Source organism: Hyaloscypha bicolor (genome assembly GCF_002865645.1).
Source record: "Hyaloscypha bicolor E unplaced genomic scaffold K444scaffold_49, whole genome shotgun sequence".
In the NCBI taxonomy this organism is placed as follows: Eukaryota; Fungi; Ascomycota; class Leotiomycetes; order Helotiales; family Hyaloscyphaceae; genus Hyaloscypha; species Hyaloscypha bicolor.
The window spans coordinates 259,677-322,838 of record NW_020194551.1 but is presented as its reverse complement, the minus strand read 5'-3'; the positions used below and the strand labels follow the sequence as shown (position 1 = coordinate 322,838).

Below are 63,162 nucleotides of genomic sequence, written 5' to 3'. Positions count from 1 at the left end.
AAGCTCAGACGAAAAGTCTTTCTCAATGAATTGAATTGGATCGGAGAAATGAAGAGATGTAAGGCAACTAGAGCTAATTGTGCAAATTTTCAGGACGCCGAAAGATGAAGCGATGCCCAGAAAAACCCCGATGCGAAGTTACGGCTTCGCCCGACTCCTCGGTTGGTCAGGGGATTCTCGGCAAAGGCGAGCTGTAAGCTCCCTTAGCAGATGTACTCAGCCGCGGAATCACGGGATCTAACGAGTCTTGTCTTGACCAACATTTATGGAATGGGACTACGATTGGGGATCTTTGCGAGAGTAAGTGAGATGAGGTATTTAAGGGGTGGCAGCGGTGAGACTTTCTAATGCGCACACGTAGAGAGGTGGGGCTGGATGGAAGCTCTCGTCAGCGTCAGCCTCCTTTAAGTACAGTAACTCTCCGTTTTACTCACTGTCAACTGTTTTAAGAAGGCAGATGTAAGAATGACATTCATCGGAAACAGTTTCTGCAGCCCTGCGGAGGCACCAACGGCACAGATGCATTGCAAACAACTTTGGCTGGACAACAGAGCTTGAGAAGCCGTTTGTGATCACTGGTCAAATTCCCCCCTTTTCTTTGGACTTTGAATGGCTCAAGTACCAGGGAAACCTCATTTTCGCCTGGGAAATGATGAGTGGAAACCCGCTGGTCTCAGAGAAAGCACGGAAATGTGCAGAAGACTTTCTGATTGCTCATACTTGAACAGCACACCACTGCCTGATGAAACTAACAGATTTTGGAATAGGTCTGATTGAGGAAGGCTTCCAGAAGCGCTGGAAATGCTGGACTGCGCCATGAAAGTGATTTGGTAGAGGTTCAGGAGCACAGAGAAGTAGAAAGAACTGTCATAGATGAGGAGGGAGAATATTTGGCCGAGTACTGAGTTGGAAACGTGGCACAGCCACCACCGCACACGTATATATGTAAATAGCAATAACGACGCTTAAAAGCAAAAGCACATTTAATCTAGTAGTTCTTTGGCCACTTTTCTTCCGCCTGCATGGTTTTACTACCCTATTTTCCGCTGAGCTTTGGTTTGCTGGCAATGACGCAGCAGACAGCAAAACAATGCCTAATGGCTGGCTAATCCGAAGAACGCACTTATACGGCACTTCTTCGTCCACTGAGAATAAATTTACGATACTGACTCACCGGAAGCGTTACCCCGCCACTAGTTCCAGAGTACGTTCCAGCTAGGGTTTGGCGGCGGGGTGCCTTCCAGAATCACCCTGGAAAACATGTGCTATTATTGAAATGAAGAGCCGAATTGCTTCACGTTCGCCTCACATGCTCTGAGATCCGCCTCGTCCACAGGGGCTCAGCGGAAACTCGAGTATTCACATGTCGTGATATCGAAAGTGCGCAAGGGTTCCCGTAGCTCGCAACAGAATCCTAGCGACTTTGCAATTACCTCGCCCCGTTGAGTCTCGTGCATTCGGATCTGCTGCAAGCATCGTCGTCGCCGAATCAATAGACGAGGCGTACGAATCGTGGCTGCGTGAACGTTACATGTGCCCGTAAACGGTCGGGGTTGGCTCGAGGCGTCTGCACCAAAGACGCTGGCTGCTGCAACGATGTGGACAGGGCAATGCTGACAGGCGTCTGGGCGAGGGTATGAGATAAATGAAGCCGAAGGATGAATCGATCATGCGATGGATTTGCAGTTTGTCCTGCTGAAATTTGCAAGGGAACCGTGCAAAGGTAGTCCCTTGAACAAGAAGAGTCCCCATCAAAAGTCCGTAGCCAGGGGATTTGCGAGATTTTGAGGATTTTGAGATGCAAAATACCCAGCAGTGGTATCGGCGGACAATAATAGTTCTCTGCCCCAATTCCAACTCAAATGGTGCGGCGCTCGGGCGGGGCGCACGCGCAGCTCATCCAGGCACGACTGCTTGGACCATAGGCTTTGACATGATGACTCTGACATCAATTACACCCCCCGAATTAGCCATCTGCATTATGGGAGCTTTACCGACCGTTTGAGAGTTCCCCTGGGATGACTTGAAGCCCTCTTTCCAATTCTGGGCGTTGAAACACTGAAGGATTTTTTGGCTTGGGACTGTGGAGGTTGAGAGGACCCGCGATGGCGGCCACCATCCGACAGTCGACAGCAAACCATCGGTGAATTAATATAAGCTCCCCTTCACCGACATAACTTCTGCTTTTCAGTTCAGCTATTGTGTTGAATTATATTCGCGTAATAAAGGGGGCAGGGAGAAGATCCAATGAGCTTGTCGTATTCTTCTGGTGAGGCTGTCCATTAACAGCTGATCAAAGCATCCTGACAAGCTGAACTCTCTTCGAAAACAAGTAGGGCGGCCAATGCCTACACCACAGGTCATAGCTCTCGTATTTTGGCTTTTTAAGTCAGAGCTGAGTAAATGCCTTGGCCCGATGGATGCTCTTATGGAGTTGAATTGGAGATTTCGAATATGAACATTGTTGAAGGGAGGAGGCTCAGAGGAGGAGGCTGCAACGAGTGACCTCTCGCATACGGGTCAGGGAGTGAGAGGCTGACTTTTCCAAGCCAATTGTGCGAGCATCAAGCACGCTATATAATGGGCCGCATTGCGCTGTCGGACAATGGGGCCTTGAGGCTTAAAATGGCTTGGCTCTTACGGGGGTTAGTTTCTGCATAGTGCTTCATTCAATATATGCGGTGTTCTGTATGTTCGTGCGGCTGAAAGGAGCTTGAGGGGGTTTGGGGGCTGGACCCAGTACTGTTCGGGATGTGGGCTCTCTCCTCTCTCTCTTTTCCGAATTGCCTAGAACTAATTTACCCTCTAAAGCAGGAAGTGGATTCGCACGCCGGCCGACCTTCCCCCGTGAACCGCATTGGCTATTCCAGTCGGAAGGCGACCTTGTGCGTTGTTGGGCACACTTTTCGTCAGGCCCGTAGCCTGCCACCGCAGCAGGCGCTACAAATAGGTGCCCAAGTCGATGAGGCGGGGGTGCGTTGCTTTCCCACGTATGCTTCCTGTGCTGTCTGTCTATCAACTTTGAGGCCGCAGGTCGCAGAACGGGTGTAGGAGACGGAGGCAATGCAAAGCCTTTTAAACTCCCGGATTATTTCGTGAAGAGTCCTTCATGAAGGCCAGGTCAAGCTGATTGGGCAGCTGGTTCGCGAATTTGCCTACCATTCTCTTACCGGTCACCGAAATCCCTTTCTGTGACTGGCTGGCCACAGAGCGCCCAAAGGGAAGCAATGCATGGTTATCCCACCCACCTCAGAGAAGGCAGACAGTTCGCAATCCTCTGGCAACCAACACTGCGGCTCCTTTGGCCAGCTGTGCACGTCCCACAATTGTTAATGATGCCACCCAGCCTGGTGCTTGGTGCACAATCCGCTCCCTTAAGGAGGAGCCTGCAGCCCGGCAACTCGAGGGTCTCAATCTTTCCTCTCTCACTATCCCTCGTTGCTCGACGTCGCGGCCCCTCCGTGCTGCCCACATCGCGAATCGCGTTATCTGAAGGTGTCCCCGCGAAAACCAGGCCAAGTCACGAGACCACCGCCCATCGTCCATCGCCTCACCCACCAGGCTCAAAGCCACGCTAGCGTATCTACGGAAACGCTCGTCACATTTGTGAGTGCGCCGCCCGCACCACCTCCTCCTCGCACGAAGTACTGAGCAATGTAGGAGAAATGAGTGCATCCAAACCAGACCTCAGCGACTTATGGATTCAACACCAGCGGAAAAACACGAAAACAACCCAGAGCTGGGCGTGCATCTTCTGCCCCAATCGGAGGGTTTTTGGAACAGAGCCTGATTTATGGCAGCATGCAAAAAGAGATCATGTCGAGGAGCTGGAGGCAAGGACGGGCGATTTGGACGCCTTTCGAGAAGAATATGCCACAGAATCTGCGCAGAAGAGGTTGGTGGCACATGCCCCGGGCAATTTTGGCCCCCGCAGCCTCACTGGGGGACTTTTCACATTTATTACTCCCCAAGGCTCTGAGAATCAACTGACACCACCTGCAGACCCACGAAGGACAATTCGCAGCCTCGCAAGCCGCAGATAAACGAGGCCAATCGGGCACAACCTGAACCCCCACCGGGGAAGAGGTCTCTGGAGCCTACCGGGCGTGAGCCTACTCGGCCAGCGTTGGGCATGGCAGCCTTGGAGATCAACACGCCTCGCTCCGGCGAAGACGTTCATATGCAAGATATAAGTGAGGAGGCTGTCGAGGACAGCCTCCCAAGCCGCAAAAGAGTTGCGACTGGAGATGGCATAAGTGCTGGGTCAGGTAGCCCTTTTAGAGATTCTTCGCCGCCGTCTTCACCTCGTCGTTCGATAGCAAGACCTACCTCGGGTCAGTTTGATTCAACATCGGATACGGATAACTTCCAAAGGAATATGTTTGACACACCGGGCAAGCCGCCGACCGGCAAACGTCAGCTTTGGCAAGAAGGCCAGGCTGGTCTCAGCAAGGCCTCCTTCAACGACCCGTCAAACTTTGCAACTATTGCTGCGCAGAAGGCTCGAGCACAGCAAAATAATCCAAAGAATCGAAAACCTTTCCAGCCGCCACCTCCTTCGTTTCAAAGTCCAAGGTCGCAAGTAGCTCCAAATATTCCACCACCCTCAACGTCACAGCCCAGTCAACACCCATCAATACTTGACGACTATGAGATAGTTTTACAACCTGAGACCAGACCAATATCACAAGAACAGTTAGTCGCTGAAGTTAAAGGGATATATGCAGGGCTTGTGATGGTCGAAGCCAAATGCATTGAGGTTGATAACAAACAAGCAACGCTGGCGCAAGCCGACCCTGGTGCCCAACCTAAGCTTAACAACGAGCAGTGGCAAGCTCTAATAGCTTTGCACAGAACGCTACTGCATGAGCACCATGATTTCTTCCTGTAGGATTCGTCCAAGTTTGCAAACTTGATGATACACACTGACAGAACCAGTGCGAGTCAACACCCTTCTGCCTCGGCTGCCCTCCGACGGCTTGCAAGCAAGTATGCAATGCCAGCACGCATGTGGCGCCACGGGATCCACAGTAAGTAATTCGAAGCAACAAGCTTCGTTTTAGTCTATTTTGGGATTGATTCCGTCCCCCTTGTTTCAACTACTAATATCTTTCTAATCACAGGCTTTTTGGAACTTCTCAGACATAGGTTACCTGCTTCCCTTGACCATATGCTTGCGTTCATTTACCTTGCCTACTCAATGATGGCGTTGCTCTATGAGACCGTGCCAGCATTCGAAGATACCTGGATAGAATGCCTTGGAGACCTTGGTCGCTATAGAATGGCCATAGAAGACGATGACATCCGGGATCGTGAAGTTTGGACTGGGGTTGCCAGGCATTGGTACAGCAAAGCATCCAACAGCGCTCCCACGACAGGTAGATTGTACCATCATTTGGCAATCCTGGCAAGACCGAACGCACTTCAACAGCTGTTCTACTATGCGAAATCCCTTTGCGTAGTAATCCCTTTTACTTCAGCTCGCGAGTCAATCTTGACGCTCTTCGATCCAGTCCTGAATGCCGATAATCACCAGGGCCTGTATAGACTGCCACCGCTGGACACCTCCTTTGTCAAAGCTCATGGTCTCCTGTTTACCAATAAGAATATGGAGAAGTTCGAGCCAACAGTAAAAGAATTCCTTGGTCTTTTGGATAATCAGATTGGTCGGGTGACCCGCAAGTTCATGGAACAGGGGTATCACATTGCTATTGCCAATTGCGTTGCCTTACTTGGTTTTGCTTCTAAAGACAATGTCCTGATGAAAGCCATCGCATCATCCGACGTGGAGATGGCTGGCTCTCCCTCTGATCATACTCCGCAGTCTTTATCTTTCACCAACTCTCAGCGACTCAGCAACGGTACTATAAAAATCGTTTTACAGCGGATTGGGGATCCCAATGTTTTGCCTTTCATTCACGTCACTCTTGTTTTTATGCTCTATATGTCACGCCATCCCGGCGTTATGGGTCTTCTTCAAGCCGAATTTCCCTGGACCCTTTTGGCTACGATGCTCAATACGTTACACGCTTCCTACGGGCCCACAAATTGGGTTGAGGATGAAGGCTTTCCTAAAGCAGAAAAAGACGACGTTCGTCCTTTCCCAGAGGACTTTGCAATGCACGGCTTATTATGGACCGACCGCTATTTCCCCGAGGGATTTCTCGCAAATGAAAAGATTGACGAAGAGGAGAAGTACCATGAGTTACCTTCCATGACCGCGGAAAGAAAGGAGCGTATCTTATGGATCGGGCGGAGGATATCCAACCGCGGCCATGGATTGGTTTTTGATGGGAAACGTTTCTCGGCGCCAGGAACAGGACTCCAACTTGAACCTCCCGAGAGATCATTGACATATGCTTCTGCAACTACTGCCGGGGAAATATGGTCACCGAGTGCTGAGGATATTGAATCAGATGCCGAAGAAGACTTGCCAGCTGGGCTTGCGGCAAATCATTCCCCTCATGATTGAGTTCCTTTGGTGTTTGGTGATACCAACCTGGTCACCTGTTTGGAATAAAATTACCAAGGACATGAAAAGCATAAATACACAGTCGGCTACCTTGCGAGTTATACATACATCCGCACGTATGTTCTCAGACTTATATTGGACAAGTCCTCTGGCGTGTCTTGACCGACCCAGTCTGACTGTTTCGCCAGGACAATTTACTTCGCCTGTCGTACAGCTTGCAGCCTCTCTGGAGAAGTGGAATCAATGCCGGTGTCAAGGAGGACCTGTGTGGTGTGGGGATTTGTGGAAGTTTATTTATTGGTGGCTCTTGTCGCCTCGCGATTTACAAATCTCTTTCCGTGTTGAGGACTTTGTGAAGTTGAAGCCCCACATGGCTTCTCGGCCGTGTCGCCTGGCATTGTCTCTTTACAATCCGTTCTCTGGAGGCGATTCGCAGCATGCCCCTCTCCAAATCAATACGTTGTGTCAACAGGCACCCGAAACGCTCGCTGGATCAAAGCTGGAAGATCAGGAGCATGTAATGCACCTTTCATGTATAAAAGTTCAACCCAATTTATTTTACCAAGCTGTAGTGTCAGTAAATCGACCTCCTTTCTACAAACGTGAGTCTGCCTCGATGACTTTCTTGTAGTTAACCGAAACTCACGGTTTAATAACTGGTATGAGTTCATTTGTGGTCGACCTCCCACGGTATGCAATCTTGAGGCTCTCGCTTTCCGATAGACGCTAATCCGATGCATTTTTGTCCACGAGATGATCTCTGGTGTTGCACAACGCACAGGTCCAATCATGGCGACACGCTTCCCCAACCGGCTTGTCAAACTTCCGAATCGTCTGCCTCTCGATCTTCACTGGACGCCATACCACAAAAATCAGGTATCGTCCCCCACCATTTCCAAATCCAAAGGATCATCATTTTAAAAACAAGGTCGTGAACATCGATATCATTTCCCGCGCTCCTTGTTTTCGACGCCTTTTCCAGGTATTCTTCGATCGCCAACATGCCACTGTCTTTTCGCCTCGTTCTTGTCTGCATTCCGACCGAGCAACGTCACATCAATTGGAATTGGGATGTTGGAATGTCACACGAGGCTGAGGCTGAGATTGAAGCCTATTTCCGCCTACTTACAGGGTGGATCGACGCCAGGAGTCTTCCTTCCTTCCTTGCTTGAGTTCGGTGGCCGAATCGAGAAAACTCCTTTTTTTGTAGTTGGTGACACAAATCAAGGGGCCAGATCGCTTCGCCCTGTGCTGAAATTGCAGTGCTTCGGTGAGCCTTCACTTCATGATTCCGACGAAGAAGCGCTCAGGACTCAGAAATTGTGACGGTATTCCGCCTCGAGGGCGCTAAAATCGCCTTGCGCAAGGAATGAAGGGGTGGGCGCGGAAAGTGATCAATCCGGCGAAGGATCGTAAGGCAAAAGGTTTCGGTTTCAGACAGGCCATTGAATCCCTCAAGATTGTGGCTATGTCCGCATGGTCATAGTCACTAATTATACCACGAATGCGGGGAACGAATACCAATCCTCAAGTGAGGAATCGGCGATACCGATACCGTAGGGCTGAGTGGGTCCTGCCTGCATGAGCGTTGGAAGTTGGGGGAATGTAAGCTGCGGCTGAAGGAGCGAGGGTCTGCAAGGCAGATTCTCACGTCAACTAACATCGGCTTATTTCTACTTTAACAGAACAAAAATATACCACTAGTAGCTTAGATGAAGAATTTGAAATTGTTCTCGCCAACAGCCCCTCCAGCCCTACAAAAGCGGGCCGGGGGCTCCCGTGATCAAGGCGCCGTTCAAGCATCCAATGAGCTGCGTAAAGAATACGGTGGCGAGCATACGATGTTCCTCTGTAGGCGCAACCCAAGATGTGATAGTAGCGCTGAGAGGGCAGTCTGCCCCGATTCCTGAAACGGCGACTCGCTGCTAGGCAGACAGGCAGACTCGTGCCAGTGTGCCTGAATTTAGGGCAGGGAATGCAGGGTTTCGGAAACGGGATTTCATTTGGGGGGTGAGGCGAGCGGGGAGGTGTTCATCTGATGTTGAAAAACTGAAGGCCCGTGCCGGTCCAGCGGGTAAGGAGTCATCAAATATTGGAGTCTCTGGTGAGTCCTGTGGGGGTGGGCAAATTAGGCGCCAGCGTTTTGAGTGTCGGAAGCGCCGAGTGGCAGGCTGCAATTTTGAGACCTCCTGCCATGGTCTGTTGGGTTTGAAGAGTTTGGGGTGAGGCAGAGTATTGTTGGAAGGCAGCAAATTTACGGTATTTTCATTGCGGGTTTGTGGAAGACGGTTGCGAAGAGCGGGGATGGAAAGGGGGTTCGCTTAATATGAAGCGAGACTTTGTTTTCACCTAGTAGCACTTGGAAACGAGAGAAATTTGTTGCACATTGTGGGAAGAGATGGACTGTCTTGACGCACATTGCACCTCTCAGGATCCTCCTTTGTTGTAAATATATGTTTGTTGTACATCGCAAATCTCACCTTTCAGACAGCAGGTCCTAATACCTCAATATCTTGCGAAGATGAGTGAGTTGAGCGGGAATCCTTTCATCTCAAGCACAGCCTTCAGACAATTCGGAATTCAACACTCGCCCGTGGGCCGGGACATATATCGCAAAATAATGAATTCCACTGTCAATGTAAGCCTTACCTCCTTTTCCTTTACTCCCAAACATACAAAATTGGACATAACTAACACTAATTCAGCAGGCTTTTAATACTATGCATATTCACGGTTTTTCCTTTGGACAGGACTTGAGTGTTACAAAGGGAATCCTGCCCTTTGATCTGAAGATTAAGCTTCAGATTAAGGAGTGACGCCAAAGGAGCTTACGCAAGTAATCTCTATTGAGATCCAAACCGAGTCATTTGTGGTGAACGAATAACATCCTCAATTCAAACGAGCGAGGTTGGGCCGATTTGGTTGCGCCAACTATGAAGCGGATGGGTTTGATTTTAGGCTCCTCTGACCCGAATAATCAACAAGATTGCGCTACCAAAGCAGAACCTATGGTTACAGACAACGGCTTGTGAGTTACAAATGCTCCTTTCCCTTCTCTCTGCTTCCCAGTCTGACGTTGTATCAAGACCGCACTTAGTAAAATCAAGTTTGTGAGAAGTGGAGTTGTCCGGACGGAAGGTTTGCTCTTCTCCATCCTGATGTTGTGCACTGAATCAAATTGCATGCATATAATTTTAGAGCTCTGCTCACAATTGCGTGATTTACCAATCACTACCAACTTCTAATCTTCACCTCTTATTCGCGTTTGATTTGGGGTTGGTTGACTGTCACTGAAAGTCAACCACTGCTCTTGCACTATCCTAGAATTCCTTGCCGTGTAAACAACAACAACGTATGTAGCATATTCAACAGCATCCTGGACCAAGGTTGTTTCTCCCTCCAGCTTGCCATTACTGGCTTAAATCTTTCCCGATGTTTCCCAGCGCATGTAGATATTTCCACGTCTGTCATATGTACGCCGGGAACTTCAATTCAACGTGGTAGGGGAAAGGTTCTGCCCCGAAATACAGCAATTGTAATTCTAGTTCCAAAACTTTCGCAGGCACTCGGTCAATATTCAACAGCCATCACAGACGCCACCAGCTCCCAACTACATGTTCTTACTCGATAATAGAATTAACTTGAAATCACCAATCGAACAATGCAGACTGCGCAATTAACGCACCAATTTAGCCATCACTCTCCCCCAAGGCGGTAGGGCGACGAAAATCTGGGATGACCCATCAAACAACCCCTGATATATCATTTATCAATCATTTAAGCCTTCGGCAATTTCATCCAACCACTATCTACAGGAGTTCTTCAAAGTTCATTTCCCTGAAACGAATCGCGAGACACAATAGGTAGGGTCTGGGGTTTTCTTTCCCATTTCCTTTTCCCAGGTGACATGAAGATCGACAGGCAGCTTGAGGTTTTTGCGCAGAGGGAGACGGATCCGATCGATTGCCATTCACTGGACCCGATCTTATTCCGTTGCAATCAAGTGCATCAAGCCTTCCGAGATTGCTATGCCCTCCATGTATTTGAGACAAACTGTGCAACCTCTGACAGATCTCCTGAACGTGGGTGCGAAAGTATCCAAAGCTCACCTCTCTTCTCGGTAATATGCCTCCAAGATGTAGGGACGTGATCCGAGCCTTGTAGGGGAATTTCCCGCAGCTGGTGAACCAGTGCGTGACAGTTAAGGATCTCCCTGGATAAGCTCTTTATCTCCTCCTAAAATAACTCTATTTCTGTATGATTTTTTGGGGAGCGACGATTACATCTTCAAAGAGGATCTTGCGCGTTTGTGCTCCGGAGTATGTAATCATGTGACACCAACAGCTCTCTCACAAACATATACCATGATTTTGAGGTGGAAATCTTGCTAATTTAATTGAATGCCCGATAGGGAATAGCTCATGTTCAATCCATCTATAAACTCCATATATTGAGGAACAAGTAAGGCACAAATCTGACGCTTCCAAATTTAGGGGCTGCCTTGTGCTGTTGCTTTCTTGCCGCCTCACCGCCTCTTCCTGGTCCCTATTAAATCAAGCATACGACATGCATTATACAGCTTAGGGTTGCATTGGGGATGTTCTAAACTTAGGGACTAGAGAAACCTATTTCCCGAAGCGCCTCCACTTTAACCGCCAATCCAGTCCTGGTATCTATTCCAACGGAAGCCAACATATGACTGCAGGACGAGGCAACACCAACCAACTTGATCCTTTGCCCGAGTGATATGATACTCTTCCCACTCTGGCGTGTTGTGATTTATCGATATGCAACTTCCGGAGCCTCGTATTTTGGGCTGAAAAAGCAAGCGGTATACGAGACAACGATATTACAGAAGCTGAAAGTCGGTGACATTCTAGACCAAATTTCCAACAAGGCAACCAAACACCGATTGCCAATACGCCCAGGTTTTATGAAAGAAATGGATGTGTGGAGAGAGATAGGCTTGGAATGTTCCAGGAAACTGGGCACGTTATCGATCCACCTCGTATTTGCTTTTGTTATTTGCAAATCGACGATCGAGGGTCATATTAGAGCCAGAGTATAGCCGCAAATGTTCTTGATTGTTGGCATTGGTTTAGTTATTTTAGTTTTTATTGCGATTGGTTCTAGCCTGGCCAATGCCATCTCCAAACAGGGGTTGTCCTCGATTTCTCCAGAAGAACCTTGCGAATGAAATGCTTCAGAACCTCAAGTTCGCTGAACTGTTCGGGCCTTTATGTCCTGAAAAAACCAATCAAGTAATGAAGCCCATCTGCGAGCTTTGTCTTAGAGTGAGAGGCTACAGAAGCGAGACCAAGATCACGATCACGATCACCTCGACTTCGAGGCTCATTCGCGAAAATGTGCCCAAAGTGTATGGGCGCTGCCACACTGGATAAGCAAATGAAAGAAGGAAAAGGTCTCTCGCCGAGACATTTAGTGGGGGACTTATGGTCGGGCCAAGTCCGGATTTGGACTTGCTCTGCTTTCCCCTATTCTTTCCAAGCGAGGTGAAATGGCATCGTCAACTTACTTCAAGACAGTTCAATGCTAGTCCATGCTTCCTTCCTCTCAAGCTGCGATCATGCACTTCGTCCCATAGAATGCGGTCAACTCCTAGTTAATTCTACTTCGTTTCAATTTCTCAACGCCTTGGCCACTCGGGCGTACCTTCCTCACTCCAATACATAAAGAGCAAAGAAGATCGAACAGCAGGTGGCTTCCTTTCTACCTAATTACAACTCTAACCCATGCCCATGCAAGTTCACAAATAGCTCCTCATCAGGGCCTCCCAACTCCTTCCCAGCCTGGAGCTTCCGAATCTCTTGTCGCAACGCAAATTGAATCGCAATACAGAGTTGAGTCCCCTCTTCATGATCTAACTTGATTCTAGGTCCCTCTCCCAAAGCAAGATTCTTTCTTTCAGCATCCGAGATATCCGTCGCACCACGTGGACCTCCAAGACGGGGAATGATATGGAAATGAGAATGTGGGACTGTTTGTCCCGCTTCTGATCCTACCAGGAAGTCAACATACTGCACGAAGTTGGTTTCGAGAAGCTTGCCATTCGCCTGAATGATATTCCAGCCTGCCTCTTCAGTTGTAGTTCCCAGCACTTTGAGCAAAGCCCGAGTGAGAATGGGAAGCCAGACCCCCAAAGCAGCGGCCTCTGCAACTGTCATATCAGTGGCTTTCTCACAATGTCTTCGCGGACAGAGGAGAATATGTCCTGGTGTCACTGGAGCAATATCGAGGAATGCGATGACTATTGCGGTTGACAGGACCGGATATGCGGAACCCAGCGGGGTAGTCAAGACCTTGGGTTCAGTTGCTGGCGGGATGGAATCAGCGATCATACAGAAAGGACAAGACATTTTGAAAGTTTGGGCGTTATTCAAGGTGTTCTTGGGAGGTTTATAATTTTTGCAGAGTCAAGGAAGAGAGTTGACGAAGTGCGGTGAGAAGCGACCGATGAGCTGACGCACATCCCTCTCAAAATCAAGGAAGCCGTTTTGACAATCACATTTGGCCAAAAATTGTTCTTTAGAGTTACAGCTAGGTTTGTATAATTTATAGGCAAAAGACTTCTCAATCAATGGGACTTTCGTCACCTGGTGACTTCAGTTCTCTACTACAAAAGTTTCTCGCATTTCCGATAAAGTGTCATGGTGCGTCGTACAACCAACCGATCAAAGCAAACCCGAACACTGCAGCTCTGATTATTAATCCCAACCGCCGAAGTACATCGCCCTAATAGGTTATTTCCCCGGCCTTCAGGGGCAGTGATTCAGCCTGTAGACAACTGCTGAGAAGTTGGCAGCTATCCCCGGTAATACGCAAAATCCGCACCGAACCTCCAACTCTCGACCTCTGCTTCAATTCGGTAACCCTGATGCCATTTAAACACAAAGACGAGGGAACCATGCTGCCACCGTATGTATTTCTCTGTCTTTTCAGTTTTCACACAGGCCAAGACTTCAATTCGTTCACCTGAGATGGTTTTCGCAGCTGGGCTTTCAAGAATAGTAAAGTCTCAACTTGCGATAACCTTCAATGCCCAGATACTCGTCGGAAGATGTAGTTCCAACTGGTGTATAAAGAGTGCTTGGTAAGGTTCACAGATAGTTTCAATCTCATCATCATTCCATCGCTTCATCGTCATATCTTCGCACTTATAATTCTGACAGCAAGCTGATATTCTGTCTCTCAACCAGTCACCTCTCAATAGAAATGCCACTTCCAACGTACGAAAACCAGTCAACTTGGAAAGAAATCCAAAAGTTCCTCCCTGAGTCTATTCATTTCGACGAAAGCCACACCCGTCGAAGAAGGGTGGGGAAACCGCGGTCACACCATCCATCTTGATAGATGGCGAAGCCCAGATGCCAAGGTTTGAGTCATAATGCATCACGGAGTCGGCACCAATGGTCGTCAAATGTCCCTGTTATTAAGTGTCCCTTTCCTCAATGCGGGGTCTAAGCAGTTGCCGTCGATATGCCAATGTACGGCATGACAAAGGTGGCTGCTGGAACAACAGTCGCCTGCGAGGATTGGGTCAACATCGGTGATGACTTTGTCAACTTTGAGCTTGAGCATGATCCAAGGCCCGTTGTCCTCTATGGTCTCAGAGCTGAAAGGATGCTCACTTCCTACATTGCCGCGCTCAACAAGTCAAAGGTATCATTGGCATGACCTTCTTGGACACCCAAATTCAACAAAGTCCGAGACGAAAGCTGTCGAAACCTCTTCATGTCCCGTGTCGGCGTGCCATCCGCTCAGCTCTTCGCACCAATTCCTTTCCTGCGCAACATCTCGATTCCGTTCTACTTGGCCTCCAAGATGTGGGTACTCGCCAACGACACTGCAGCAATGAGGATCTTCATGGGTGACAGAACATCCGCCGCACATTGGACTTCAATGCGTTTCCTCTCCTAGTTCATGAACTACAAGCCTGTGGTTCTACCAGAGGGTTCACAGCGTGCCCGATTCTTCTGACGAACCTGAGAAGGACCTCTGGACTCCTTTGCTCTTGGCTGAATTGTTCTTGAAGAGAGTTAAGAAGGTTGATGTTAAGATTGTGATGTCGGAGAACGCGGGACATTATTATCTGGAACAGCTTGGTCGGGGACAGATGCATGAGGCCATCCTATTATTTCTCAAGGGTATCGAGGCTTCCCTTTAGATTCTGTCAAGATTAGTTTCCTTTGTGACTTTCGATATTTTGAGCCTATTAGACTAGAACGTGTTGTGATATCCTTGGGAGCTTTGGTTTATTTTTCTGGGTCATTGTCCTGAAAAGTAATGGAAATCTTGGTACAATAACAACTTTTGCATTTATGAAATGTTGAAGCCTCACTTAAGAAACTGACATGCAGTGACAGCCATCTATTCTGAAAATTATCGCACAGGTGGCCCCACTAGGGCCGTCGACCGAATATTCTGATAATTGAGAAATGTGTGAAAACTTTAGTGACCGAACACCCATCTCGCACTCGTCACTCGGTCAAGTTAGATGACATGCTAGATGCTAATTGCGATCTGGTAAATGACTAGTGCTGACAGCTGCTGCCACGCATCGACCTCATTGGGCTGTATCAAACCTCGCACATTTAGACAGGAATAAGTTGAAGAGAAACTCTCGATAAGGTACTTCTCCCTTCGATCCAGGGCACTTTCCACTCCGCTCTGCTTGCTTCAATTGATGATAACGTGAGATTCCAGCCTAAATATGCCTTCGTGTAGTTTGTTCCATCAAGTGACTTTGGAAAGGCACATGAATATAATTTGATCAGAGGCATGAAAGAAGATATAGAGTGCGGACCTCCTTGCCATGGAGGCTTTAGCTTTCCACTGCATTGAGAAGTTGAATGAGCCCACGTGATACACCTTTCTTGCAACTTCGTAAACGACAATGACTTCGACACAACCCAACTCAGAGAGATATGGCGAGAGACTCTACTCTCAGATCATCGATGATAGAGCCAGATCTGGATACTCGAGGACGTTTGCACTGCTCCCGAAAAGCACAAACTCTTCAGAAGGGTTTGAAAGCATCAGCTACCACGTCTTGCCAATGCTGTGAACCGGGTTTGCTGGTGGCTCGATGCTAAATTTCCCGGTGTTGAAGAAAGAGAAAATCCTTTTGCATACTTTGGCCCCAATGATCTTCGATATATTGCTTTCTTCTTCGCTGCATGAAAGACTGGTCGAAAAGTGCGTTAAGAAGTCTGCCTGCCCAACTTTTCTCATGCAACTCTAGACCCTCTTTGCTTCGCAACGGAACACTATCGAAGCCCAGTTATATAGGTCTCTTCAAAAGGTCGATTGCAAGAACATTGTTTCGTGCGCGTCCCAAGACCAGATGTTGCAACATGTTTTCGATGCTGTGCCTCACATTCGCAAGGTCCACGCGCCAACACCGTCCAGCATCCATGCTGAAGATTCCGTCCCTCATTGCCCTTACGACGTGACTTTCGAAACGGCTGCGAATTACGATATCGTGGCAATCCATACTTCTGGAACTTCGGGGAATCCGAAGCCTATCGGATGGAACACAAGATATCTCAGTAAGATAGACTAGGGAAATGACCTCCTGGTTCTTCAAGGAGCGCCATTGGTCAAAACAACACTTTGGCATGAAAATGCACTATGTCTACTTCCTTGTTTTCATGTAAGATCCCCACAATTGTTTCTTCCCGGGAACTATAGAGTAGTGAAAGCGATTTGAGGCAGGCGGACTGACCTTTCATATATTTACCGTGATATATGAGATGAACCTTGTTTTTGGACACCCAAGCGTTCCCATGACTGCGGAGTATGTCGTGCAATTATTGAAGCCAGGAATCATTAATGTGATTGCTGCTCCACCATCCATCCTTGAGGACCTAGCGAAAGACCCGTCTGGACTTCAGGACTTGACTAAACTGAAACACGTCTCCTACGGTGGAGGCCCTCATCGACCAGAGATAGGCAACGTTCTTTCTGGAGTCCTCACGCATTTGTTCAGCTTTCTCGGTGGAACCGAAATGGGATAGCACCACCTCATCGCTGGTGGTAACGAGGTCTGGGACAAAATGAGATGGTACGAGAATATTGGCTATGAATTCGAAGAGATATCGGACGGAGTGACGAGCAGGTCATCGTGAACGACAAACACACGAACAAATATTAAGTTGTTTTCGATGTATTTCCCGATATCTTAGAGTTCCGCACCAAGGATCAGTATTCGCCACACCCAACAACTCCGGGTGGTGGAAGTACAGAAGGAGAGCTGACGATTTGATTGTTCTCTCAAACGGGGAGAAGATAAATCCAATTCCCATGGAAAACGTGATTCTTTCGGACCCTTTTGTCAAATCTGTGCTGATCGTTGGTGAGTACCGATTCAGTCCGTCTTTGCTGGTCGAGATGAAGCATGACAATGAACCAAAAACAGACGTAGAACGACTGGAAGCGATGAGGAAGATATGGCCAACAGTCCAAGAGTCAAATTGATTCGCTCCCGGGCTCGCGAAGAGTCCGAAATCTCTCATACTTTTTGCAACATGCGGAAACCATTCTTGAGGGCTGGAAAGGGTACTGTGTAAAGGCGGATGACCGTGAAATTATATTCCAAGGAACTTGATCAACTGCTCTCTTCACAGCAAAACGATCCGCTGATTGAAGGCCTAACGTTGGAGACTTCAAGGTCTTCAGAAAGCGTCAAAACCTTCACAGGGGAGATCTATAGCCAAGCCCTGGAGATAAAAGATTTGCATGGCTCTTATGATGCGTTTTATCGTGGCATGGATTCTTTGAAAGTTCTTCTGGTCGTCCAGCGGTTTAGAGCAGCAGTACATACCATTGGAGCGTTCATATTCCTGGAAGAGATCAATCCTCGATTGATCTACTCATCTCCATCTGTTGACAAGATGACAGAAGAAATTCTCGGCCTCGCCCACAAAATGGAAGGAATAGAACAAAATCACGCGAGAGGTCAAGATGAAAAACTTACTCGAACAGTACTCGCGTGGTCTACCTTCTTCCATCCCTGCAGGAAAGCAGGCAAACTCCTCCAGAATGTCCTCTTGACTGGGACAACAGGCTCATTAGGAAGTTATCTTTTGGCGGCTTTCGACAACATGCCCAATTCCGAAGTCGGCAAAATTTACTGTCTCAACCGATCGCCAAATTCGAAAGATAGACAGAAGAAGTCCAGTATAGCCCGTGGTCTGAACACCGCCTGGGAAAATGAGCGGGTTGAATTTCTTCAGGCTGACTTGTCACAACGAGAACTTGGACTTGGACCAGAGAAATATGCCGAGCCCTTGAACAATACCACTGTTGTTATACATAACGATTGGCAGGTGGACTTCAATTTTATCCTCGACTCCTTCGAATCATGGATTCGAGGCGTCCGAAACTTGCTCGACTTCAGCGCTCAGTCTGCACATGAAGCGCCGCTGATATTTATGTCAAGCGTATCGATTGCTCATGGGTTGATGGTGTTACACCCCGGCGAGATGGTCCCTGAGGCAGTTCCGGATGACTTCGATGCTCCCGAGCAAATTGGATATGCAGAGTCGAAGTCTATATGAGAGCATCTTGTCCAGAATTTCTCTAGATCCTCGGGCATCCCAAGTACTATTCTGCGGACGGGGCAGATTACGGGACCGCTGGAAGGGAACTGTGTATGGAATAGAAATGAATGGCTTCCAAGCATTGTGACGAGTTCGAAGCACCTTGGCGCTCTCCCTGAGACATTGGGGACCTTTGAAGCTGTAGACCGGATCCCTGTGGATGTGCTGGCCTTGACCATGCTGGAACTTGTGAAAAACACCCTCCGCCGGAACGGTATGCGTACAATGGTGTACAATTTGGTAAACTCTCGGACAACGATATGGTCTGCTCTAGTCCCACACGTTCAAACGATCGCCGGAATCGAGAAACTGGTAGCGTTGAGAGAGTGGGTAGAGATCTTGGAGCAGAGCAGCCTTGAAAGTAATGGAGCTATCGTTGAGATAAACCTTGCATTGAAGCTTCTCGATTTCATGCGTGGGTTGAGTCTGAAGGAAGGGCCTTCAAATGCGAGGTCAATGTATGAGGTGAAGGCGCTTCTTCGGGATAGTCAGCAAGCATCTGAACCCACGAAGGTAACTGTAGAATGGATAGGAAAATGGATGAGGCTATGGGGGCTTTGACTGTGCTGTAAAGAAGCATCGTATCTGGGATGGGAGGATATTGTACACCCGTGTTCCTCGAGGCATTTTGTATCCTTCTCCCTCCTGAAATCCCATCTCTCCCACGTTTCCCATCGACACCGGTTCAAGTATTCTGGACAACACTTGAGTTGCATTCTGAGATTTCGTTGACCTCAGCCGTCAATGGAAGTCCATCTTCAAGCAAGCGCTCGCGCGCATGATTAGAGGGCATTGATTTTCTGTATCCGGTGTTTGTTAGCTGTAAAGCGATAAACAAGTTGGTCAAGGGCGAAGAGAATACCATTTTGATTGATGTGTAAACGCTTCGTCATGGCGATTCGTTGGTGGTAGTAATGGGAGAATCATGATGTTGGGTTCAGGTTCAGCTCACAGCGCTTTCGTAGCTCCCGAGGACCCTGGCATCACCGAGGCCAGGCGCTGCTAAGCACTTGGAATCATATATTTCACGGGGCTTGCCAATTTGGGATGATTTGGCATTGTAGTAAGAGTAGGGTGGCAGTCTGTCTTTTACAAAGGCTAATCAACATGGATGTGAAAGAAGTAAGTTGCTTATCCTATATAGACCTGTAAATCCCCTCTTAGAACAGTAATCGAGTCCTTCTTTCCCAACCAACAATAGCAGCAACCGAAAACGTCAAGTCCTCGCTCATGCTTTCATGATCCATTGATTCATTTGTTGGGGGAGGACTCCTAAGTGATAATTAGTCAGAAGGTTGGAAATCAATTGCTGCCTTTGAAGCAAAGTACTATCGTCACGGCAAAAACTATTTGTGTAACCTCTCTTCACTCGAAGCACTTCAAGAAATGTCAGCCACGATCTAATCTAGAGCCAAAGGGGAGGAAGGCGAGTCGCATGATTTTAAATATTGTCCTGTTTTAATGGAATATAATTTATTTGCGTAGAGGGGTTAGACTTTTGAAGTGCTGGAAGTAAAAGCGAAACGAAGCAAGCGAAATTTTCACTCCTCATTGACCCGATTTACATCTTCAAATTTGAATCATTCCTGGAAGAAAGGCGTCACGAAATCGTGCCCAATAACTCTCAGAGGGTGAAAGTGAAACAGCAACGACTCCTTCAGCCAAGAAAGGGGCGGTCCGGGGATCCCCACAAACTGGCTTGACATTGTTGACATTCACTTAAACATCAACAAGAATGATTTTGCTTTGTTGGATCCCAGGGATGCTCTGCATAGAATTTCTTTCAAAAAAAAAAATTTGATCTCAACTCTCATGAGAATTACAAATTACAAGCACATAAGTTAATTGGTGTGTTCACCAAGCTTTATGGTGCTCTTGGTGCTATAGTGGGTGAGGAGAGTGTGAGGGTTTTCTTGACAGGTCTGATTGGATGCATGCACTCGCCGAATGTTGGTGAGGGTAAAAAGGGAAAGTTATTTCAATAATTTGGGGAATTGGCAAGCTGATAGTTTGCGACGGTTGAATTCGCAAATCAGTAAGCTAGCAGTCACTTGCTGCTTGAGAAAATTCATAAACATATTAAGAGAAACACATTTGAAGTGAAATTATATCACAAATTGACTTAATATCCAGGAGAACAGAGCTATTCAAAGACATGTCTTGAATATATATTAAGCAGCATACGAGAGACGCCATACTATTAAAAATCCGAAATACCCCAGTATCAAAGTAGCCAAATTCTCAACAAAAGGAAAATTACGACTTAAAAACAGATGCAGAATAACTTCAGATCTCTACGAAAAGATCTGCTCCTCATCTCTTCGTCTTACTCCTTGATGCTCTCCAAAGAGGGTCCATTTCTTTTGCCTCTTCGACATGTTCCTGTTCTTCCTTATTCTCACTCCATGAGCCCAGATCGATACTGAAAATCAAGAACAGATAACGACAACCCCCCATCAGAGTTAATCTGGCCACCGCCTTCGTCCTTTACAAAAGATACGTAAACTTCAAACATAATACTGAGCGCAGCAGTGCTCATGTAGCGAAGATCTCTATGAAGGCTGCGTCGCCTGAGTTCCGCCTCCAGTGCCGCTCGCAGGCTCTCAGGGTCCCAAGCCAGTTGTTGATACATTTCTGCGTACGTGGGATGGTGTTCGTTGGGATTTGCCCGAATCCGTTCCAAGGTGGCGAGGGCTTGCTCAAGCTGGTGATCAAAGTTGTCTATTAGCTTTCAGATTTCTTGGCTCTGATCATCCAATATACCCCCATCTGGAAAAGGAGATTCCAAGTGCCTGTTCGTGAAGATGGCTGTTAGTCGCCACATATATAATTTTATGAGCTTGACTTACCAAGAACCCACCAAGTCAACGTCTGTCTGCTGTCGTAAGGATCAAGATCGCTGTAGTCATGAGCCTCATCATCCGATGATTCTGACTCCTCAAACTTCACGTCCTTTGCTGGAGCCTTCTTGACCGACGCACTGTAGTCCTCATCTTCACCATCAAGGAACTCGTCCTCGCACGACGAAGGCTCCTTGTTCACTGTCTTCTGTTGACTTTTCTTGACAGGAAGCTTTTTTGCTGGAACTTTCTTGTTTGGAGCTTTCTCGGCCTGAGCATCTTGCTCAAACCTCCAACTCGTCATCAATATCGGACGATGAAACCTTTTTGGCCGGAGTCTTCTTGGCTGGAGTGGTCTTGATTGAAGCTTTCTTGGCCGGGGCATTCTTGACAACGGCAGCTCTGGTATACAGCCTTGTTTCTACGTATGAGACTACGTCCAGTTTCTTGATTCGGTCTGACCTCCTCGGCTTGTTTTTGGTCTGTAGAGCCATGGTGACGTTGAAGACCTGAGGCGTGCCAGAGAAGTTGAAGTTGAAGTTGAGTTAATGGCAAGGTTGACGGTGAGGCAATATCGGTATAGCGGAGGGCTACAAATGAATATAGGAAACAAGAAAACGGTCCTTTCCATATCCGGCGTTTTGGTGGCCCCATAACCACCCCACAATTATCGAGGTTATCCGTTACGCTGCGGCCAGCCTTGGGTTTCGCTTAAATTAAAGGAACATCAAAAGTCCTACTTTTTCAACTCCTCCTAATCTCTAGAATATTAATAAAATTGAAGTAAAACTTGCTCTATATGTAGTTTTAAAAGGTTTCTAAAAGTGTATAAGAGCATTTATACCCATTGTTTGTTTGTGGAATGGTATTTGAAGTTGAAATTGAGAGAAAAATTGTAAGCAAAACCCAAGGCTGGCCGCAGCGTAACGGATAAAAGCCGTTATTTCGAGGAACAACAACTAACCCGAGACTTGGTCACATTTCTTTCAACCTTATCGACATTCCGTCGTTTTTTTTTGGTTGTATGCATTTCTCGTCCCTTTTCAACCCTCTGCCACTAGCCCCGTCTCTCAAAGGAAGCAGGACCCACTCGTCGCGACTCCTTTTCCCCGTCTTTGTTCCCCATGCTTCACCCAGCGGATTGCCCCTCTCGAGAAGTCGAGACGCTTTCACAATAACGGACACTCGATAAATTCGATCGACATAGGTAGATTGGCGATGCGAATCGATATTCTATTCTCTACACTTGGATTGTACCTCTATGAACTGTCAGTACCTCTGTGGGCCAACTCATAAAACAGATTCAGCATTCTCCTTTCTTTCCGCCTTCAAATGCTCAAACACAATCATCATGATGATCGAACTTGGCACGCTTCGCGACAAGGTCGGGAGGAAGCCTGCATAAAATCCTTTGACCCCATTTTCCTTCATCACATTTCGAGCAACCTGTCTCAGCCCCTCTTGATCTGAATTTCTTGAGCCTGCTACCGCGCCTGCAGCCACCACCGTGTCGCTGGTTGCCACCTGATACCTCGTCTTCACTAATTCCAACGGATGGATGAACGCGGCAGAAGCCATAGCAGCAGTCCCCGCTCCGCATGCAATTTGGGCTACATGGCTTCTCTCCGACATGTTCCGCCTGATGTTCCCATACGTGGTCCACCATATAACGTTAAATGGAAGATAACTCGCAATCCCCATCACATATCCTCGGTAGAACCCCCGAAATCCCTCCTTCTTCGCAATTCCACGCAGTTGGTACAGCAGTTTGCCTTCTTCACCAGAGCGAGAGATCTGTAGCCGAGCTTTCAGGACTTCCATCGGTGTGAAGAGCACACTACCTGCAACCTCCGCAATGCAACCCGAGAGCTAGGTTTTGACCACTGTTAGCATTCTGAGGCACTTGGTGACCGCTCATAGTCCAGAGAACTGAAGGATTCTACTCACCGCGTCATTGATAGAGCCATCGCCGAGGTGTGGGAGGAGGGCGATCTGGGCGGCCTCACGGGTGGTAAGGTAAAGTGCAGTCGCCGGGGTCACAGTTATGAGCGTCACGCCGATGCCTCGATAGTATGCTCTCAGTGGGATAGATAGAAGTGGGCGGCGAGTAGACGTCTGGTATTGGACGGCGATGGTCTAGATAATGGTCAGCTTTGTTTCATGAGCAAGGTTTGGGGTTTCGCACATCAAGGGGAAACGTGACAACTTTCGAGATAATCGAGCCAGTAGCGCTTGCTCCAACGTTTCCAATCAGGCTTGTGATGTCCATTCCCCGAGAATGTTGAAGGGAAGATGCACAGAAGGGGATGAAGAAAGATTTTATCACGTGTGAAAATATTTTTGGAGGTCAAGCCTGATCCGATCACGTGCTGGAACCTGTATGACTCCAATTGGCCAGCGCTCCAGCGCTAAGGCACTCTCCCGACTGTAAGATTAACGACCCGTTTGTTTTTCTTTCAAACCGTCAACAAGATCGAGCAAGAAAATGCTGCCTTCGATCTTTGGGATTTTGGACACAAAGAATTCTAAGTTCAAGATATATCTTCGTCGATAGCTAAGGTTATGTCTCAGAATCATCGTTAGTCCCCTGGTTGCTCATTGTTCCGTCGGACTAACACTTCTAGCCTACCTCGGCCTTCAACTCCCCAGCAATGCACCTTTCGAATTAAAACCATCACATGGGAAAGGATGGGGTGCTTTTGCCACAAGGAAAATTGAGCGAGGGGCGAAGATCCTGGAAGAGAAGCCACTCTTTGTTATCCGGAAACATCACGACGAGATCACCGAAGAAGATGTCCGGAAAACCTTTCAACAGTCGACACCTCGTGGGAAGCAACAGTTTCTTTCCCTCCGCGACAATGCTGCCAGGCCTTTTTCAAGCATGAACTACGCATTCGCCGAGAACTCCTTCGCATTATCAGACAATCCACCAAAACACGGGCTATTCCTGATTCACTCGCGCTTCAACCATTCGTGTATACCCAATTGCAATGTCCCATCTACAAATGGAGAGATTATTGCAAGTTTTGCAACTAGGGACATTGTCGCGGGCGAGGAGATCACTTTTTGTTACAATACAGATTTCGAGTGCAGGACCAGAGGTGACCGACATCAAGTACTGCGCTTCACATGCGAATGCAAAGCCTGTCTACCCGGCACCCTTTTCCAACAACTCAGTGATACGCGACGAACACTTATTCGAGGGCTGCAGTACCTTACGTTAGGCCGCGATTTGGATGGACAGAGACAGGGTTCTGAATCCCCAATCATTATCGACTCCCAACTCAAGAAAGCAGCGGAAAATCTCGCTATCCAGGTTTCTGCTAGGTTAGTCTATAACCTCTTGGTCATGTCCCTACTAGACGAGGAGGAATTGATGAATGATTTCATGATCGGAAGAATGTATCCCGGCATATTGATATTGTCAACCTTGTTTAAAACCGAAGGCAATGCGAGACTTGCCAGGCTTGCCATGGAACAAAAGACTTGGCTGGAGAAGTTGTGTGTCGCTTTTAGACTCTGGGGACGAGGAGATGTAGTAGACTATGGCATTGCATTGCAATTACGAATGATACACGGACCTTCGTAAAACGCTAGTCTGAAGCAGTTTTGCAGTTATAGCCAAGTCTCCCAGCCTGTGATCCATATATTTTGGCTCATAACGCTGGCAGGGTTTCCCTTCCCTGAAGCCGCGATTTCTAGTTTTTTTGGGCTGAGATATCCAAACCGAGACTGCTTTTGAGCCTCTAACTCCTCGATGAAGTGCCCAATGTTGGTGGGCTATCGTGTGGTGCTTCGGCATGCTGCCATCCGGTAAATAGAATGGAATTCTGATGTTCTCATCATTTATCCTAAGGACAGTGCCGATTTGTCTCTTTTCCTCCCCAAGGATTAAATCTCATATGACTTCCGCACATCACGTCCTAATTACTCGAGATCGCGTTTACAAAGTTACGCATGTGAAGTGATTCTCCTGCTGCATTCATGTCTTTTCTGTAAAGAGCCGTTGTCGGTAAATACGACCAATCCAATTGGACCAAGCCATCTTTACGCCTCAAATCGGGGTCCACAGACGACATGATCTTCCCTAGAATCTCATTGCATTGGACATGCAGTGATAGATAGTCACATTTCATTACGAGATCTTGCACAGCTATGCCGTCTTGAAGAGCTGTCAGGAACTACACTGGAGTAGGCCTGTGGGACTCTGCCATCTACGGAGTAGAGTACCAGACGAGTTATTAACTCCGATGGGGGCCCACAACTCGGTTGCACTTTTCATTCGACAGATTAAAGGCAGTCGTGTCGCCCTGATGTCTCGACACTGACTCTTTTTCACATCAGCATAGATTAACTAAAATTATCCAGAGAGGAACATAAGGGTGGGAGCATCGACGCGTAGCTCAATATGTGACTCCTTGCTATCCTTCGAACTTTCTTCTCTTTGCCCTTCCCTGGCCGCGTCTGAAACACCAAGATTTTTTCTGAAAGGGAGGATCTCCATTCCCTTCCCGACAACTTCGATATTCGAAAAAACAATAGCAAGACGCCGTCCCACATCCCCAAGTTCACAAACACGATCTCTAAGAGCGCAACCACCGGTCAAGCTTCCAACAATACCTCTGTCGGTAATAAACAAGCGAAGGTTTGACAGTTTTAGGACCGGCTTCGCCCTTTCCAAAAGCTCTTGCCACCAGTTCCCTTCCTCCATGTTCCGTCTCGATGCTGGAAAATCGAATGTAGTAAGGATTCCCAAAGTTGCAGTTGGCAACGACTTGGAAATGAGTGAATATACCGATTTGTTTTTGAACACCTCATTGGAGACAGTTGATATGCTATTGCCTGAGCTTGAGGTAACTCCCAAATAGGTTGACTCTTGTTAAGATGGATTTCTGTGACTTTGGATAACTGATGACAAGAGGTTGAATATAGCACTCGGTTGCGCCTTTGGTCGTTCTTGATAGAGGACGGAGGATCCCAATCGTTCAAGGTATTCATTCTTGTCTGCGAGGATAAGACTCCCTAACAGGTCTTGATTGATGTGATCGATGTGATTATAGAACGCATCACCGAGCACCACAGGATAACAGCGAAACAATCCTGGTGATCTTTTAAATTCCAGTATCTTTCCGTTCGAGTTAAGAAACCAGATTATCCGACCACCATATTCGGCATTCAGACTGATTGCTGGGTGGGTGGGCATCCATTCTCGTATTCCATTTGCGAGCTTTTGGTGTACGGATATGCCAAGTGTTCAGAGAATGCCAGTTTGAGGACGTGCAACAGCGGTGAGCAGATCGGCTATATCCCTCATTGTGTCGGCGACGAAAGGTTCCAAAATTTTCTTGCCTGGATATATTTCGAGTTTCAAAGCTTGGGAAAGCATTTGGCTCAGCGAATAATCCGCCAGCACAGCATCTCAACAGCATGGTTGACCTAACCTTTGCATCCCAAATACTTTGTGTCGCCGATCAAAGCACTCCGAATCTGTGAATTGTATGACTAGGTCTACTAGAGATGGACTTGCGTGACCTTTTTAAGGTTCTCGAGCCACAGTCGATTACATCGTCACACATATAGCTGGAAAGGTGCTGAGTGGGCGATATCGACCAGAGGGAGATACTTGTAACGAGTAAGGTATCTCGGTAAGACTGGGAAGGTTTTCCAGCTCATATTCTACCGCACTTAAGAAATCCCAAGAGACAGAGTGCCGACCGCATTGGATCAAAATTTCTGAGGCCAAACAATTTCCTAGATAATCCAAAGAAGCGACGAGTACTTTCGACCGCAAAAGTCTCTTAACGCACGCCTGTGGAGACGAAATTCGTCCATTTCCGGCCTAAAACTACCTTTAGGATTCCGGCACTCGGACTCCGAGTTGCAAGGAGTGGTTGCAAAAAGAGCATCGCCAGAGTGGAATCACTTTCCCAATTGTTCTCCTGGCCAAGCCACGCAACAACCCTAATAGACCGAGAATAAATTTCTCCCCTTTTAGAAACTTGGTGATTTCGTTCTTTGATGTCGACTGATTGATACAAATGGCATCGATCCAAAGGACGCGACGTTCCAGTTAATCTCTCAAATAGTACAACGCCCACCACAGATTCTCTCGCACACTCACGCGGCCGGAATCCAATATAACCTCTCTCTCAGGGCCGTTCTCAGCTCCCCATTCGTAGGACAGCGCTTTATGAGACGGACTCAGGTCCAGGTTCGCAGTCTCAACGTGGCAGCTGACCTCTTCGCTTGCGGCTCGAACGAGTCGGATTTCATGCTCGTTAGTGTTCAAGGGGGAAATATAACTGAGTTTGATGATTCTCCATACTTGCTGCACTTGCAATCTGCAAGGAGGGATTTAGAAAGGCGAAGTGATGTCGTGGAGATGAGAGGGCTTCTCTCGGAATTTCCGCACGTTGTATGACATCACTGATCAGCAAAAATCAGCCATAATATTTTCGCTAACTCTCGTAGGAGTTACTTAGGAGATCATAAAACCCTTTTAAAAACGGTAATAAGGACAGGTCATTAACGCATATAGAATCATCAGAATGAATGGCGTACCAATCGGCGGCTTCTTTCCTGCCCAATACGATTAGAAATCCCTTTTAGATCTCGATCTCTAGCATCGAATTATAGATATTGCATCTTTCATTGGCTCTGGATATGCTCTCTCTTCTAAGGACTCTCTGATGTGAAGAGGTGCAGATTAGCAAGTGCCGATATAAATTTAAGAGCTTGTCCTCTTTTAACTTCCTCGCCCAAAGGAATACTCCAAGTTCCTTTCGTGCTCTCATGTAGGGCTCAGATTTCTTTTCACTACGAGTAAAAGTAGATCAGTACTTCTTTTTTTCGGGGGTTTGAGCTAGGTTCCGTTAACCCCGAGCCAAGAGTCAGTGTCTGCTGAATGCAGGGATTTCATAAAACAAGAGGGCGTAACAAGTTGATAGGAGAAAGTCGAGGTATGCTTAGATCCTATTGGGTTGTTTGAGCATGGCTGTTCCTAAGAGAGTCGCTGGATATTAGATTGGAACGTAGGCTGGTGTGTGTACTAAAACGTGGGGAGGCAATTCCGAGCGCAGTAATATATTCGAGGGTCATTTCAATAGGAATTCTGTTTGAATTGTAGCTAAGCGCTCTCTCAAAAATTATTTACATTAACAGCTTTCTAGGTTAGCTAGAAAGAAAGGCATTCACCCCCTGTCTTGAGTCTCGCTTAGTTTCCTAATCCATCGCCAAAATTGCTCCCCCCCCCAACACAGAAAAATGGGCGCACAACACTACTCATTCGCGCCAGCTCACGCACTCCACTACTCTGTCGACCAAAGGCTTAAGCATGGCAGATCGGATGGGATGCCCTGTTTTCTTTTGTCTATGGTCGTACACGGGTAGTCTCCGGAGTCCGGAGGGTGCTAAACCCAAGAACGGTAAAGTAGGGAACCTGATGAGGGCTATACCATCTGTGCTGGTTTAGAAGGCCAACGGAAGCTGCTAAGGAGTGATGGCTCATAACTATAGACACCCCTCTCCGCATCACCTCACCTTCCCAGCAAGACCGACGAAAAACTTCTTATTTAAAATTATAAAGCCATCGTCCCCAAGGCACGATATTCTGTTAGCGGGTCGACCCCCCTATTACCAATGCCGAGCACTCGGTAAATTCAAGCCTAGCACCGGTTCGGACCAAAGCATATGAGCATTAGTTCCGTGACACCATTTCATTTTGGGCTGGGACTCACAGATATATATTTAGAATTTTGCCTGTCGTCCTACCCAGAATCCCCATTACATCTTATTCCAGCATGGACGCCAACATCACCACCACCCAGCCAAAAGCTCATGAAGGCTTAATTAGAGAGGATCTGCTCCTGCTTCGCCACACTTTCGACCTTCACCTTGGCCGATCGCAAGAGGGTTTAGACCAAGCTTGCCCGAAGATTCGACGCGCACAAAACGTACCAGACTCTAGAGTCAAAGACTTACTAATAGTCGGCCTTGATATTGAAAGTCACCCCGATCAACTTATAAAATAGAACGGGGGAAACACAAAGAGGGGCTCTCTATATTAGATACTCGACATTTGAAGTCTAGCAGAGCAGACACGCAGCATGGATCAGGGCTACAAGCCCATCATTTTTGCATAGGTCCAGAGAAGTATTCCAAGAAAAGAGCAGGAGAATTTTGCTTCTGCCAATCCAGACATGTCGCTCTTGAAGATCTCTGGAATGAAATCCGGAAGTTGATCTCAAAGCGAGATCTTATTCTTGTTCACGACGGGAGGGGTGACCTTGTGTTCTCAAAGGCTGCTAAGATTCACCTACGACCGCTTTATATTGTGGATACTCCAAAAGCTGCTCAGCATCCGCTCGACCTTGATTATCGATGTACAATTGAAAGGATGCTATCGCTTCTAGGCTGTCCATTCAATCCTGAAATGCTTCACAATGCTAGCAACGACGCGAACTTTACACTTCGGGCCTTCATACTTATCGACGCTATCGATGCGACCAACGATCTAAATTTGAACCTTTCCGCAAAGCCCTCCTATCGATATTCGAAAAGATTGCCCCAGAACCCCTACCGCGAGAGGAATTTCTTGAAGCGGTGAAGGCACAATTGAAAGAGGGAGCACAATCGTGACCAAAATCGCAGACAGAGGAGGAATGCTCGATTGGAGGAGGACAGACCAAATTAGGGCAAATATGTCAATTCGAAGGCTTGGTTAGCTGCAAGAAGGTTCGCTGGAAGCCCAGTTCCAGCCGATGAAGGGACAAGAACGGGAAAAGGCCATTTAGAGGGCAGTAATATAGGTCAAAATAAAAGATGTACTTCCACATACGACCATAGACTGAGGAGAATTGGGCTATCTCCTTGCGCTCGATATACTCCAGACTCAAGAACGGTCGCTTTCCAGATACTCAAGCCCCAAGATCGGTCGCGTCGTAATTAGTTCTTGGTTCTCGGTTTTCAGAAGCGAGATTTCTAGTTGCTGCTTTTTAATAACGTTCGGCCAATCGAGACGGCAGAAATCTAGCCCGTGGACTTGCAAAAGCCGCTGCCCTAGCAGCTCAACATTTAGTACAAGGTTTCGAGCGCGCGGATCGAAGTAACTAAATCTCGGAGCTAAGATCCAGTAGCACGGAAATGCCAGGCAACCCAGGCGACCTTTTGCCGGCATACAATAGAGTTATCAAGCTAAGTGGAACAGGTAGCCTTACATAATATAATTGCTAACGAAATCGCCTTTTTCTCTAACTTATAAACGTGTTTGTCTTCCAGCCTCTTATATACTCACTCTCGCTTACTTTCATCCATAGCTCCTCTTTCCCCCCACATTATACAATTCCTCCACCAATACCAGGTATGGAGGATTCTCGAGCTCTCTCTCTGTTACATTTCTTAGGAGAACCCTCAGAGTCTAGAGTAATGAAAGGGGTATCGGGCTAGCACTCAAGATCAGATGCGATCCGGTATAGAAGTTAGGAGTACAAATCCGGGACTCTTAGTTGAAGAAATTCTAAGGGTGGAAAATGGAGTCTTCTTTCTCTTCAAGGCAAAACCTGCACATCTCAAACGGCGGAATATGCAAAATTATAGAAGGCTTACAAATCACGTATATAGGGAGCAAATAAGCACAAAGATAAATCAGGTGAAGTTCAAGAGTAAAAAAGGAACCTGAGCCAAGTAATTCGGGGACACTTAGGACTCTCAGAGCACTATTAGGCTTGACTACGAAGATCACGGCATAAAGTGACGGGATTACAGGGCATTTGTGCTTTACAGCACTTCAGTATCTTTTTTTTTAGCGCACTTGGGTACTAAATTACCCTATAATTCTAGGCCAATGCCCTAAAAGCACGCTAGAAAGTGGGAGCTAGGGGTACCCTACCTTTTTAGGGCTCCTCCCCTGTACTTACAAGGAACATCTCGCTAAAGAGCCCTATAGTAACTACCTATTTAGTATCCAAGCGCTATGGTTGCTCTGCCAGCAGCGCTATTTACTCCTAAGGACATCTCATACCTTGCGAATGTCTCATAGCGCCTCTTGAGATCTGCTTAGGGCATATGGCCTGGAGCCATAGGGCCTTATAGCGGGCTCAAGCCACTAAATTGTGTCCTGAGGGGTGCCAAGGGTCCAAATGCCCTGTAATCCCGTCACTTTATGCCGTGATCTTCGTAGGATAGTTGCTATCCACTATAGTCCCCTATAACTCTAGGCTTTACTCCCTAATTTGCGCTTATAAGACATTTACAAGGGGTATCGCCCTCTAAGCATGCCCCTATACTTATAGGGGTGAGTTCGCTAAATGGCCCTATAACCACAACTCGCTTACGAGCCTGCAGACATAAGTCCGTATTTTTAGGGCATTTCGCTGAGAAACGAGCCCCATAACTATTTTGGATGCTTGCATTTTATATTCAGAATTAAGTTTAAAAGCCTTCTAAGCTTAATCTATCCTTTTTCACTGTGTGCGCTTAAATTATAGGAGGTTTTAATCTGTATTTGTAAAGAAATTGTGAAGTGAAATGGGTGACTTTGGTTTTGTGATGTCTGAAAACATCACTAAAAACACGGACTTGTGTCAGCAGGCTCATTAGCGTCTAAGCGCTATAGTTACCCCACCAATAGACCTATAACTCTTGAAAATCTTCCACGAACTTGCGAGGGGCTTGTAGCATGCGCTTATGGCAAATGCCTGGAGCTATAGGGGGTTTTGGTAGTTAATTAAGTCAGAAATTAGGCGTATAGTGCCCTAAGAGCTTTGACCGTGCTGAAATGCCTTGTATTCCCGATTCTTTATGCCGTTATCTCCGTATACTCCCTGATATTAGTCAAGTGGGTGTTGATTGAAATTTCATCTAATGGATTCATGAATGTACCAAAGCTCAATCATAAAGCAAGCCGGCTTTTGGAATATCGATGTTGCGGGAAGTCGTAAAGCAGCAATGTCCGGGGACAATGCTTAGTTCTTTATTGTCGCTTTTGTCCTGACCCAGAACCTCGCAAGTGCTATTGCAATTCTCTTGTCTCTCGCGGCCAGTGTTAGTAGCTCTCATGACCACAACCTCATCGGCCTTTTGCTCCCCCCTATTGGTATTGTCTTCACCAGTAACTGCAACGGCATCATCACCATCTGTGGCCAATATTGGGTTTGGTGCTTGGCTAAGATTCTGAGGCATTGGCTGCAAGACTGCTCCCCACTTTACCGGGAATAGGTGAGCTTCCTTGTCTCCATCCGGGCGGTGGCAAGCAGCACTGATGATAACACTACAAGTCGCACTCAAAGGCATCCCACCTTTGTATCTGCGGAATCCCAAACCCACAAGTATTGCAATCATCACGGTACCAGAAATAATGGCTAAGTGGAGGGCGATTGTCAGCTCTGACGGGCAATAATTAGAGCTTCAGACTTTGGTGTGGGGTTCTCTAGAAATATGCTTGCTTACATGTAAAGATTGGCCAAAAGCTATAACCCATCGTAGTGAACCTCCCACTAAACGAACCATCGCTGCTGTACATCTCCACCGGCACTGCAAAGACGCTTTGGGAAAGTGTCCAGTGCAAAAATGATACCGCCACCATTTGCGGGATGCCATATCTCCAAGGCAAGGAGATGAAGTAGGTACTTCGTTGCAGGCCTACTGGTGATGAGACCCTTAGTGATCTTTTGTTAATTCCGTAGTTTTGCCATTCCATATTAGCAAGCAGAGTGGTTAGCAGGCTGTTGTACTGGAAGTGGATTGTCGATGTGATGAATTGCCAAAAGTTTGCGAATAGAATATAGCAAAAAAAGGCCACAGCGTACGGTGCTAGAATAGAAGCGTCAGTGTATATTAATGGGAGTCGTGATTGAAAGACTACCGTTCCAAAGGGCTCCCATTCTTCCTTGGGTTTCTGCATGTACAGAGCCAAACCCAAAGCTGATTGACTTGCCTATAGATCCTGTAGTAAAGCGAGTTTCATATAGGGTGAACCCTAGGAAGCCAAGGCCCACCAAGAGAAGAAGGAGGGAACTATATTTCGTTAGGGCTAGGAAGTTAAGCATGTGAGACGAGTCCTGGAAACGTACCTCAAGATTGTCAAAATCCAGCTGCGACGTGAGGCTCCTTTGAACCAAAGTTGATAATCCTGTTTATAATTTAGTGGGCTAGGTTGCAACCATTCTTGCGGAACTCGCTCGGATCTCTCCATCTTTGAGCAAAACGTCTTCGGTACTTGGCCTCTAGCTCTTGGCTCGTAAAGTTGGTTTCGAGCAACTAGACACATATGCGCCGTTTGGGGTTCTGGTTGCTTGAGGTAAGATGCGATAGCATCCCCTATGGTAACCAGGGGTTTGTGGCCAGTCCGAATGAGGTATACTGCTGTAAGTATGATACTTGCACATTTTGCTGCGTTGACTATGCAGACGACTGATTGCTGTTAGACCCGCTAAGTTACACTGCGACGAAAACTTACTTATCATTATTGGAAGTGAGAATGCCACACTACACATTTTGCTGAGATCAATTTCGCTGCTTAAACAATAATCGATCCTGGTTTGTACATTTGTCAGTCAGTCTGCGTCTGACACGCATGTGATATGTGATTTACTTGTATCCATATACGTTCCAATCTTGAACAATAGAGGGATCTGCCTTCCAGACATCTGGCTTCCTACAATCAAAGCTGTTGGAAGGCCCGCATTCCCAATAGTTGCCAGGTCCGCCAAATCCCCACACTCCCCACACAAACAGGAAAGTATTGTTGGAGAGAACTCTTGGGTCGACATTCATGACAGTATCGTATGTTGATACCATGATGACGTCGGAATGATCTCCAATCGGTGATTGATAACTCGTCAGACATTCGATTGCGGTTAGTCGCCTTGAAAATACACTTGCCGCCGCCTTCTCTTGAACCTGGTGAATCCATGTGGCATTCTTAATCCCGGATTGTATCTGCCAACTATTGACGCCCCAAGACGCCCCAAGTGTTGTATTGACTATTTCCCCGGGTGACAACTGCAGTGCACCCTTGACTTCCATGCTCAGGCGTCTAGTTACAGTGGCTGTTGTAGAATTGACATCGATATTGCCGCCGGAAAGGAAGGCAGGTGTGACCACAAATAATGTAGAACTGTTTAACGGAAGTGTGGATAGAATTGCGGAGTTATACCTGCGCCGATAAGTTTGGCTCCCCAAGAAGGGTGCCCCAAGTTTTGCTTACAGAAAATGTAACGGCGTAGAGAAAACAACGAGAGTCCACCATAGAAGCCGCCGACATTTGGCAATATGCTTGAGGTTTCGAAGACTTGGTACCCCAATATCCAACCAGTTCTGAGTTTGATGAGCGGCATCAACTTCTGCACGACTTGGTGCTGCGAGGAGCTGCATGCTGAAGTTCGATGCGTTCAGGAGCAGAGTAGACAGGATGTTGATCAAAACGTGAAGACCGGAGCTAATTTTGGCTGAGATTCGGCAGTCCCCATGAAATATTTGGGAGTTTCCAGAATTTACATTCATCAAGATGGTTCCAGCGATATTCAGAATGAGTACCAAACTGCTAACGATGCATGCCTGAAGCAGTAGGACATTGAGTTTTGCGTGCCAAACACCAAATGTCCGAGAAAGTGGATGCTCTGGGTCAGCTTTTGGGATGAATGGAGAAAGGAGCTCCCGGGATGCGAAAATACCCAGCCCACCAATCGGTGTAATGCTGTCACTGCCGCTTCTGGATTCAGCAATTTGAGGAGCTGGAATCAATGCCCCTCTCGCCTTTCGCGTTAGTGGGTCAATCTCAATAAGTTCCATGTTGATTTTTCAACACAATCAAGAAAATCTCGAGAAGAATTATCTTGATTTCTAGACGAAGCAGGTGCCATCATCTATAAGATTACGGTGAGGCGAGGCTATGATTTATTCTAGTCTGCAGACGTTGAGGCTGTGCTGTAACAGAGCAACTGTAACACAACGTCAATGACAACAAAAATATAGCGAATAGGCTCTTACGTAAAACTACAACACAGCCTCAATGACAGCATAATATAACCAATAGACTCTTACGTGAATTAGAGGCGGAAGGGATGGGACAGAGCAATCCCCGTAGGAACCGTGGTATCGAAAGCCAACCTTCCGAACCTAATCGCAGTAGTCTGTCGATCAAGGCTTAAAATAGTAATTTTTGCGAGCCTTCACCTGGCAAAACAAAACATGATTCCCTCGGGCCTCTGTTTGCTAGCGAAGTTCCTGGGTAAGTTCCATTTATGAGTCAGTGGGAGGACATTTGAACAGCTTCTGCACCAATTCCAAAGATTTCCCGAGAAGCACTTTAATTCGAGTTAGCAGTATAAATGGTATTGTCAAGCAGTACCAGAGACGGCTTGAGATTAAAATTACTGTTGTTGTCGGTGAGCACAGACTGCTGGCTCAGCAGATATTGCGGCTGTGCCAAGGTTGATAGCGTGGAGCAGCGAATCTTGAAGGCGTCCAGCTCAGCGAATAGGGTAGTGAGGCTCCGGTGAGTCTTTTCAGGGTAGTTAGCACACAGAGCGCTCAGCTCGGCGCATACAAGAGCAAGAACCTGCCAACGAAACGTCTCCAGACAGTCAGATTGACAGTCAGACTGTCCCCAATAAAGATCGATAAGGTCGATTCTCTGCTCTAATGGCACGTCGTCGTCGTCGTTGTTGTTTCCAGACAAATTTGGTCATATCGCAAGTAGTCAAAAAAAATTAAAAAAATAAGGTCTTATAGGCATATAGCAATGCTTATTTCTTAACCACTTGCAAAACGGGAAAATATAAAGCAACTCCTCTCCGGGTATTTAATTAGGGGTATCGATTTGGGGTGTCAATTAGGGGTGTCGATTAGTAATATTATTTGGGGGTGTCGTCAATTAGGGGTATTGACCTTAAGAGAGCCTGATAATTTAGCGATTAAGTACCTCATGCGCAATAATTGCCTCGGCTCTCCATGCTTCAAAACTAGAGCTCTTATATACAAACTTCCTGATACTTAATACGAAATCTGATTTGAGAGGAAGGCTTAAGTATATATAAGTAATGAATTAGGCATTATTAAAATTCCAAAATTTATTAATATTCCTACTCGATACTTGGGGGGTGGGGGAAACGCCAAGCGCTAAGCCAAAAAAAAACCCCCCCCCCCCGATTCTGCCATCGCCCCCCCCAAACGGCCCCCGGGGGGGGGGGGGGGGTCGTTTTAGTTTTCCCCACCTTTCCTGGAGTATTAAGTTCTGGCTTAAGTAATGTCCAAGTGGAAATTTAATCCCAGAGTGTCTTGACTCTTGACTATCTTTCCCACTTAGCCCAAGTGGGCTCGGATACTTGACTACGGCGCTGCGTTGCCGGTCCCGGAATGAAAGGTGTTAGTGAAGTCCCAGATCCATCTTTAAACTTTCGAGATTATAAATTTATAATGTTCAGCCTTCGCTGGACTACTAAAAATGAAATTTAAGTATCGTCTCAACTAAAAAAAACACAAGATGGAGACTGTAGCCAGAAGGAATACCAAGAGATCTTAGCTCGGCGGCTGGGGCCTATTAAAGACTGCCCGTACGCTTGTCGGCAACGGTTCTTCACCACGTAAACTGACTACAGGGTTGCCATTTCCAGCAGACGATGTCAATTGTAGCTCCATGATTGCCGGGGAAGGTTGCACAACCCCCAGCTGCCCATCGGTATCCTGGGACGCTTCCCTGGACTGGCTGTTTACGCCTAAAGAATGTCATTAGCTTACACCCGGAATATACTAAAATGCCATGATAATTATTTGAAGGTAAACTGACCTGACCAGATTTCCATCAACGGTAGAACAGGGAGTACAATTATTATCATTGCAAGTAGTTGTCCGAATCCCCATTGGTTTTCCTCTTGAGGGTTTGCCACAGATTCATGGCTTCACCAAGGATCAAGGATCAGGAACGCTAGACCAAAACACCAGGATACTACTTGAACGCCGGTAACTGTTTTCGGAAGGGGGAAGAAGGTAACTTTCCAGAAGATTTTCAATCCATCGAAAAGCTTTTCAACAAGGTTGTGCAGCCTTCCTTGCTTCCAGATTTGATCAACAACCCAGAGGCAACACATCCTCGAACCTCTGAAAACGTGACCAGGAAGGACCCATAGCCAGAACCGGTAGAACTTATACCAGAAAGGGGCAACAAAGAACCCTGTGGTTGAATACCCCCATGCAAGCAGAAATGACTGGACTATGCCAGCGAAGGTGAGAGCAGTGTGCTGAATTGGGAACCCATATTCGCTGAAAAGTGTACTGACGTCGGAATTTGAAAAGGCACAATGCGCGGGGCACGCTCCTGCCCCGCCTTTTGGCTCATATTGTGGTGACCATGTAATGGTAAAGGCCAGCATGGTGACCACGCAGATCATCAAGAAAAGCCGTATATGCAATACTCTTCTTCGCGTATCCTGTATCCAGTGGACTCTGAGCACTACCATAGACAGAAGATGGGTGATTGTTGAGAACCACGCTATGTCAGATACGACGTTGAGATGGTAGTTGGAAATCTTGCATTGCCGGATGGAGGTCGTGACTAGGATAGCAATGCTTGTTGCAAACTGTTGATCGCTGAGACTTAGTATGAGCTGGTCAAGGATGTTGATCCATTTCTGTTTCCGAGTTTTAGCTTGCGAGTTGTCAGGCGTTGAGACTGGGGAATGAAGTTGGGCATTTCGAACGCTCCTTGAGATGAGAATATCCAAGGTCTTGTGTGCACTTAGATTCGGTGGTGGGTACAAATCCTTCTCGTAAGATTTAGGTCTCAAGTTGTGCACAGTGACAGACGCTACAAGAGTTATCGCTGAAGTCAGAATAAAGGATAGGATGACCTGAAGAGATTTTAGCTATTCGATCCTGATTTTAGGAAAGAATGAGATTTCGTTTGCGAGGAGAAATCGTACCCCTATTCCACCGATGTCAGGGTCTGGCTGCGCAGGTGGACAATTATCTGGCCAACCAGTACAATTTCTGGGATCACATCCCATAGCGAGAGGTTTGGAATCCTGCCGTTCTCAAGAGAAGGTATTGATTTGTTTGATCAGACTTTTTGATATTTCGAAAAGCAAAGGGGGTCGCTTGAAATAAGTGGGGATGAGGCTGTTGCATGTGGGCTGCTGCTCTACCTAGGTTTCGCTTCTGTGTAACAGTGTTCGTCATCCACCAGACTATGGTGGGGTTACACGGAAAGCCACACTGCAAGTAAGAGTAGGTGAGAAGGAAAAAGAAAGGAGGGGCTGTGGATGGGTTCCCTTTTCCGTGACGTCCATTCACGAAGCCGTGAAATGAACCATGTTGCCAGAAGGATCTAAAGAGTAAGCCCACAATATCTACATCTATTTGGCAAATTGAGGCATTCTCCCAACAAGTTTTTGGACTTTGGTGTATGATTACGAGATCTGGGCCGCTTCGCTAAAATTAAAGCCTGGCGGCCCTATGCAAGCTTCGGGGCCAGTCTTTAATTTTGCCCTGATCTCGATTCGAGATTAATTAGATGCCTCAGGTACTTATTTAAGGGATATTAGCTTTACTGACTTTAAATTCACTTTGAAAATTCACCTTTTAAAGGCTAAAAATTTTCCAGGTAAGCTAAATAAGGTAGGTTTTAATTTCGAATTCCAAAGCTTCTTTCCTTTAATAAATACACATATACATACGTAAGTCAATCCTATACCCGCTACGGGCCTGCCCCTGGCCTATAACGCTCCTTACGGTCCGTAGAATGTCTTCTCTCCCATCTGCTCCCGCTACTTCAGCAGCACCAGCACCAGCCCCAGCTGCAGCTCCAGCTTTAGCACCACCACCACCACCACCACCACCACCAGTACCAGCAGCAGCAACAGCAGCAGTACTAGCAGCAGTAGCACCAGCACCAGCAGCAGCAGCAGCACCAGCACCAGCACCTGCCCTGCCTGCCCTGCCTTGCCTGCCCGCCCGCCCAACCCACACCATAACGGCACTCTCTTTACTGGCTCCGCTACGGGTACCTGTTTTGCGGCTCGGCCGTACTACTAATCCCGCCCGGCCTACTAACCTGGAGGCTGAGCTTGGCTAATTCATTAGTTAAGTTTATACCGCCAGATATATATATTATATTAGCGGGTCGGATATATAAATAGTATATATAATTATGGCTAGTTAGTTTAGAGAAAGCTATACTAATTACTATTATAGTAGTAAGAATACCTATTATTCTTTCTATAAGTGCTTTTTATATCTGTTTATTAATCTTTTATAGACCGTAACTAACCTAATAGGTACTTATAGGTACTACTACTATTCTCTCTCTCTCTCTAGCTCTAGCTCTAGCTCTAGCTCCTGTCTCTATTATTACTAACCCATATCCGCTTTACTAGGTCGCTCCCGGTAATTATATAGGTAATTAGATTACTTCTAGTAGATTATCTTTATATATATATATTTGCTATAGATTATTACGGATTATAACTAATATATAAATAGTCCGCTATCCCGCTACTTCTTATTACTACTACTTACTTACTTCTTCTTAGAGAATATGCTATTTTACTAAGTTCTATAGGGAGCTAGTAGCTTTTTATAAAGAGGAGGCAGAGGTATTAGAAAAGGAGGAGAAAATAAATTACTTAGTACTAGAGATAGAGGAGAAAGAAAGAAAAAAGGAGGAAGAGGAAAGAGAAGAGAAAAGGGAGAAAAAAAGGAAAAAAGAAAAGAAAGAAAATAAATAAAATAAGAAGTTATAAATCCTATAAAGAATTATTTAAGAAAGATATATACTTTTAATATCTAATAATATAGTATTCTCGGTTTATTTAAGCCCTAAAATATTTAAAGTAATAATTATAAATTACTTATAAATAGATATAGATACTTATAAGTAGTTATAAATAGTTATAGACCTCTAAATCCCTTAACCTAATTTATAAGGCTATCTAGTATCTATAAGATACCTGTAAGAAATAAAGTACTAAAATAAATTAGCTAAGATTTTAGAATAAATTATATTAAGTATTCTAGATAGGTTCTTATATAATAGAAAAATACTTAAGCCTTTTATAAATAATATATAGGAAATCCCTATATAAAACTACTTATAAGTAAATATAAATATTTATAGATCTAAACTAATAATATAAAAGAACTAATCTTATAATTTATTAATAATTATTATAAAATATAAATAGATTAGAAACTATTTCCAGAAAAGAATAATTCTCAGGCTAGTATTTATAATAAATAGCTTAATTTATAAAATTACCTATAACTAGCTATTAAAATTCCCTCTAAGTAAATAGGCTTTAATATAATATACCTATAAGCTTATAACTATTATCCGGGTTCTATTATATAAATCCTCTTATAAATATAGGTTTTATAAAAGTAATACCAGAGCTCTAATCTTAAGAATAAGCTAAGATAATAATAAGAAAAAGAAATTAATACTTTATAATTACTTTATAAATAGTTTATATAAGTTATTACCCGAAAACTTATTTGTATTTAGGGAATTTACTAATTAGTATATCTGTAATTAGCCTAGTAAATATCTAAGAATATAGGTATTAAGCTCCGAAACTATAATATTTAATATAATTAAGAAATATTACTTATAGAAAATTAATAAATCTATAGTAGCCCAAGAGAAAAGATCTAAGAAATAAATATAGCTAATTAGATTTATAATTAATACTAGCTAGTTTATATAGTCCGAAATTATTATTATTTTATTAGAATCTGGGTTATTAGGTAATTTACTAATCTAGTAAATAAATTTCTAGCTATTCTCGTTTTTATAAACTTATATATTAATTTATAAATAGAGCTACTTGAGCTATAGCTAAATAAATAATTATTAAAGATATATAATAATAATATCTGCTTATAAATTATATAATATAACTAAAAGAATCTAGATAAAGTCTTTATTAAGAATTATAGATACTTTTCTAAAAAGAATATTATTTATTATAAACTATAAATTTACTAAAAGCTAGTAAATAATCTTAAAGTAGTATTTATATTATATTAGTATTTTATTTCAGATAATAAGATCTATAAACTAGAAGATCTATTTAAGAATATTTTATTTTATAATAGAACTTATAAATAATTTATAAAGCTTAATTAGAATCTTAAACTAGAAATAAGACATATATTTACTTAGTAATAAGAAAGCTATAATATCTATAAATACTATATAAAGAACTATTTATTCTTATTTATAAAAGTAATAATAAAATACCTTATATAAAAATATCTTATTTATATTACCTGGCCCTTATAAATAGAAATAGGCTATTTATAAATCTAATTTAATAGCTATTATAATCTCTATAAAATATAATTACTAATTAGAATTAAGCTAGGCTTATATTATAATTATAAATAATATCTAGTTCTTAAAAATATATAATATAAATAAGAAATAGTATTTACTAGTCTAATTTCAGACAAAAAACAAGAGCCTATAATCTATAAATAATTACTACTAGTTCGTAAGCCTATATATAAATAAGAAGAGGCTATAATTATAATATAAATTAAAAAGCAAAAATAGGAAATTATTATTATAAGTAAACTAGTACTAGAAATTATTATAGAAATAGTACTTATACCGGTTCCAGATTATTAATAGGTTTATAATTAGCTATTAATAGAAGCTAGTTAAGAATAATATTTGTAAATTACCTATAGATATAAATAGAATAGCCTTATTAAAATACTAGTATTATTTCTAGTTATTTTTTACTAAACTATAAGTAATATAAGTAATCTAATATATTAGATAATAAATACCCTTAACTAAATATAGATCTATAAAGAACTATAGGCTATAAATAACTATAAATAAGAGCTATAAATAGTACTACTTACCTAAAACAGGACTATAGTAATATATATAGCTAATTCGGTTATTATTACTTTACTAGTAGTATTTTTATATATAAGTTTTTAAAATCTATATAAAATAGGCCAGAAACTTTAAATATAAGTACTATTAGCTATTTTTATATATAGTATTATATTTAAAGAAAGCTATTAAGGTTAAACGAGTATTTATAATCTTTATAGCTAGAGCTATAAGAGAAATATTATTCGGAAAATAGATTATTTACTTTCTTTTAAAATAAACTATAAAATACTAAATAAGAAAGAATTCCTAATATATAGGAAATTCGAATAGCTACTAAATAGCTTTATATAAACTTATATAATAGATATATATATATTAGGTAATCTCGTTATCTATAGCTATAATTATAACTATTATATAATTTACTTCTTTATATATATATTTATAAATATACTTAATTATTTAAATTAAGATATATATTTTTATATTAATATATAAATAGAATTTCTAAAAAAAATACGAGTTATATAAAATAATCTAGTAATTATTATAAATAACTTACTAATCTCAAGTACCGGATTTATAGATTATAAATATCTATTTATTATTCTAGTAATAGTATTTAGGATAGCTATTTTTATAGATTATAATATAATCTATAAAAGCTTTTAGGAATTTCTTAGAATATACTAATAGGCTATAAACTTTTTTATAAACTATATATAGGGCCTATATATAATTCTCTTTATATGAACTATAAGATATATTATTTATAACTAAGGCCAGAAGCTTATTTATAGGATCCTATAACGGATCTAATAGCTTAGTATATATAACCTTATTTATATACTTAGGTATATTAAACTTTATAAATACTTATAAGAATAAAAGTAAGTATAAATATAGAAGCCCTTACTTCTAGTATTTAATTATATAAATATAGCCTATATATAGTCTAAAAAGGCTATTTTTAAAATCTATAAAAAGCTCTTAAATCTTAAGTTAAAATATATAAGTAATTAGATCTGGCTAGTCTATAGGTTATAAGCTATATAGCTTCTAGATAATTTCTGGCTATTACGAATTAGTTATAAAGGTAATAAAAAAATAGGCTTTCTAAAATAATAAATAATAGCTATTAAATCTTGAAAAAACTATTATATAAATTAATTTTTATTTATAAAAAAAAATAGAAAAATAAACTACTAATCTAGATTAGTTACTAAAATATTCTTATAAATAAAAGTATTTATTAAACTATTATATATATTTATACGAATCTTATCTTAATATAAATAGAGCTAATTAAGAGATATAGTCTTATAAATAATAAAAGTATCTATAATATATTACTAAAAGAGCTAGTAAATATAAAAGAAAAATAATATCTTATAATTATAAATATATAAATAAAACTAGTAAAAGGGCTATTATTCTAAATAGATTTATTAATAAATATAATAAGTATTTTATAAGGTTATTCTATAATACTATTTATATTTACTATATAAAAAGAGAAATATATAATAAAGTAATATATATACTATATAAATAATAGCTATCTAGTAAAGTTATAGACCTTAATAGCTAGACTTATAGACTATAAAAAGAATATTATATTAATTCTTATCTATAAACTTGTCTGAGAGAATTCCTGCTAGTTCCGTAATTATAAAAAGGTTCTTATAGTAATAATCTGCCTTAGACTAGAAAATTAGGTATATTTATAAGCTAAAAAAAATCTGAAAGTAACCCATTTAGCTAGCTAATTACTTCCGGACTATTTTATAGATTTATATAAAAAGATTACTATAATTTATAAGTATCTTATAAAGGCTATAGAAAATAGCTTAATTAAGTTATAAGTAATACCGTAATTAGAGATTAGTTATATAGTCTAGATTATAAAAAAATAACTAGATAAAGGCCAGAACTTATTATAAGCCTGGCTTTAAAGGTCTCTAGTAATAAAATAGTTTTCTATAAATCTAAAAGTAGTAAAAACTATAAAAAAGGTTAGTATATATATCTTTAGTATAGCTTATAAATATAAAAGCAAATATAGAATTATATACTCTTATATTTTAATAAAAGCTATAGGCTTATAAATTATTTCCTTTAAAAAGCGCCTATAAAAAGAATAGAGGTACTTATAACTTATTTACTACTATATTTCCTTTCTTATAATAGAGCTCAAATTTCTGATTTATACCTATAATTGCCTCTAATATCTAGTATTTTATACTATAATTCTTATACTTAATATTTATTAGACCAAGATTATAAGTAGGCTAATCCCGGAATTATAAATAAAAGCTAATAAATAAAACAAGAGGAAAAGAAAGAAAAGAAAAAAGTAATAGTAATAGTAATAATAAAGTAGCCTCTACTAGCTAGCTATAGGCCATATCTAGCTTATTATAGGTTTAATAAATCCGTTTTTGAGGCCGAGAATTATCCTTATTTATAAGAGGCTATATAGGTCTAATATATATTTATTAAAAAATATTCGGATTAATATCTATAAAAGGAAGGCGCCTTATAGCCCGTTTGGCCTAAAAAAGGTTAATAACCAAGTATATAAGTCCGGATATACGAGAATAAAGAGACCTTATATTATAAATATATCTTATATGAATTTCTCTTAAGATTTAGGAGAAATCTATTATATGGAAAGTATTATCTATAACTGGTATAAAAGTATAATAGGGAAAAATTCATATTTATATAATTATAGGCTAAATAAAAGGCCGAGGGATATATAGGGAGTAGTAGAAAGCTCTAGTATTCCTGGAGCGAGTAATATATAGGGGGCTTGGGCTCAAGTTTTGGTGTTCCTCACGTGACCAGTTTTTTTAACTGGGTGGTCCGACCATATAATAGTATTATATAAACGAGTTTAGGGCCGCTCTACTAAAATTATTACTGGCGGCCCTATATAAGCTCCAGAGCCAGTAATAATTTTGCCCTAAACTTGTTCCGAGTAGCTTTAAATAATACTTTCTTAGTTATAAACTTTTTATAAACTTTTAATAAATTATATAAGAAAGAAAATAGGTTATAAATATATAAAATTATTTAAAAATAAGCTAAAACTATTCTCCTAATTTATATTTTAATAACTAAGATTTAAAATTAATATATATATAATTATTATTAAATTTTAATAATATAAGTATTTTAAATAAGTTTTAAAAAATTAAAGAATATTAATTTAAAATATATAAATTATTTATAAAAAAAGTAAAAGTTTATTAAGCTTTATATAATATTTTTATTTTTTATTTCTTTTTAAAAGTAATTTATTAATATTAAATATAAATAATATATTTTAATAAATCTTTTAATATTTATATAAGTTTATTTTAAAAAAAAGTCTTTAAATATAAAATAAAAATTCTATATATATAAAAGACTTTATATTATTAAAAATATTAAAAATATAAATTACTTTTAAAATATTTTTTAAATAAAAATATTTAAAGATATATTATTTATTTTAAGAATTATTTTAATAAGGATTTTAATAAGGATTTCAATATTTATTATATAATTAAATAATATTTTTATAAATTAATAAAATTTAACTTAATATAATTTACTTTTAATAAAAGAATTTAATTTCTTATATTACTTTATTAAGTTATAATAAACTTTCTTTTATTAATTTAATTTATAAAACTCTTTTTATATTATATTATATTTTTAAATAAATAATTTTATAAATTCTTAAACTTTAAATTTAATATAAATTCTTAAACTTTAAATTTAATATAAGTTCTTTAAATTATTAAAATTATTAATTATATATTTTAGTTATTTATATATATAAAAACTTATATTTATAAACTTATATATTTATTTTATTTTATTTTTTATTTTTTATTTCTAATATTAACTATATAAAAAACTTAATTAAAATTTATAAAAAGCCTTTTTATTATAATAAGAAATAATAATATTTTTTTCTTTTCTCTTATATTTTTTTAATTTATATTTTAATTAAATATATAATATTAATATAATTTTTTTAAATATTAAATTTAATAGAATAAAGATTATAATAAATCTAAATTTAAAATATTATATAATATATAAGCTTATTTTATATTATTATAAAATATATAAAAAATATCTTATATATTAAAATTTATAATTATTAAATCTTAATAATATAAATATTTTAAATAAAAATAAAAATTAATTTAAATATATATAAATTATAAAATAATAAAAGTTTATTAAGCTTTATATAATATTTTTACTTATTTTAATAAATTCTTATTTTTAATTCTAAATTCTTTTATTAATAAGTATTATATAAAGAAACTTTCTAATAAAAGTAATTTATTAATATTAAATAATATTTTTCTTTACTTTTCTTTAAATATAAAAGTATATTTTAATAAATCTTTTAATATTTTTTAAAAATAAAAGCTATTATATTATATAATAAAATTATTTATAAGTTTTTAAAATAAATTATTATTAAAAGTTAATAATATTTTCTTAATATAAGTTTCTTTAATATAAGTTTTCTTTAATATAAGTTTTCTTTAATATAAATTTATTTTAAAAAAAGTCTTTAAATATTAAATATAATTTTTATATAATAGTTTTAAAAGACTTTAATTAAAAGAGCTTTTTTTAATAAAAAAATATTATTAAATATATTAAAAATATAAACTATTTTTAAAATTCTTTTTAAATTAAAATATTAAAAATATATTTCTTAATTTAATAAATAATTTAAATTATATATTTCTTATATTATATATTATTTATTTAATTTATAATAAACTTTTTTTTATTAATTTAATTTATAAAACTCTTTTTTATATTATATTATATTTTTAAATAATTAATTTTATAAATTCTTTAACTTTAAACTTAAAATAATTTCTTTAATTTATTTAAATTATTAATTATATATAAGAACTTATATTTATAAACTCATATTTAATATATTAAATTAAATTAAATTAAATTATTTATATCTAATATAAATTATATAAAAACTCTTTTTAATTATAAAAGAAATAATATTATACTTATAAAACTTTTTTAATTCTTTCTTTTCTTTTATATTTATAAAGCTTTTTATTTTTCTTTATAAATTATTATAGCTTTTTTTTATTTATATATAAAATTCTCTTTTTTTTAAATAAATTCTTATAGCTTTATTTATATATATAAAGCTCTTTTCTTTTCTTATAGGCTTTTTTAAGCCTTATTTATTATAGCTCTTACTTTTACTTATAAAGCTTTTTCTTTTTATATATTATTTTAAGTCTTACTTATCTCTATAAGTAACTTATTACTTATATTCTTATTTATAGCTTTTTTTAGCCTTTACTTATATTTATAAAGCTTTTTCTTTTTCTTTATAATTTATTATAGCTTTTTCTTTTATTTATTATTTTTTCTAAGCTATTTTATAAGCTTATAAAGCTTCCCCTTTCCTTATATAAACCCTTATAGCCTTACCCTTACTTATAAAGCTCTCTCTTATATCCGTAAAACTCCCCTTAAGCTTTGCTAGGTATTAGGATTACGGCATGTAATATACGGAAGTTCTGGTATTCCTCACGTGACCCGTTTTTTTTACGGAGCCCCGTGAGCCAACCGCTTAGGGTGGCCTGAATATAGGACAATATAGAGAAGACAAGTTTAGGGCCGCTTTACTAAAATTATTGCTAGCGGCCCTTTGCAAGCTCCGGGGCTAGTAATAATTTTGCCCTAAACTCATCCCGAGTAGTTCTAAATAATACTTTCTTAGTAATAAACTTTTTATAAACTTTTAATAAATTATATAAGAAAGAAAATAGGTTATAAATATATAAAATTACTTATAAATAAGCTAAGAATATTATTTTAATTTTAATTCTTTTAAATGTTAAGTTTAATAAATTTAAATTTAAAATATTATTATAAAATTAGGTCTTTTTTATAATTTATTAAAAGAATTTAAGTTTTAATAATATAAGTCTAATAAAATTAATTATATAAGTATTTTAAATAAAAATAAAACTAAATAAGTTTAAAAAACTAAAGAAAATTAATTTAAATATATAAATTATAAACTAATAAAAGTTTATTAAATTTTATATAATATTTTTATTTATTTTTAATAAATTCTTACTTATAATTCTAATTTCTTTTTAAAAAAAATTATTAATAAATATTATATAAAGAAAGATTTTAATAAAAGTTATTTATTAATATTAAATAATATATTTCTTTAATTTTATTTAAATATAAAAGTATATTTTAATAAATCTTTTAATATTTTTTTAATATAAGTAATCTAATTTTTATATTTCTTATATTTCTTATATAATATATTATTTAATTAATTTAATAGAATAAATTCTTAAATATTAAACTTAATATAATTATATAAATATTAATTATATAAATATTAATTATATAAATATTAATTATATAAATATTAATTATATAAATATTAAATATTAATTATATAAATATTAATTATATAAATATTAATTATATAAATATTAATTATATAAATATTAATTATATAAATATTAATTATATATTTTAATTATTTATATTTATATATAAGAATATATATTTATAAATTTTTATTTAATATATTAAACTTAATTTATTTTATAAAGCTTTATTAGTTCTTTTTTTTCTCTTATATTCTTTTAATTTATATTTTAATTAAATATATATATTAATATAATTCTTTTAAATTTTAAGTTTAATTAAATTTATATATTATTAAAATATTTAATATAATAAAAATTATAATAAATCTAAATCTAAAATATTATTTTATATTATTATTAGTTTACTAGAAATATATAATACTATTATATTAGTATAGAAGTATTATTTGTATAAGGTTAGTAAAGTTATTATTTAGAAGTAAGAATTATAGTATTATAGTATTAATATATGATTCCTAAATTTGCTAAGCCTAAAAGGGTCTAGTTTACTAGTTAAGTTACTAATAAGACACGAGGTCATATAACTATATCTCGTATCTCATATCCTATTACTTATATCCCGTATCTCATATCTCGTAATTATATATATAACTCCCAAAGAAATAGCTATACTAATAATTATTATTTTATATTAAAAAAATACTCATATATTAAAAACTCTTATAAAATTAAATATTTTTTATAATTATAATTATATATAATATTAAATTATATAAAAGAATATTAAAACTCTTAATAATAATATAAGTTTAATAAAATTAATTTTTATAATATAAGTACTTTAAATAAAAACTAAAGAATATTAATTTAAAATTTTAATCTAAATATATATAAATTATTTAAAAAAATAAAATAAATATTTATTAAGCTTTATATAAGATTTAAATTATATTTATATAATATTTTTCTTTAATTTCTTTTAAATATAAAAATATTTTTTTATAAAAAAATAAAAGCTATTATATTATATAATAAGATTATTTAATATTTTAAGTTATTTATAAGTTTTAAAATTAAATTATTATTAAAAGTTAATATAAGTTTTCTCTAATATAAGATATTTATATAAGTTTATTTAAAAGAATTTAATTAAAAGAATTCTTTAAAAACTTTATATTATTAGATATATTTAAAATATAAACTATTTTTAAAATCTTTTCTAAATTAAATTACTTAAAAATATATCTTTTAATTTAAAAGTTATTTTAATATTTATTATATAATTAATAATATTTTTATAAATTAATAAAATAATTTTAATTTATAAAATTCTTTTTTATATTATATTTTATAAATTTTTAAAATTATTAATTATATATTTTAATTATTTAATATATTAAAATTAGTTTATTTTTGTTTTTTGTTTTCTATTTCTAATATAAATTATATATAAAAATTCTTTTTTAAGCCTTATTTATATTTATAAAGCTTTTTATTTTTTTAATAAATTATTATAGCTTTTATTTATATATATAAAATACTTTTTTTCTTTTTATAAATTCTTATAGTTTTATTTATATATATAAAGTTTTTTTAAATTTTTTATAAGCTTTTTAAGTCTTACTTATATTTATAAAATTATTTTATAAATTATTATAGCCTTTATTTTTATTTATAAAGTCTTTTTTATAGGCTCTTTTAAGCCTTATTTATTTTTATAAGTTTCTTATTAATTATACTTTTATTTATAATTTCTTTATAACTTTTACTTATATTTATAAAGCTTTTTCTTTTTCTTACTTATAATTTCCTTTAAATTATTTTATAAGCTTATAAAGCTCTCTCTTTTCTTATATAAACCCTTATAGCCTTATTCTTATTTATAAAGCTCTCTTTTATACCCGTAGAACTTCCCTTAAGCTTACTAGATATTAGAATAGTAATATATAATATACGAGAGTTTTAGTATTCCTCACGTGACTTGGATTTTAGGGAGTCCCGAGAGCTAGCTAGAGCCCTGAGAATTTCCTTTATCTTACCTTTCCCGAGCTTTAAAAAATCGTAATAAAAGCCTTTTATATTTTAGAATTACTTAAATATAGAAAAAGATACTTGAGCTTCTTTTTTCTAATTTCTAGCTAAGTACTAAGGATTTGGATATAATTATATTCTAATATGCGATTTTCTAGAAGAGAAAGATTTTGGTATTTATTATATAAAAGTTTTTTTTATAGAGCCCCGAGAGCTAATTACTTAGGGTGGTCCGAATATAGAATAATATAAAAAAGAACGAGTTTAGGGCTATTTTACTAAAATTATTACTAGCGGCCCTATATAAGCTCCGGGGCTAGTAATAATTTTGCCCTAAACTTGTCCCAAATAGGATTAAAATATAATAAAGGCTAGTATGGACTCTTTATGGATTCTTTACGAATAGTATAAGAAAAAAAATAGCCTATAAGTAAGTTAAAAGCTAAGTAAGACCTTATAATATTTCTGGATATACTATATTACTTATATGGTTTATATTAGGGAGTAAAAGAATATAAAGCCCTACCTATAAGGTTACTTATAAGGCCGCTATATAGAACTAGCCGTAAGAAAAGACTAGTAATTATAAATCTACTCCTATTACCTCAAATAACTGGCCTTATAACTTATTAATAATTATTATAAAAAATAAAATAAGTAGAAACTACTTATGAGAAAGTATAAAAGATAATTACTAATTTATAAACTAAAGCTTAATCCGTGAAATTATCCGTAACTAGCTATTAAAATTATTATCTAATAGCTATACCCGAATCGAGAATCTCCTAAAGCTATATATTAATATTTATAACCCGTTATAAAGCCTTTCTTATAGATAGAGATTTTATAAGAGTATTATAGGTATATTAATCTTAAGTTATAGCTTGGAAAGAAGTAAATCCGGTAAATAAATACTTTATAAGATTTCTAGAAATAATTTTGCGATTTTAGGATCTGCCTTATTTATATTAGCTAAATCTACTATAAAATATATCTGTTTCTGGCCAGGAAATATATCTAGAATTATTTAGTTAAGCTTATAGACTATATTATTTAGGATTAATAGGATTATCTATTTACTAAAGGCCTGGTAATTATATAGGGCCTATAAGAATTACTCTTGGGAATAAATATAATTAATTAGGTTTATAACTAACTAGATATATAAAATAAAAGGCGGGAATATAATCTACTTATTTAAGAACAGGTTATATAGTAGATTACTAATCTAGTTTATAAAATCCTATTTAGACAAATTATTATAGATTCATATATTAATCTATAATAATAACTAATAAAGCTATAGCCAGATCTATATTTGCTATAAGTAGGCCCGTATTATATTAGCCTATAAATTATATAGAATTACTAGTAAGATCTAGGTAAAGTTTTTTCCGAGAATTATAGGTATTTCTCTAAAGAGAATATTATCTATAATTAACTATAAATTAATTATTAGCTAGTATATTACCTTAAAATAGTACTTATATTATATGGGTATCTCGTCCTAAATAATTAGATTTATAGATTATAAGAGTGCCCCGAGCCGGCTTATTTTAGTAATTATACTTATAAATAATTTATTAAGCTTAAGCAGGATCCGGAACTAGAAATAAGATATATATTTATTCGAGAGAAAAAGAGCTATAATACTCGTTAATATTATATATAGGATAACCTTACCTTAATTATAGTAATAGTAATAGAGAGTCTTATAAAAGAATATCTTACTAGTTTTGCCCGGGCCCTATAAGTAGAAGTAAGCCATTTATAAATTATTTATAATTACTACTAGAATTATCTAGAAGCAAGAATACTAGTTTATATTTAGCTAGGCTTATATTATAGTTACTAGTAATATCTTATAAATATAATTAACTTATAGATTAGTTATATAATAGCTTATAGTCTAGTTAAAGGTATTCTCAGGTAAGGTAATATCTATTAGTATTTACTAGAGATTTATAAGGCTAAGGCCAAATAAGAAGAGGCTATAATTATAATAAGAATTAACTAAGAATAGCAGGAAGTTAATTAATGGGTTACGGGCGAGCTTACGGGCCAAGTTATTATAGAAATACTTCTTATACTAGTTCCAAATTACTTATATATTTGTAATTAGCTACTAGTAGATACTTATAAGAAAGAATATTTATAAATTATAGCTAGTTATTAACCGGATAGCCTTATTAAAGTACTAGAACTATTTCTAATTATTTTTTACTAAGCTATAAGTAATATAGGTAATATAGTATATAGGATAACGGACGCCCTTAACTAAGTAGAGCTTATTAAAGAACTATAGATTATATATAATTATTAATAAGAGCTATAAGTAGAACTACTTATCCGAAACCGGGCTATAATAATAAATATAACTAATATTATATTCTCGCTTATAGTATTTCTATATCTGGATCTTAGTAACCTATATAAAGTATTATAGGAACTTATAGTAAAGATACTAGTAGCTATTCTTATATATTATATTATACTTAAAGAAGGCTATTAAGGTTAAACGAATATTTGCGGCCCGGTCTATAACTTATTTAGGTAAGAAATTAGCTATAAAGTAGACTATATATTACCTAAAGAAATAAATTATGAGATATTAAACTAGAGAGAATTCCTGGTATATTAGGTACTTAAATAGGTACTAGAAAGCCTTTATAAGGCCTATATACTAAGCCTAGAAATACTAGGTAATCTTATTATTTATTCCCGAAATAGTTATAATTATATAATTTATTTCTTTATAAATATATTTATAAATATACTTAATTATTTATATAAATATATAAATCTTAATATTAATATATAAGTAAAATTTCTAGAAAAGATATAGGTTATATAAAATAATTTAGTAGTTATTATAGATAACTTCCTAGTCTAGAAAGCCTAGTTTATAGACTATAAATATATGGCTATTATTTTAGTACTAGTATTTAGGATACCTATTTTTATAGATAATTATTATAGCCGCAAATATTTTAGGGAACCTTTTCTAATATATAAGTAGGGCTATAAATATATTATAAATTATATATAGGGCTTTTGGATTATTATTAAGGCCATATAGCCTATAAGATATCTGGCTAATAACTATAGCTATAAGTTCACTAATAGAGTCCTATAATAGGTCTGGGAATTTAGTATAAACTATCTTATTAATTAAATTAGGAGTTAAGAAAATAGTATTTCTTCTAAGAAATAAGAATAGGTATATATATAAGAGGCTATATTTCTAGTACTTAATTATATAAATATAGCCTATATATTATTTAAAAACATAGTTCTTGAGATCTATAAAAAGCTTTCTTATTTTTAAAATAAAGACCTAGTAAAGGAAATCCGGATAGTTAATTACTTATTACCTATTTAAGAGGTAATCTATAATCTCAGGCTAGTATAGGTTAGTTATAAAGGTAATAAAGAAGCTTGGTTTACTAAAATATTATATAATAGCTATTAAGTTTTAAAAGAGCTATTATATAAAGTAATTACTACTTATAAAGCTAGATAGAAAAATAAAGTAATAGCTAATATTACTTATATGAATATTCTTATGAATTAGAGTATTTATAAGACCTATATAAATATCTATATAAATATTTTACTAATATAAGCAGAGCTAGTTAAGTAAGGTTATCTTATAAATAATATATATATTAATAATATATTACTAGAAAAGGTAACTAGTATAAAAAAATAAGGAGAAAGCTAAATAAATATAGAAATAATACTAGTAAAAGGCCCGTTACTTGAGCTATATTTACTAGTAAGTTCTAATACAGTCCTATAACTATAACTTATAGTACTAGCCCGGGTTACTATATAGGAAAAATAAGATATAATAAAGTAATATATATATTATATAAGTAATATTAATTATATATATTTATAAATACTTATAGCCTGCCTTATAAGTTATTAGTACTAGATTATAGTAGCTCGTATTTATATACTTGTCCGAAATTAGAATAGTAATTTTATTATTTATAGGAAGGTTCTTATAATAATAATTTATATCTAACTCGAGAATTAAGTATATTTATAAATTAAGTAAGATCCGGAAATCGGTTTACTAGCTTATAAAATACTTATAGGCTATTTTATAGATTATAATAAACGGATTATAGTCTATAAGTATATTTATAAGTTATAAAAGAATTATATAATCTAAGTAAGAGAAATTAGTAGTCCAGATATTAGTTATAAAAAGCAAATTATAGAAAAAAAGCTATATAAAGAAGAATTCGGTATATAAAGCGGATTATAGCAGGCCTTAGAAATAAAAGAGCTTACTATAGATCTAAAAGTACTAGATTTTATAAGAGAAGTTAATTCGGATATTCTTCTTATAGCTAATTAATATAAAGGCAAAAGTATAATTATATACCCGGATATTTATCTAGAAAGCCTAGTAAAAGAAGTTATTATCTATAAAGAAATAAGAGAAATATAAAAAAGGCTTATAAATTAGAGAAAATATAATATTATTTTTCTTATAATAGGCCTTAAAGTAATTATTTATATAGCCAAAATAAAGGGCTTTATAAGCTATATAATAATCTATAAGCAGATTAGTTATATATATAGGAGCTAGCTAGAAGCGAGAGAGAAAGGCAGGAGGCTATATAATAGGTAAGTTAGTAGAAGAGTTCTCTATAATATGAACTAGGGCTATAACGGACAGTTAATAGATCTATTACTAGTACTATAGGGCTGGCTTATTTATAGAGATATTCGTAATTAACTATTATTATTACTAGGAAAAAGAAAGGATATTTAGATTGAGTTTTTATAAGGCAAGGTATTACTAGATATAATTAGTAGCTAACCGGGCCTATTAACTAGTTAGTTAAGCCAGAAAAAGGAGAAAATATAGACTTAATAGTAATTATAGCTTTTATATACCTTAGCCCGTCCTATAATAAAGTTAGAAGCAGGCTAGTTCTGCTTATAGGAAGTATAAAAGCGGGGAGGGTCTATAGTAATAAAGAGAAGAAGGAGAGGAGAGTAATGTGAGGTCAGGATTTTTTTTTAGTGCTTTTTACGGGGCCCCTAGCTTAAGATTTTCCCCCGAGCCTAAAAAAATCGTAATAAAAGCCCCTCGCATTCCAGAACTACTCAAATACAGAGCAAGGTACTCGAGCTGCTCCTCTCTAATCCCTAGCTGAGCCCTAAGGATTTGGACGGAATCGCGTTCCGATGCGCGATTCCCTAGAAGGGGGCGATTCTGGTGTTCCTCACGTGACCCTTTTTTTTTACGGAGCCCCGTGAGCCAACCGCTTAGGGTGGCCTGAACGTAGGACAATATAGAGAAGACGAGTTTAGGGCCGCTCCGCTAAAATTATTACTGGCGGCCCTACGCAAGCTCCGGGGCCAGTAATAATTTTGCCCTAAACTCGTCCCGAGTAGCTGGAATTGCTCGAGTAATTGCAAGGTTATTTAGCCACACCCTGGCTCGCAAGCTCGCTTGCTGTGGCGTCAAACCGTACTGGAAGTTTTGGTGTTCCTGCACAGACCCCATCACGTGACAGCGTCCGTTTTCTCCGGAAAATAGCGTTAATATAAGAGAGGAAAGGAAAGAGAGGATTAAGGGACTATCTGTCACATACGACCATAGACTGAGGAGAATTGGGCTATCTCCATAGTCCCAAGTCGCCCCAGCATCAAAGGTGCAATGTTTCTTATATCCAAGGGATGAAATCATGGCCCTTAAATTAAATTCAAAGGAGAATGTGGTTCTGGGATCTCATTTCCTAAGCGCCGGCATTTCATTCTTAAGGCAAGTTGATCCTTGAAACGAGTTCCAAGTTTTAAGCCATAGAACAAGAACACATAGAAGTAAAGCACAATGCCTATGTAATGCTGCTTTTGATATCAGATGTGATTATGCATCAACGCATGAATCTCTTCTTTCTCCCAATCTCTTCTTTGATCTCTTCCTTCTCACCCTTCTGCCCTCAACTTCGTCCATACTCTGAATTTTTGACCACAAAAATCATTTGCCCAAGAACTAAGCGCATTCTTTCTTGATGATTCCAAGACAGGTGTAGCTAATTTTGCCTTTCACCAACACTAAAAGTATAGGAGTCAAGGAGGATTGGTATGAACTTTTTAAAATTATTGGCCTGTTCCCTATGATACCATATTACCAAGGGGGTATGTTGTATTGGAAGACTTCTCAAGACTGGGACATTGTGTCTAATCCAAAGTTCAGCAACAACAAGAGAAAAGAGGTCAAGCACAATCTCATTTGCCAACACAACAAAGAAGAGCTCTCAACCAAGATGGGTAGAGCTTATTTAGCAAGAAGACATGGACATCTTAAGCAGAGTTGCAGACAGAATGGCACCCAGTAGGCGGGAGGCTGGAAACAGATCAAATAGGAGATTTAATACTAGTCTAAGACCTCTCCTATGTCCTTCCTATCTATTATATAGTTAGTAATAGAGTATACCACATTATCACTATACTATATGTGGAGGCAAGCCAAAAATAAGGAGAGTTTTCTCTGAAAGGTGAAAGGGAGATAAAAGTACCCGTCTCTCGTGTCGACTAAACCAAAGACTCGATGCAAGACCGTATCCAATCCGGCGAGACTAAATCAATCGGGTTTTGTCTCGTTTATAATCGCTAATCATTTGCACCATATTCCAGAAGGACTGCGATGACATAGTGGAAGTCGGCGGAAAGGGTGCCTTCTGGATATCGCCAAGGATGCCTGAATGTTGAGGATTCGGGAAGCCGAAGAACTTGAAGTGGAGTAAGACCCTTGTGGTTCCGCATATTCGGGTCTGCACCGGCTTTCAGGAGGACGCGGACCCTTTCTTGGCGGAAATGGTCCGTACGGGCTGCCTTTGGATCTCCACACGAGTCCACTTCAGAGGGAAGGTCAAATTTCCAAGATATCTGCTTGTGAAGTGGGGTATCGCCATCTGAGTTCGGAATGTTCGGGTTTAAACCTTGATCCAGAAGAAGTTTGAGAGCGCTGCTGTTGTTGATAATTCCCAACGCCGCTTCAAATTGTATTTTGCTCAAGGGCAGCTCCAATAGAGTGTTTATAACTTCCGTGTGCTCATGAAGCTTCTTGAAAAGTTCACATATTATCTTGGCTCCTTGAGAAGGTTCTAAGACTACGGCCGTCGTATCTGAAGGCACTAAGAGCTTCAACACTCTCAAAGCTTCTTTAACAGAATCCTTTGAGCCGACTTCACTCAGTATTCGTAGACCAAGGGCAGCAGGAGTTTCTCCATTCCCGTTGACGCTGGAAAGATCTTCACCGAGATCTATCAAGCGTTTCAGAAGGTAATCAGGGAAGCTTCTGCACTGCTCCCGGAAGAAAGTTTTCACTAGGACGTGAATAGGAGGATCAGACCTAGTAGTTGTGAGTCTTGATTCGACGTACCCCCTGAAAAGCTGATCGAAAACGGTCTCATATTCTTCCGAGGAGGCTGGAGTGTCGCCTTTTTGCTCGGGAAATACGTCCATTAGCGAACCTGATCCATGCCTTTGATTCTTGTGAGACTGATTATTTTCGAAGATATCTCGGTTTTCAAGGAAATAGTGCAATGGAGTTTTGGCAGTTGAATAGACCAGTGATGCATCCCCGCCATGCCGTAATATCCAAGACAAAGTAGGGAAGATGTAAGCGGAAAGCTGCACTTTGACTATCAAGTGGAGTAGATTTAGAGACTCCTCGTTTGTTGAATTGATGGGTATTCCCCGCTGTGACATCTCCTCCAAGAAATCAATAGCTAGAGACAAATTCGGCGGGGGAATTAGGACCATGTTGGGAAGTTTCCATAATCCAATTGCAAAGTGTCCGAGGACTGCTTTTCCATTCAAGTTCAGCGCATTGAGGCTTGCCCCTTTGCTCAGAAATAGCTTTGCAGCGATGAAGTTTCCATAGCCAAGAGCCGCAAGAAGAGGTGTTTTGCCTGATTGATCTTGTTCACTGAGAGAACAACCGCAATCCACAAGACGTAGGATTAGAGTGCGATACTCTTCACGAGATTGCCGGATGTACGCAAGACTATGCAACAAAGACGTCGACTTGGCTCCCGCCATCGGGTTGGCTCCAATATCAAGAAGAAAATGGCTATCCTGCCAGCGGCCTAGCTTGACAGCAACAGTCAGCGCTGTTTCCCCAAAGTTATCTTCGGAGTCGACATAACATCCTCGGTTGGCCATAATTTTCATCATTTCATATCGCAGCTTCTCTTCAGACTCTGACTCGCGGCGCCTGCCTATCAGAAGATGAAAACATTGCTGACGGTGGCCGGGTGTGGTGCACGAAGCCCCTCGAAGTATTAAAAGTTTAGCGGCATCGAAATTGCGCACCGTGAGTGCAGCGCTCAATGGAGTGTCTCCTCGACTCCGACATCTGAGACCAATGGGGAACCCGTTATCGAGAAGGGCTTCCATTAAATCCGGTTGGAAACTACCTCTGCATAACTGATGGAGCACAGGATCCCGGTCGCTGAAGTTAGATGTCGAGAGCGGAACTCGAGAATAGCTCTGCGCGATTAATCGAAGAACAGCGTGGGAATTATGTTGCAGACATTTTCGTACGCAGTCCTTACTTGGCATTGCGTTTCCTTCCATCAATAGTTCGGCCATCTTCACATCATTCAATCGACAAGCCATGGAGAGCGGAGTATCCCCTAAAGAATCTTTGGCGTCAACGACGATGTCTGGGTTCCGAATAAGCAGTTTTATGGCTCGGAGATTCATGCCACCAACCGCAGAGTGAAGTGCAGTTCTTTTGTACCAATCGCTATGAAGTGCGTTGGCTTTGTGATTAAGGAATAATTCGATCAGGTCCTTCTCCCCGGAACGGCAGGCATAATGGAACGGTGTTCGACCCAGAATATCGCATTTGTCGACAGTTGCGCCTGCCTCGATGAGGACCTGGCATGATATCTTAGAGCCAAATTTTGCTGCTTCATGAAGGGGGGAAGCCTCCAACAAACCACCTGATACATCGGGAGAGACCCCTAATTCGAGAGCATTATGAAGGCAAGAGGAAAGACCAAGGCGAGCGAGATACTGGACTGGATGAAGTACACCGGTCCTGAAGATGAACTCCGGGCCAGACGTCTTCATGTGCTGCGGTTGTTGCTCGGACTCCAGTGAGTTCAGACTGTACAAAGATCGCACGGGCGCCGACCCTCCAAGTGTTTGATTTTGTGGTGTAAAGAATATCCTCTTCCGTGAAAGTTCGAACGGCTCTGACTGTACAGGTGGGGCTGTGCCAACTTCTCGATTATCATAAGTCCTCGGGGCTCTGGTCCGTTCTTTTGCTGCCTGCAATGTTTCCTTTGCCTTCTGTATGTCAGAAGACATAGGAGACTCATAGAGATCTTGCCAAATGGTATATTTGGGGACCATGCCAAAGAAGAAGGACCTTATGGTAGGCCATAGGCCAGAATCTCCTGAATTTGACCCACACTTCGCATGGTGAGTCCAGAACTTTGCGGCGTAGTGTATAAATGATAATTCGCCTTCATAAACGTTCCCTTGCGTGAGCATTCCGTATTTCATGGATTTCATTGCTTTCATAACAGAATCTAATTGGAGGTATTTCAAGCAGAGACTGGCTAGCATGAGATTGGATCCCTCCTCTGAGAGTTTGAACTGGTTTCCGACTTTATCGCTTGACGTGAGAAATTCCCGGGCCGTATAGTGAACAAAAGACACCCTGTTGGTTTCTCTATCATAACGGATGAGATGAGCGCCGAGATGCAGAATGTTTAAAGGATCGGAGATAATGCTTGAGGGCCTGAGCTCATCTTGAGACTGGTCTAGCGAGACTGCGACGCAAAGTTCGGCGAGAGTTAACGGGCGATAGGCAAAGGCAACCCACCTGAATAATCTCTTTGAAAGATTAATATTATGGGTAGGTAAAGAGTCTAGAATGTTTTTGTATGTCTCGCCCAGCCCTATGGGCAGTCTGGGTAGAGCTCGTCGGATTGCATCATCCGAAAGATTATCGGATAGTCCGCTCAGATGACAGGCAACCCATTGAAACCTATCATATTAGCATTCTGATAGCCGTGAATTGTAATAATGCCGAACTTACATGCCATCTGATCTGGTCGTCAAAGTATTGACGATTTCTGTGTACAGCCCCGGATCATTCAAAGAAATGGTCTTTGAATTAATGAGACTGTCCAGCGCATATGAAGCGTACCTTTCTATATCGTCGCGTGATAGTGCAGCTGAAATTGTGACTTCAAGGTAAGAACTGCTTTGAGGAGCTGTAATTGAATGCCAGATCTGACGCAAAGTTTGAGATGGCCTGCTCGTAAACAATACTCGGATCGAGAGAGCTTGTATGTGATTGGAAAGGTTAAAAAGGACGTAACGTTTCCATTCCTGCACGTTCGGGTCCTTTAATAGGCTCGAACGAGCTTACGTGCTTCCACGTGTAATTAGATTACGTACAAAAGCATGATCAGAAATCACATGTAGGCGGACGAGAAGTCACGTGACGTTTTGAGTTTCCTCACTTTCATCGACGGCATCCACAACGAGAACGATCTTTTGGTTTTCGGCCAACTTCGCGACCAAGCTCTCCAGGAATTCGGAAGTGGTCGAAGCTTGAGATAGTGCGAAAAACCGCGGACCTGGCCGTGAAGAGACCCACATATTCAGCTTGACCATGGCGGCATCCTTTTGCGTTATGATTTGAGAAATGATGGATAGCAGAAGGCTTCGTATAGTCCGCTTCCCAAAATCTGTGTAGCCAAAGTAGAAGTAGAGAACTGTTAGGTTGTCGGAAGCAGAATCAAGCTGCAGCTGTTGAATGATGGCAGAGCTATATGGATTCGTTAATGCCGAGCGAGATTCCAACTATCAGGCATAGACTTACGAGATAATAGTCTTTCCGGAACCAGCTTCATTATGTATTAGCTTAGCTAAGGCAATGAGGAATTGAGGGCTGCAATTACCAATGCCGTTTAACCACAACAACCCCCCTTCCAAAATCCATTGCTGGTAATGGGAATGCGAAAATACCCATAAGCATGTTCCAGGACAGCGCACTGTTATGGCCCGGAAGTGGTTGTTGGCGACATTTGGAGCATCTAGCCATGACAGGACCTGCTCGATCTGGGCTCTATTTGTATTCCCTACCGTGACTCAGTACAATAACGTATTAGAAAGACGTGAGGATCAACCATACCTTGATTGTGGTGGCCAAGTTTATCTACTTGCGACAAAACGTTGCCAACGGAAGTTCTGTGTGCAAGGAAATCAGAGCACAGTTCTTATCTGGGTGAAAGTCAATAAATACCTCGAATCGACAGCCAACGCAAGGCTGATCGTCGATTTGTATTGTGAAATCTCGGCGAGCAAGGCCTTAGCTCTGTTTTGCTTCAGTGGCCAAACCAGCTCTGCACGTTGCTCTTTGACCTTGGTTAATAAACGAATCGACAATACTTTGTTAATTCGCAACTTCTTTTGCGATCCTGAAGTGGCAGGCGGACTGCCAGTTAGGGTTGAGGTGGGGTTACTGCTTGAACTAGTTGCGGCAGGCGCTGCCGCAGTCACATTCAGCAGATCACACAGCTCTTGCAGAGCCTTCTGACATGCTTTCAGAGGACTATCAGGGCTGTTCAATATCTCCTGGAGATTCCCATTGGCATTTCCCGAAGTAGCGAAGGGTAGGTCCAGCAAGCCGACCACTGATTGCAAAGCCGCGACCTCTGACACAATAATTCGAAGATAAGCCGGCGCCCCCTTGACCGCAGTGAGGTAGTTGCTGCATGAAGAAATGACAGCGCCGCTAAGTTGAAGTACTGCACTGATCGGATCCATATTTGCTGACGACATTTGAAATGTGACGTGACCGATATCTCCAAGTCTGTTGAGTTTTGGTGAGGTTTCAGCTGAACTACCTGTACCTTCGGCCTCTGTGGGGCGCAGTCTTGCCCAACTGCGCCCGCATGACTGAAGTGAAGGCTGAGCCGACTTGATGGGATAGGGTAGGTTTTAGCAAAAGAAACTTTTTGATACATGCCAAAAAATTTCACCATGCCTAATCAGGATGCTTGGCATTATACGCAGTGGCGGGCGGTTTATACAATCAACCCCAGATATTTGAGATTATGTGACTTCTGTGACGGAGTTAGGGCAAACGCAAGCAATTCAAACCTATATCTTGATCAACAGAGGTAACTCTGAGTATGTTGTTCTCGATTTCGTTGCTCATCACGTGGGTCGCTTCTTGAGACCAGTGTGTCAAAAAATAATCAAAGCTAATTAATTATAATTAATTAGCTTTGATTATAATTAAGTATTATTTGATTAGCTTGATTTTGACTTGATTTGATTAGGATTAGGATTATAATTAATTATAATTAATTATAATCATCACGTGATAATATATAATTATACTTTCTTAGGCATTTTTAAAGATTATTAAATAACTAAGATTTATATTAATGAGATATAAATAAAATCTATAAAGTATATATAAGCGTATAAAATTAGTCTAAATTATTATATAGTAACTGCAGGCTGGCCATATAACTTGTCCTCACGTGACTATACCCACTATATTTAGCTTTGGCCATCCGTACCACCCCTCTCTTCTCTCATTATCTATTATAATACCGAGGAATTACCGGAGATCAAGGAGATTCTAGCGCCTTTGGCTTCACTTACGAATTGGCGCTAGGCCTGGTTAAGTAAAGAGCGCCTTTAGCGATACCCAATGCGGCTAGCCCAAACATTATTTCAGCCTTATCTCGGCTTCCGAAGCCCTGAAGTCATGTGCGTGATCACGTGATGAATATAATTAAATATAATTAATTATCTCTGATTATAATTAAGTATGATTTGATTAGCTTGATTTTGACTTGATTTGATTTGAGTACGGGGGTCTAATCAACTCAAACCTAATCATTTGACACACTGCTTG

At 39.7% G+C, this 63,162-nt stretch overlaps 13 protein-coding genes across 13 annotated transcripts; 4 read left to right on the top strand and 9 right to left on the bottom strand.

Annotated features, from left to right (window-relative positions):
- Positions 1-4,180: 4,180 nt before the first annotated feature.
- Positions 4,181-6,472, top strand: K444DRAFT_522149 (uncharacterized protein; the record flags this gene model as incomplete). Its single annotated transcript, XM_024874184.1, has 3 exons — positions 4,181-4,887; positions 4,939-5,030; positions 5,124-6,472. 3 exons carry the CDS (start codon positions 4,181-4,183, stop codon positions 6,470-6,472), a joined length of 2,148 nt encoding a protein of 715 aa, XP_024740709.1.
- Positions 6,473-12,081: 5,609 nt separating this feature from the next.
- Positions 12,082-12,915, bottom strand: K444DRAFT_556027 (HIT-like protein). The gene is made up of 2 exons (XM_024876728.1): positions 12,540-12,915; positions 12,082-12,491 (listed from the first exon to the last, which is right to left on the bottom strand). Exons 1-2 carry the CDS (start codon positions 12,847-12,849, stop codon positions 12,211-12,213), a joined length of 591 nt encoding a protein of 196 aa, XP_024740708.1. The 5' UTR covers positions 12,850-12,915; the 3' UTR covers positions 12,082-12,210.
- Positions 12,916-13,705: 790 nt separating this feature from the next.
- On the top strand, positions 13,706-14,657 carry K444DRAFT_641276 (uncharacterized protein; the record flags this gene model as incomplete). The annotated part of the gene is made up of 4 exons (XM_024884606.1): positions 13,706-13,796; positions 13,959-14,152; positions 14,255-14,409; positions 14,453-14,657. The coding sequence occupies 4 exons, from the start codon at positions 13,706-13,708 to the stop codon at positions 14,655-14,657; spliced, it is 645 nt and encodes a 214-aa protein (XP_024740707.1).
- Positions 14,658-17,259: 2,602 nt separating this feature from the next.
- On the top strand, positions 17,260-18,654 carry K444DRAFT_626490 (NAD(P)-binding protein; the record flags this gene model as incomplete). The annotated part of the gene is made up of 2 exons (XM_024882656.1): positions 17,260-18,041; positions 18,078-18,654. 2 exons carry the CDS (start codon positions 17,260-17,262, stop codon positions 18,652-18,654), a joined length of 1,359 nt encoding a protein of 452 aa, XP_024740706.1.
- A 1,777-nt stretch (positions 18,655-20,431) lies between these two features.
- On the bottom strand, positions 20,432-21,427 carry K444DRAFT_715049 (uncharacterized protein; the record flags this gene model as incomplete). Its single annotated transcript, XM_024888343.1, has 3 exons — positions 20,432-20,814; positions 20,943-21,148; positions 21,396-21,427. The coding sequence occupies 3 exons, from the start codon at positions 21,425-21,427 to the stop codon at positions 20,492-20,494; spliced, it is 561 nt and encodes a 186-aa protein (XP_024740705.1). The 3' UTR covers positions 20,432-20,491.
- Positions 21,428-22,031: 604 nt separating this feature from the next.
- On the bottom strand, positions 22,032-23,216 carry K444DRAFT_556024 (uncharacterized protein). The gene is made up of 3 exons (XM_024876727.1): positions 23,119-23,216; positions 22,881-23,069; positions 22,032-22,802 (listed from the first exon to the last, which is right to left on the bottom strand). The coding sequence occupies exons 1-3, from the start codon at positions 23,200-23,202 to the stop codon at positions 22,224-22,226; spliced, it is 852 nt and encodes a 283-aa protein (XP_024740704.1). The 5' UTR covers positions 23,203-23,216; the 3' UTR covers positions 22,032-22,223.
- A 279-nt stretch (positions 23,217-23,495) lies between these two features.
- K444DRAFT_626487 (SET domain-containing protein) lies at positions 23,496-24,522 on the top strand (the record flags this gene model as incomplete). The annotated part of the gene is made up of 2 exons (XM_024882655.1): positions 23,496-23,511; positions 23,558-24,522. The coding sequence occupies 2 exons, from the start codon at positions 23,496-23,498 to the stop codon at positions 24,520-24,522; spliced, it is 981 nt and encodes a 326-aa protein (XP_024740703.1).
- A 2,243-nt stretch (positions 24,523-26,765) lies between these two features.
- Positions 26,766-27,249, bottom strand: K444DRAFT_715046 (uncharacterized protein; the record flags this gene model as incomplete). The annotated part of the gene is made up of 1 exon (XM_024888342.1): positions 26,766-27,249. A coding segment is annotated over one exon (246 nt), but the record flags the coding sequence as incomplete, so codon positions are not given.
- Positions 27,250-32,120: 4,871 nt separating this feature from the next.
- Positions 32,121-32,709, bottom strand: K444DRAFT_492116 (uncharacterized protein; the record flags this gene model as incomplete). Its single annotated transcript, XM_024873216.1, has 2 exons — positions 32,121-32,290; positions 32,379-32,709. Coding segments are annotated over 2 exons (501 nt in total), but the record flags the coding sequence as incomplete, so codon positions are not given.
- A 1,424-nt stretch (positions 32,710-34,133) lies between these two features.
- On the bottom strand, positions 34,134-34,721 carry K444DRAFT_715030 (uncharacterized protein; the record flags this gene model as incomplete). Its single annotated transcript, XM_024888341.1, has 1 exon — positions 34,134-34,721. The coding sequence occupies one exon, from the start codon at positions 34,719-34,721 to the stop codon at positions 34,134-34,136; it is 588 nt and encodes a 195-aa protein (XP_024740700.1).
- Positions 34,722-36,432: 1,711 nt separating this feature from the next.
- K444DRAFT_715028 (uncharacterized protein) lies at positions 36,433-37,377 on the bottom strand. Its single transcript, XM_024888340.1, has 2 exons — positions 37,027-37,377; positions 36,433-36,646 (listed from the first exon to the last, which is right to left on the bottom strand). Exons 1-2 carry the CDS (start codon positions 37,316-37,318, stop codon positions 36,450-36,452), a joined length of 489 nt encoding a protein of 162 aa, XP_024740699.1. The 5' UTR covers positions 37,319-37,377; the 3' UTR covers positions 36,433-36,449.
- Positions 37,378-56,603: 19,226 nt separating this feature from the next.
- Positions 56,604-59,859, bottom strand: K444DRAFT_556018 (ankyrin). The gene is made up of 2 exons (XM_024876726.1): positions 56,777-59,859; positions 56,604-56,666 (listed from the first exon to the last, which is right to left on the bottom strand). Exon 1 carries the CDS (start codon positions 59,841-59,843, stop codon positions 56,871-56,873), a length of 2,973 nt encoding a protein of 990 aa, XP_024740698.1. The 5' UTR covers positions 59,844-59,859; the 3' UTR covers positions 56,604-56,666; positions 56,777-56,870.
- A 737-nt stretch (positions 59,860-60,596) lies between these two features.
- K444DRAFT_609607 (uncharacterized protein) lies at positions 60,597-62,082 on the bottom strand. The gene is made up of 5 exons (XM_024879603.1): positions 61,534-62,082; positions 61,423-61,478; positions 61,190-61,369; positions 61,111-61,135; positions 60,597-61,056 (listed from the first exon to the last, which is right to left on the bottom strand). Exons 1-5 carry the CDS (start codon positions 62,055-62,057, stop codon positions 60,723-60,725), a joined length of 1,119 nt encoding a protein of 372 aa, XP_024740697.1. The 5' UTR covers positions 62,058-62,082; the 3' UTR covers positions 60,597-60,722.
- Positions 62,083-63,162: the final 1,080 nt, after the last annotated feature.

Bases quoted from the DNA above. Each gene is read 5' to 3' on its own strand.
- K444DRAFT_556027 (XM_024876728.1), bottom strand. From the start codon at position 12,849: ATGTCTTGTCCTTTCTGTATGATCGCTGATTCCATCCCGCCAGCAACT. The intron at 12,492-12,539 runs GCAAGCTTCTCG...ACTTCCTGGTAG, and splicing joins GAATATCATTCAGGCGAATG to GATCAGAAGCGGGACAAACA.
- K444DRAFT_556024 (XM_024876727.1), bottom strand. From the start codon at position 23,202: ATGGACATCACAAGCCTGATTGGAAACGTTGGAGCAAGCGCTACTGGC. The intron at 23,070-23,118 runs GTGCGAAACCCC...ACCATTATCTAG, and splicing joins TTGTCACGTTTCCCCTTGAT to ACCATCGCCGTCCAATACCA. The intron at 22,803-22,880 runs GTGAGTAGAATC...GTCAAAACCTAG, and splicing joins ATGGCTCTATCAATGACGCG to CTCTCGGGTTGCATTGCGGA.
- K444DRAFT_715028 (XM_024888340.1), bottom strand. From the start codon at position 37,318: ATGATCTGCGTGGTCACCATGCTGGCCTTTACCATTACATGGTCACCA. The intron at 36,647-37,026 runs GTTCGAGGATGT...GACATTCTTTAG, and splicing joins TCCTGGTCACGTTTTCAGAG to GCGTAAACAGCCAGTCCAGG.
- K444DRAFT_556018 (XM_024876726.1), bottom strand. From the start codon at position 59,843: ATGCTAGCCAGTCTCTGCTTGAAATACCTCCAATTAGATTCTGTTATG.
- K444DRAFT_609607 (XM_024879603.1), bottom strand. From the start codon at position 62,057: ATGGATCCGATCAGTGCAGTACTTCAACTTAGCGGCGCTGTCATTTCT. The intron at 61,479-61,533 runs GTATTTATTGAC...CCTTGCACACAG, and splicing joins GCGTTGGCTGTCGATTCGAG to AACTTCCGTTGGCAACGTTT. The intron at 61,136-61,189 runs GTAATTGCAGCC...TACATAATGAAG, and splicing joins GTTGTGGTTAAACGGCATTG to CTGGTTCCGGAAAGACTATT.